Genomic DNA, 72,089 nt, shown 5'->3' with positions numbered 1-72,089 from the left:
ACTAAGATTTGTGGCTGATAGTTGAAAAGTTGAAAGCACTGAAGTCATTAAAAACAAGGATTTTCATTTTAAAAATATAGATTCCAGATTTAGTTTCTGGATAAAAGTGAACACATTTTACCCAAAGACATTTAGAGATGTTATATTTGAACATTTTAAAGACTTATAAAATACCAGTAAATTCAATTCTTTTGACTCTCTCTAGTGTATTAACTTTATTTACTATTTTTTTCTTTTATACTTCATTACTGGTCCAAATGCTATATTCCTAATATAAATATAAACTACTAGATGGCAAGTAATGCTTCCTTTTTATCTTTCTATAATGCCTTATACAGTCCCTATAACATAATAAATACTTATTAGATGTTTGCCTCATAGAATTTTTTTTCATCAATATTTATCTTACCTCTACATGTCATATAATCACTAGACATTCTTCTGAAGTTGTTCTCATAGAAATGAAATTATATTCTGATTTCTTGTTTTTTGGTTATGTGATTCTATAAACACAGCAAGTCTATTTCTCAATCAACAGACAGTGTCCATCCTGAGGATTATAATAAAAGTCTTTATAAGTAGGAATTCCTAGGGGCTGTACCATATTGGCACATTATTGGAGGCCCAGAATCTCTACTATTTGGAAATCTTGGTGTAGGACATATATATATATATATATATATATATATATATATATATATATATATATATATATATATATATATAATTCCAGAATATTCATAGATCAAATTTTTCTACAGCTGTTTCCCAAATGATAATCAATTTTCCTCCCATTTTTCCCAATATGAAAGATATAAACTTTTTCTTAAATAGAACTTTTCCCTTTGTGTTTGATATTTATAGTCAAATTAAATTTCTAGTAGAGGTATTACTGGGTCACAGGTTCCATATAGTTTCTGGCATTTTATCTCAGAGCCAGACCTGGTACACACTTGGTTGTGGGATGGTGGTAGAATGAAACTCTAAATGACTGGGAGGGGCTTTTTTACTCTATCATTTTTTGTCTCCTTTGGCTTACCCTCCTGACATTGTAAAGAAATAATTACTGTTACTACAGTTCCATTTAATCACAGCAAGTAATTGTTACAAAGGGATATTTACTTCAAGGATATCACAAAGGGCAAACATATCCACACATGCCCCTGATAACCTCTTCAACATATTCTCTCCAAATACTCTCTAAGTATCTTGGAAAGTAGTCTCAAAATTTAGTTCACTTTCTACATAGCATTGATACTATGTAGCATTGATGTCAAAATGTAGCCTGACTATTAAGTGAATCTTTGGACTGTGCTAGATTTGAGTCTAAATGGCCACTCCCAAATCAGTGCTCCACAATTCTTTGGGCATCAATGCTATACTGACTGTGGGACCCACATTCTAGAACATGATGATTTTGAAGAATTCACCTTATAATCCTTTGAACTCCCTAAGTCAGGAGGCTCTATTTTTTTTTCAGATAGGATGGAAATAGAACAAACATAAAAGCCAGAGTGAGATTCTTTTCTCCAGGCAACATGACCTAAGAAAGTAGAAGGCACTTAAACTGAACCCCATGTAGTATGATTTTTTTTCACCAGACCATGTGAGTAAAGGAATCACTGAATTGTAGCCAAATGAGTAAATGAGATAAAAAATGGCCAAAGCTGAATCAGCTTATTAGAAGACATTGACAGTTCCAGGTACACAGCCAATTAGAAAATTTGCCTCCCAACAGTGTGGTTAGCCAACAGAAAAGTTACCAAATGTCTAGGTATAATCCACACTCTTCATAGCCAAAGTAAAAAATCCCCTGGAAGTAAGATCCCTACTATCTATTCTCCATAAGAAGAATTTCATCAACTATGCAAACTCAGAGACTCTGAATGAGTCAGACACCCATTATACAAATATAATTCTGAATTGCTTTTGGAATAGAACAAATTTACAGATGCCCTCAAAAGGAAGGGAAAAGAATAAGCATTTATATATTACCTGCTATGTCACAGTTACTGTGCTAATCATTTAATAAATAGTATCTCTTTTGGTTACTAATAGGGCATTAGTTTTCTTGTCCTTCCACATCTCTTCTAAACCTTACCATTTTCTAATCATAATCTTTGCCAATCTGATTGATATGAAGTAGAATTTAAGGGATTTGGAGGCTATTTTTGTTTGTTTCTTCCTTTAATTAGAGATGTGAAGCATTCTTTCATATGCCTATTAAAAACTTTCATGTTTTCTTTCAAAAACTGCTTGTTTATATCCTTTAAACCATCAAATCCAATCAATTCAACTTATAGCTCAGAAAACTAAGGTCCAAAGAGGTTAAATGGCCTGCTGAAGAAAATAGAAGCAATTCCATTCCACTTCACTTAGCAAATTGTAAGATGGTTACTATTTAAGATACTGTTCTAAACTCTGAGGATACAAGAGTAAGGAGGTATGTATTAAGTACCCACTGGGTGTCAGGCTTTATATCACATGCTTTATATTGTTTAATTTAATCAAAAATTAAAAAATATAGTTATTTACTCTCATGGAATTTATATTCTATTGGATGACATAACATGTAAGACAAATAATTTGAGAAGAGATAGGTCACTAAAAACAATGGTGATCAGGAATAGCTTTTTTATAGAAGTGACAATTGAAGAAAGGAAGTTAAGAGTTATAAGAGTCAAAGATGAGGAGAGAGTGAATTCCAGGAATGAAAAAGTATATGAAATTGCATGAAGGTGAAACTCAGTGTGAAGAGTGAATCAAACTTTCTTTGTCTATTAATTGGCAATTTTTAAATTAATCAACCAAAAACTAAAACACCCCTAGTTAACACTAAATAAGGGAGTTCCCAAGTCACTTACTAAAGTGAGTGACAACTCTAGAGTACACAGACCACCCCCTGGGCAGTGATAAGCAAATTGAAAGGCTATAATTGGCTCTCATAAAGTGGAGGAAGGGACAGAAAGTGATGAGGAAAAAGGGATATAAAAAGTCCTGAACTTCCTGTCTAGGGAGCTTCTCCTTGTGAGTTGCCTTTTGGAAGTGACTTTGAACTTGACCTTTGGCTTGAACCTTGACTTTGGCTCTTAGCAGGCTCCTGGATATTGTCCTTTGGACTTCATCCTGGGTGAATGAGTAGCTAGCCTTCCTTTCCTGGCTTCTGGAGAGATTAGTTCTGGAGGGCCTTCCTTTCCTGGAGGAGGCTGCATAACCCTTGCATAAGACACCACTGGGTCCTTTGGCTGAGAGGTAAGGAGCCCTGCCAGGGCTGAGACAAACACCGGAGCAATATTTAGTGTGATAAGTTAAACATTTTCTCTACCATCTCCTTATATTTCTCTACTTTCACTCTTTCCACCTCTTTATAAATAAATAATACTAAAAGTCATTTTGACTTGAACTATAATATTTTAAATGAGTGACCACAATATTAGCTTCTCATATTAGCATAAAAACACAATTTTAAATTCTTACACAGGTATGTGTGATGATATGTGATGTTTAGCTCAAGAATTCAAAACCTTTCTTCTGAGAGTAGCAGGGCTTAACTAACATTGAGTCTACTTTCTCTTTCTCAGGAACAGCAAGCCCTTCTCCAAAATCAATGCAAATTCCTTCAGAACACAGTGAAGAATTTGGCATTATTATAGACTCTTGGGTGTGGAGTTGCTGACCAGGTCATCCTGGCCTTAATGTTCCCTCTTTAGGGCCTAACCTTTAACAGTATACTGAAACTCTTTGCCTCTCTCTTCTTGCCACTTCAACATTCTGAAAGTTAAACATGATAATATCATTACTTTCTCTAACTGGTGATAGTAATTAAAATATTAATTAGATGTATGTATATTGTTAGAGATGTAGCATTGCATTCTAGGTAAAGAATGAATTTCAAAGTCAAGTAAGCCTGGGTTCAAATCATGTCTTGAAAGTATAATAATTGTTTTACCCTGGGCAAGTGATATCCTCTCAGTGACCTGTATAACTCTCTAAGCCTCTATAATTTCCTTACACAGAAGTTACCCTCATAAAATTTAAAAAAAAATGTTACTCAATTAGCACTTGATCTGCCTTGCCTCAGCTGATTTTCACAGCTATCCAACATAGGTAGTATAACTATTATTAATATTGTTTTTCAGAAAAGGAAACTAAATTTCCATTTTATATCTCCATCTCTACATTTAAAAAAAGGTAAGCTTAATGAGAATCCCCCCTCTAGCAAAAATCAAATAAAAAAATAAATAAGAAAGAGGTAAAGGACGTGAATGAAATCTTAGAAAAATTAGAGATAGTAGATATATGGAGAAAAATAAATAGGGTCAAAAAGGAATACACCTTCTTTTCAGCAGCACATGGCACATTCATAAAGATTGACCATACACTAGGTCATAAAAACATGGCATACAACTGCAGAAAAGCAAAAATAATAAATGCAATCTTTTCAGATCATAAGGCAATAAAGATAGTGATCAGTAAGGGTACATGGAGAGCTAAGTCAAAATCTAATTGAAATTAAATAATATGATTATCCAAAATCGACTAGTCAGAGAACAATCATAGAAACAATTAATAATTTCATTGAAGAAAATGACAATGATGAGACATCCTTTCAAACTCTATGCGATGCAGCAAAAGCAGTACTTAGGGGAAAATTTATATTCTTGAGTTCATATATTAACAAATTAGGGAGGGCAGAGATCAATGAATTGAACATGTAAATCAAAAAACTTGTAATTGAACAAATTAAAAATTCCAAGAAGAAAACCAAATTAGAGATCCTAAAACTTAAGGGAGAAATTAATAAAATCAAAAGTTATAGAAATATTAATCTAATAAATAAGACTAGAAGCTGGTATTTTGAAAAGAAAATCAAAATAGACACAATACTTGTACATCTAATAAATGAGGTAAGAAGAAAATCAAATTAACAGTATTAGGGATGGAAAGGGAGAAATCACCTCCAGTGAAGAGGAAATTAAGGCAATCATTAAAAAAGATTTTGCCCAATTATATGGCAATAAATATGCCAATCTAGGTGATATGGATGAATATTTACAAAAATATAAATTGCCTAGATTAACAGAAGAAGAAATTGAATTCTTAAGCAATACCATATAAGAAAAAGAAATTGAACGGACCATAAAGAACTCCCCAAGAAAAAATTCACAGGGTCTGATGGATTCACAAATTAATTCTATCAAATATTCAAAGAATAGCTAATCCCAATACTATACAAACTATTTGACATAATAAGCAAAGAAGGAGTTCTACCAAATTCATTTTATGACACATATGGTACTGATCCCAAAGCCAGGCAGGCCAAAAATGGCAAAAGAAATCTATAGACCAATCACATTAATGAACATAAATGCAAAAATCTTAAATGGGATACTAGGAAAAAGACTACAGCAAATCTTCACGAGGGTTATTAACTTTGATCAGGTGGGATTTTATACCAGCAATGCAAGGATGGTTCAATATCAGGAAAACCATCCACATAATTGATCATATCAAAAAGCAAACCAACAAAAATCACATGATTTTGTCAATAAATGCAGAAAAATCCTTTGACAAAATACAACACTATTGAAAATACTAGAAAGTATAGGAATAAAAGGGTCTTTCCTAAAAATAATAAACAGTATTTATCTAAAACCATTGGCTAAGATCATCTGCAATGGAGATAAACTAGACCCATTCCCAATGAGATCAGGAGTGAAACAAGGATGCTCATTCTCACTTCTACTTTTTAACATTGTCCTAGAAACACTAGCAGTAGCAATTAGAGAAGAAAAATAAATTGAAGGTATTAAAATTGGCAATGAGGATACCAAGCTATCACTCTTTGTGGATGATATGATGGTTCATTTAAAGAATCCTAGAGAATCAATTAAAAACCTGGTGGAAATAATCAACAACTTTAGCAAAGTTGAAGGATACAAAATAAACCCACATAAGTCATTAGCATTTCTATATATCTCTAACACATCTCAGCAGCAGGAATTAGAAAGAGAAATTCGATTCAAAATCACCTTAGACAAAATAAAATGCTTAGGAATCTATCTGCTGAGACAAACACAGGAACTATATGAACACAACTACAAACCACTTTCAACACAACTAAAACTAGATTTGAGCAATTTGGAAAAACATTAACTGCTCATGGGTAGTACGAGCCAATATAATAAAAATGGCCATCCTACCCAAATTATCTACCTATTTAGTGCCATACCCATTGAACTTCCAAAAATCTTTTTACTGAACTAGAAAAAAACATAACAAAGTTTATTTGTAAGAACAAAAGATTAAGGATATCCAGGGAAATCATGGTAAAAAAATACAAAGGAAGGTGGCATTGCAGTCCCAGATGTCAAACTATATTATAGAGCAGTGGTCATCAAAACAATTTGGTACTGGCTAAGAGACAGAAAGGAGGATCAATGGAATAGACTTGAGGTAAGTGACCTAAGCAAGACAGTCTATGATAAGTCCAAAGACTCCAGCTTTTGGGACAAAAATTCACTATTTAGTAAAAACTGCTGTGAAAACTGGAAGACAGTGTGGGAGAGATTAGCTATGGATCAGCACCTCACAACCTACAACAAGATAAACTCAGAATGGGTGAATGACTTGAACGTAAAGAAGGAAACAATAAGTAAATTAGGTGAACACAGAATAGTATACAAGAGACCTTTGGGAAGGAAAGTTTTTAAAACCAACCAAGACAGATAAAGAGCCACAAAATGTAAAATAAATAATTGTGACTACATCAAATTAAAAAGTTTTTATACAAACAAAACCAATGTAATGAAAATTAGAAGGGAAGCAACAAATTGGGAAACAATCTTCATAACAAAAACCTCTGACAAAATCTAATTACTCAAATTTACAAAGAGCTAAATCACTTGTACAAAAAAATCAGGCCATTCTCCAATTGAAAAATGGGCAAGGGACATGAATAGGCAATTTTCAGTTAAAGAAATCAAAACTATTAATAAGAACAGGAAAAAGTGTTCTAAATCCCTTATAATCAGAGAGATGCAAATCAGATCAACTCTGAGGTACCACCTCACACCTAACATATTGGATAACTTGACAATTATGGAAAGTAATGAATTTAGGAGGGCATATGGCAAAGTCGGGACATTAATTCATTGCTTCTGGAGTTGTGAACTGATCCAACCATTCTGGAGGGTAATTTGGAACTATGCTCAAAGGGAGCTAAAAGACTGCCTACCTTTTGACTCAGCCATAGCACTCCTGGGTTTGTTCTCCAAAAAGATAACATCGAGAAAGACTTGTACAATAATATTCATAGCTGCACTCTTTGTGGTGGCAAAAAATTGGAAAATGAGGGGATGTCCTTCAATTGGGGAATGGCTGAACAAACTGTGGTATAGGTTGGTGATGGGATACTATTGTGCTCAAATGAATAATAAAGTGGAGGAATTCCATGTGGACTGGAACAACCTCCAGGAAGTGATGCAGAGTGAAAGGAACAGAACTAGGAGAACATCGTACACAGAGACTGATACACGGTGGTATAATTGAAAGTAATGGATTTCTCCATTAGTGTCAATGCAATGCCCCAGAACAAGTTGCAGAGATCTACAAGAAAAGACACTACCCACAAGCAGAGGACAGTCTATGGGAAGAAAATAACAGAAGAAAGTCAACTGCTAGACTCCAGGGGCCAAGGGGATATGATTGGGGATGGAGACTACAAATGAACATCCTAGCACAAATACCAACAATATGGAAATGGGTTCGGAACAAGGACACATGTGATACCCAGTGGTATTGCACGTCGGCTATTATCAGCTATGGGAGGTGTGGTGGGAGGGGAGGGAGAAAAAGAAAATGATTTTTGTATTCAATGAATAATGTTTGAATTTGACAAATAAAATAATGTTTAAATTTGAAAAATAAAAAAAAAAGAATATGGAAGTCTTCTGGCAAGAAAAGTGGGAAATAGTTCAATGAGAAAATAACAGTTTAAAGGACAAGAACTCCCAATTGGAGAAACAACTGGAAGCCATATAAAGCAGGATAGACCAAACTGAAAAGGAAAACAAGTCTTTAAAATCCAGAATTAGGCAATTTGAATACAATGATCTAGCAAGAATTAATAAAGCAAAGTCAAAAGAGTGACAAAATAGTAGAAAACATAAAATATCTCACTGAGAAGATGACAGATCAGGAAAACAAAGCATCATTACTCTACCTGAAAAACAAAAATAAACAGAAATACTGACATCATACCACAAGAAATCATCCAAAAAAACTGCCCTGATGTTCTTTTTTCCCATTTGAATTAGTTTATTTAATAAATTTAAAACATTATTCCTTGGTTTCAAAAATCACATTATTCCCCTGCCTCCCCTCCACCCACTCTACCCATATCCAATGTGCAATTTCATTGGGTATTCCTTGTGTCCCTGATGAGAACCAATTTCCATGTTGTTTGCACTAGGATGTTCATTAGAGTCTACATCCTCAACCACATCCCTTCGACCCATGTATTATTAAAGCAGTTGTTTTTCTTTGGTGTTTTTACTACCACAGTGTTTCCTCTGGATGTGGATAGTGGTTTTTCTCCTATATTTCTCCAAGTTGCTCAGGGTCATTGAATTGCCACTAATGGAGAAGTCCATTACATTCTATTGTACCACACTGTATCAGTCTCTGCTTACATCATTTTCCTGGTTCTGCTCCTCTCACTCTGCATCACTTCCTGGAGGTTGTTCCAGTCCTCATGGAATTCCTCCATTTTATTATTCCTTTGAGCACAATAACATTCCACCACCAACATATACCACAATTTGTTCAGTCATTCCCCAATTGAAGGGCATCCCCTCATTTTCCAATTTTTTCCCACCACAAAGAGTGGAGCCATGAATATTCTTGTACATGTCCTTTTCCTTATTATCTCTTTGGGGTACAAACCCAGCAGTGCTATGGCCAGATCAAAGGGCAGGCAGTCTTCTATCGTCCTTTAGGCATAGTTCCAAAATGCCCTCCAGAATGGTTGGATTAATTCACAACTCCACCAGCAATGAATTAGTGTCCCTACTTTGCCACATCCCCTCCAGCATTCATTACTTTCCATAGCTGTTATGTTAGCCAATCTGCTAGATGTGTGGTGATACCTCAGAGTTGTTTTGATTTGCATCTCTCTGATTATAAGAGATGTAGAATACTTTTTCATGTGCTTATTAATAGTTTTGATTTCTTTAAATGAAAATTGCCTATTCATGTCCCTTGCCCATTTTTCAATTGGAGAATGGCTTGATTTTTTGTACAACTGGTTTAGCTCTTTATAGATTTGAGTAATTAGACCTTTGTCAGAGGTTTTTGTTATGAAGATTGTTTCTCAATTTGTTGCTTTCCTTCTAATTTTAGTTACATTGGTTTTGTTTGTACAAAACCTTTTTAATTTGATGTTGTCAGAATTATTTATTTTGCATTTTGTGACTCTTTCTAAGTCTTGCTTGGTTTTAAAATCTTTCCCTTCCCAAAGTTCTGACATATATACTATTCTGTGTTCACCTAATTTACTTATAGATTCCTCCTTTATATTCAGGCCATTCGCCCATTCTGAGTTCATCTTGGTGTAGGGTGTGAGGTGTTGATCCAGACCTAATCTCTCCCATAATGTCTTCCAATTTTCCCAGCAGTTTTTATCAAATAGTGGGTTTTGGTCCCACAAATTGGGATCTTTGGGCTTATCACAAACCTTCTTGCTGAGGTCGTTTACGCTAAGTCTATTCCACTGATCCTCTTTTCTGTCTCTTAGTCAATACCAAATTGTTTTGATAACCAATGCTTTATAGTATAGTTTGAGATCTGGGAAGGCAAGTTCTCCTTCCTTTGCATTTTTTTCATACTTTCCCTGTATAACCTTGATCGTTTCTTCTTCCAAATGAATTTTGTTATGATTTTTTCTAATTCAGTAAAAAATAAAAATTGGTAGTTCAATAGGTATGGCACTGAATAAGTAAATTAATTTGGATAGAATTGTAATTTGCATTATATTAGCTCGTCCCACCCATGAGCAATCAATGTTTTTCCAATTGTTTTGATCTAGTTTTAATTGTGTGGAGAGTCTTTTGTAGTTGTGTTCATATAGTTCCTGTGTTTGTCTTGGCAGATAGATTCCTAAGTATTTTTGTCTAGGATGATTTTAAGTGGAATTTTTATTTCTAAATCTTGTTGCTGAAATGTGTTGGAGATATATAGAAATGCTGATGACTTCTGCAAGTTTATTTTGCAACCTGCAACTTTGCTAAAATTGTTGATTATTTCAACTAGGTTTTTGGTTGATTTTCTAGCATTCTTTAAGTAAACCATCCTATCATCTGCAAAGAATGATAGCTTAGTCTCCTCATCGCCAATTTTAATACCTTCAATTTATTTTTTCTTCTCTAATTGCTACTGCTAGTGTTTCTAGTACAATGTTAAATATTAGAGGTGATAATGGGCATCCTTGTTTTACTTTGGATCTTATTGGGAAGGCTTTGAGTTTTTCCCCTTTGCAGATGATATTGGCTGATGGTTTTAGATATACACTGTTTATTATTTTTAGGAAAGGACCTTCTATTCCTATAGTTTCTAGTGTTTTCAATAGGAATAGGTGTTGTATTTTATCAAAGTCTTTTTCTGCATTTATTTAGATTTTTTTTTCAATTTTCTTATTAATATGGTCAATTATGCAGATGGTTTTCCTAATACTGAACCATCCTTGCATTCCTGGTATGAATCCTACCTGGTCACAGTGAATAACCTTCATGATGACTTCCTGGAGTCTTTTTGCTAGTATCCTATTTAAGATTTTTTCATCTATTTTCATAAGGAGATTGGTCTATAGTTTTCTTTCTCTATTTTTGACCTGCCTGGATTTGGGATCAGTACCATATTTGTTTCACAAAATGAATTTGGTAGAACTCCTTCTTTGCTTATTCTGTCAAATAATTTGTATAATATTGGAATTAGTTGTTCTTTGAATGTTTGTAAGAATTCATTTGTGAATCCATCTGGACCTTGGGATTTTTTCTTAGGGAGTTCTTTGTTGGCTTGTTAAATTTATTTTTCTGATATGGGGTTGTTTAGGTAATTTATTTCTTCTTCTGTAAGTCTAGGCAGTTTATATTTTTGTAAGTATTCATCCATATCACCTATATTGCTAAATTTGTTGCCATATGATTGGGAACCATAATTTTTAATGATTGCCTTAATTTACTCTTCATTAGAGGTGATTTCTCCCTTTTCATCTTTGATACTGTCATTTTGATTTTCTTCTTTCCTTTTTTTATTAGACTGACTAGTACTTTGTCTATTTTATTTGTTTTTTCAAAGTACCAGCTTCAATTCTTATTTATTAAATCAATAGTTCTTTGACTTTAAATTTTATTAATTTCTCCTTTGATTTTGAGGATCTCTAATTTATTCTTAATCTGAGGATTTTAATTTGTTCATTTTCTAGTTTTTTTTTAATTTGCACACCCAATTCTTTGACATCTGCCCTTCTAAATTTATTAATATATGAACTGAAGGGTATAAATTTCCCCCTGAGTACTGCTTTGGATGCTTCCCATAGGTTTTGAAAGGATGTCTCATCATTCTCATTTTCTTCAATGAAATTATTAATTGTTTCTATGATTTTTTCTTTAAAAGGTTTTAGAGAATTGTATTTTTGAATTTCTAATTAATTTTTTATTTACCTCTCCATGTACCCTTACTAATTATTTCCATTGCATTATATTCTGAGAAGGTTGCATTTATTATTTCTGCTTTTATTCACTTGTTTGCAATGTTTTTATGCCCTATTACATGGTCAATCTTTGTGAATGTACCATCTTTTGCTGAAAAGATGGGATATTCCTTTTTGTACATATTTATTTTTCTCCACCTATCTACTAACTCTAATTTTTATAAGATTTCATTCACTTCTATTACCTCTTTCTTATTTATTTTTTTGATTTGATTTATCTACTTCTGATAGAGGAAGGTTCAATTCTCCCACTAGCATAGTTTTTCTATCTATTGCATCCTTGAGCTCCACTGGTTTCTCCTTTAGAAATTTGGATGCCATGTCATTTGATGCATACATGTTGAGTACTAATATTTCCTCATTGTATACACTGCATTTTATCAGGATATAATTACCTTCCCTATCCCTTTTAATCAGATCTATTTTTACCTTGGCTTTGTCAGATATCATGATTGTGACTCCTGCCTTCTTTTTATCAGTTTATGTCTAATAGATTTAGCATGCACACTCATACACACAAGAATATGAAAGAAGAATAGTCTGTTCATTGTCTTTAGAATTGACTCTATCATGATTTCCTTGATACATTTACCCTATGAAATATAATTATCTCAAAATGAAAAAATGATGCACAATAAATTCTGCTCCATTCCCCTTATCTTAAGACTGAGTGTGTTACCCTACACTCAAATGCATTTCTTGTAAACAAATTGCAGTAGAATTCTGGATTTTAATCCAATCTTCTATCCATTTCTGCTTTGTGGGTATGTTTACTCCATTCACATTCTGAGTTATGATAAAAAACTGTGTATTCCTCTCTATCTTATTTCCTCTTTTTTATTCTGCTCTTTGTTCTTTCACTGTGTTCCTACTCATCAGGGTTTTTTATCTTCCTCCTTCCTCCTCCTTTCTTCCTATTATCACTTGCCTTCCCTTGTCTTATCCCCTTGTTGTTAATTCCCTCTATGAGCCAATTATGATAAGAATATAGCTTAAGCATTATCTGTCATTACCCTCATCCTACACTTCACTTTTATATTTTTCAAACCTCTAGGTTAATCTGTCCCATTCCATCTCTCTCTTCCCTTTTCTCTCAGCACAATCCTCTTTATCCTCCCTGATTATTTTTGCATATCATGCCAACATAATAAGCTTACATCCTTACCCTCTGACTAAGTATACTCCTTCTAACAGGTCTATTACTAATAAGAATGTTTAAGAATTAGAAATACCCTCACTCCTTCATGTATGAATACATACAGTTTGACATTATTGAGTCTCTTAATTTTGTTTTTCTTTTTTATTTACCTTTTTAGCCTTATGGGTTTTGTGTTTGGACTTCAGATTTTTCTTTTTAGGTTGGTCTTTTCCTCAGGAATGCTTGGAAATATTTTATTTCATCAAAAGACCATTATTTCTGAAATAATACACTAATTTTTATTGGATAGGTGACACTGGGTTGTAAATATAGATTGTTTGCCATCTGGAATACTATATTTCATGCCTTCCTTTCCTTTAATGTGGAGATTGGTACATCTTGTGTGATTCTGATTGTAGCTCCATGGTTTTTCAATTGTTTCTTTATGGCTACTTGCAGTATTTTCTCTTTGGCTTGGGGACTCTTAAATTTAGCTATTATATGCCTAAGAATCACCATTTAAGGATTTCTTTATAGAGGTGATATGTGAATTCTTTCAATTTCTATTTTATTTCCTTGATCAAGAATATCTGGGCAGTTTTCTTTGATAATTTCTTGTTTAATCTGCCCAATCTATTTTATCACAATTTTTAGGTAGTTCAATAATTCTTAAATTGTCTCTCCTAGATATATTTTCCAAGTGTGTTATTTCTTAATGAGATATTTCACATTTTCTTCTGTTTTTTTTTTGTTGTTTTTGAGGCTCCTTTTCCATTTGGCCCATTGCTTCTTGCATTGCTATTATTTCTCCTCCCCTTTTTTCCTCTATCCTTTTTTTGATTTTTGAAATCCTTTTTGAGCTCTTCCAGAATCTGAGTCCAAACCATATGTTTTTTTTTTTTAATTTTGCATGTGCTTGCTTCAATTTCACTATTCCCTTTGTAACAGACAGTTAAAATTTGGGGAAATTGAGGCAGGTAGAAATTAGTTTCTCTCTGCAAGAAGTATTATATTTTTAGAGTTTTATTTAAGATAAGCAATCTTCAGATGCTGATGTGACCCAGACTCCAGGTGCCTTGCAGATGGTGACACGGAGCTGGGATTGCCACTGCCACCATTGCTGCTGCCATAAACCTTTTTTGTGTTCCAACAGGGGCATGTTGGAATGAATGGATGCATGTTTGCCCTTTTCAGTTCCCTTTTCCTTTCTTTTCCTGCTCTATTCTTGCCTTCCTCAAATTTTGTTTGGTTGTTTTTTTGTTGTTTTTTTAAGTTGTGTGAATTACTTTTTAAAAGAGTTTTATCCCATTTGTGTGCAGGCAGCACAATGCAGTAGGCAAACCCTTTTTTTTGGGGGGGGGAAGTAGGGAAAAGGGAAAGAGATATGGAGAAAAGCCTTTAAACAGATGGCAAAATACTGAACATGTGTAAAATCCTGTATCATTTATGAAATATGTATAAAAGAGCAATGTACCTTCTGGAACAATAAATATCTATTCAGTTTTTGAAAACAAAACTCACCTTCTTTTGTCCAAATATGACCTCAGAAACTTATTAACTGTGTGATCCTGAGCTAGTCACTTAACTTTTTGCTTCATTTTCCTCATCTTTAAAATGATTTGGATAAAGAAATGGAAAACCACTCTAGTATCTTTGCCAAGCAAATCCCAAATGGGAACATGAAGAGTCACATACAGCTGAATAATAGTAATTCATTTCTAATATGTTTCTCGTGATGTTGCATAAGTACAAATTGGAAAATCACACCATCCCAGAATCACACCAGAATGTTGGCATCATGAAGGATGACAGAATCTTGCATGGTGAACATAGTCAGGTACTAACACATTAGAAGCCAAACCTTGTATGTTAAAAATGACTTGAATGAAAAAAAAACCCATGTATAATCTAAAAAGGCACATTGGTCATGGCATAATAATGAAAAATAGTAAATGCACAGCCCGAGGAAATGCTTCATATCACTGAGCTATTTAAAGAAATAGGAAAAAGTCTCCATCATGCTAGATGGGTAATTTATGGAAGGTTTGCACAATTAAAGAAAACCATAAATACAAATCACAAAGATTTTAAAGGAATCATGATGCTCTGATATTCATTTTTAAAAACTCCAGCACTTAGCACCTTACCTGACACACTTGAAATATTTAATCTGTGCTTGTTGATTGGTTAATAAGAACTTGTTGGCAGCTATGGGATATAGTGTATATAGTTTTGGACTTGCAGATAGGAAAATCTTGAATTATAATTCATCTTGGGATGGTTACTTGCTCTATGTTCCTGGGTAAGTAATTATAACCTCCCTGTAACTCAGTTTCTTTCTCTGTAAAATGAGGATAATAATAGCATTTACCCACCTACATGAGGGCAAAATAAAATAATATTTGTAAAACACTTTCAAAACCATATAGAGTATATATATATATATATATTTGTATGTATGTATATATCTATTATTATTTTTCAGTTATAGGGAATAACCATAGCAATGAAATCATTAATTCACCAAATTTTCTCCAAAAGAAAAATAAACCACTGAAAAATGTGAGGATCTTATTATTCCCATAACACTTGAACTGTACATTTCAAGCAGCTCTTGCTCTTTGATTGACTTCCTGGTATTAAAATTTCAGTCAAGATTCTGTCCACTCTGGGGTTGGTAATTTGTATATTGTTTTCCTGGAGAAGCTTTTATAGAGCTTTTCCATAGAAGTCATCAACAATATTGTTTACTTTAATATGGCCATGAACTCTTCCACCTCAAAGGAAGATAAAATAATCTAGCACATGGTAGGAACTTCATAAAAGATTGATTCAAGAATGGCACAAATGAATTTTAGGTGTCAAATATTCTTGGACAACTATCTTAAATTGATTCTGGATCATAAGATCATTCTTGGAGTGAAGATTCCAGTCAGGGTTAAATGAAAGGATGTCCTGTTGCTTTTCTCATACTAGAGCAATGGACCTTTGATCCGCCTTGACTATAATTATAAGTGAATACCTCAGGCCATGTGGTTCACTATCTAACAATATTGATTCTTTCTAGTTCCAAAGATGCCAACTGTTTCACATTTCCTGAGAAACATAATTTTTACTAGACTTTAATTATCTCTATCACACAGGAGTTGTAATAGTAGGAAATAGTTGTATTTGCTACCCTCCTTCACATATGTGTGTGTGTGTCTGTGTTTATATATATATACATATATATACATACATATATGTGTACATATATGTATATATACATATTTGTGCATAATATATACATATATATATATACATTATGCCCTTGTTTCCTATACTTCTTCCTAGCTACTAAAGGGTTTTTATAGGAGTGGATGATTAATTATGGATGCATGCAAAATTATCATGAAATCTCCATCCCTTTATGTTTACCCACTAGGACATTAACCGTCAAATAGATTTAAGATTCTAAAAGCCTAGAATTTTAGACCTAGAAGGATCTTTAGGTTTCATTTAATTTCAAGTTCTTCATTGTTGTTTTGAGAAAGTATAGGCTACAGTCACTGACTTGATTTCAATTGTGTTTAAAATGGGTGTTTCTGTAGCCAAGAAAAGGCAGCTGACCATAAAAAATTATGATTTACAAGTTGTTTTAGCTGCTGCTTGCACTTATTGGTCATATATTCTGGATAAAAGTGTGAAATTCACTTCCATATAAGCTATATTTTTCTATTCATTATTTAACATTTTCTTTTATGCTCAACTGATTTCTCCATTGGACACTAAATCTAATTACTGAGGGAGTAACAGATGGAAAAGAGTCATTCCCAAGCTAATTATTGAGGCTGGACAGGTTTAGCAGGCAGCACAAAAGAAAAAGAGCAGATTACAGCAACAGAAAAACAACAACAACAACAACAACATATCTACAATTTTGACTTATGTGGTCAGAACATTGGTAAGAAGGTGCTTTCACAAAATTGCTTGAAAAGACCAAACCACTGATAACAGACAGTAAATCATCTCTACATTCAGAGTGATACAGAGGCAAGGCCACCAGGAGGGACACTTTTCATACTCTCAACTACCCATAACATGTCCCTATCTCTAGCATAGCTACCATGAAAAGAACCAGTTAGGGAGACAAATCTCCACTAACAAGAATGAATCAAATACCCTACTCTATGAACTTCTGGTTTAGTCCAGTTGTTTCATTTTAGACATGAGGAAATTGAGGTAATTTGCCCAGGTCCCTACAAGTAATAAAAGGCAGACCCATAATTTACTTGGTTTTTTGATACTTAATCAAATGGGAATTATATCATTAAGATTAGTTGAAAGTATATAAATAATTCAAAATTAACCAAAAACTCTTTGGTGATGAAAGTGATCTCAATCTGGACATGTGGTCAAAAATGACTCATCTCTCTGAGTTCAAATATGGCCTTTGATATTTAGCTATGTTACTCTGGGCAAATCACTTAACACTATTTGTCTCAGTTCCTCAGCTATAAAATACACTGGAGAATGAAATAGCAAACCACTCCAATGTTTTTTTTTTGCCAAGAAAACCTCATATGGGGTTATGAAGAATCAGACACAACTGAAAATGACAATAACAAAAATGTTTAATTATCTATATACTATACCCCTATGAAAAAGTAAACTGAAAAAAACTGAACAACAACATTATTGTTGCTACTGAACTTTTCTTCTTTCATGAGTATGGTGAATATTTTAAAATATTTATAAGTTGATTTATGATCTTGATGTGTCTCAGGATTCTCATTTATGCACCAGTTTTCTTGTATTTTAGAAGTAAACAAAGATATTGGATTCTGTTTATATATTGATGCTAGGAGCTAGCCTGAGAATTATTTTGTTGTTGTTGTTGTTTATCTTAACTAAATCACCAATGTGAGTTTATTATATTGTCATTTGATTATTTTTTCTCAAAACCTATGTGCTGAGAGGGAAAAGAATCATATTTAATTGAGGACCCTGTTTATTTGGATCTAGTTATTCAAGATTTTTCTCGATATCCTGAAGCACTGACTAATATATGAAAATTTTAAGAAATCTGCTCAGAACAGACAGAATTGTTGTTGTAGATTTTCCTCCAACCCAAAATAGCATTAAATATGTCAAATGCTGCATTATAAATTGATTTACATTCAGTGGGAAGACACTTGAATCATAATGATGCTATTTCATCTAATCATCCACAAGTCGGATTTTCCTTGCTCTGTGCTGAAAGGACCATAATACCAACTTCTCAAAGTATAGTTGAGAAAAAGAGACTTTTTTCAGGACCTCAAGTAGTATAGTGGCTTAGGCAGTCTTGCACAAATAATATGTTATTCAACTATTTTTTTTTACTGTCTACAGATGCAATTATATAAAAATTCTCATGCATCCAAGAACTGTGTTTTGCTTGCCCACTCCAAATGTACTGGTAATTTTGAAAGTGGATAGAATCTTCAATAAAGTATGTGTACATTAAAAAATTACAATAAATTTATTTAATAAAGGCCTTATTTCTCATATATATATATATATATATATATATATATATATATATATATATATATATATATATATACATACATAAAACTAAATCAAAGTCATAAGAACACAAGTAATTCCCTAATTGGCTAATTGTCAAAGGTTATGAACAAGCAGTTTTCAGATGAAGAAATCAAAATAATCAATAATGTAAAAATGGAGACTTGAATCAGGACTTCAATCCCCAGAAGTCCTTGCTCCATTTCTCCAGAATGCTTTGTAATATCACTGAATTCTCACCTGGGCCGAGATCGAGATGGGGTATCTAACCTGATTGGAAAGGCTTTTGGCTCTTTTTTCTTTCCTGTTTCTGCTTGCAAGCAGACACCACTCTTTTCATAATGTAGGTGAGGTTGTCTAGGTAAGAGGCCTGGACATGTGTTTTCTTATTCTGTATTTTCTTTAATCCTTAACCTTTAATAAACCTCTAAAAATATAATACTCCTTGCAGAGAGAAACTAATTTCTACCCTGCCTTCAGTTTCCCCTAAATTTTACCTCTTACAATAATCATATTCAAAATATTCTAAATCACTCTTGATTAGAGAAATGCAAAGTTTAAAAAACTCTGAAGCACCACCTAACACCTATCAGATTAGCCACTGTGACAGAGAGTACACTAAAATAATTCATGTTGGAAGGGATGTGGTAAAATTGGGACACTAATGCATTGTTGATGGAGTTGCAAACTGATCTAACAATTCTGGAGAACAATTTGGAACTATACCCAAAAGGTTTTAAATCATGCATACCCTGTGAACCAGTAATACCACTACTAGGTCTGCATCCCAAAGAAATTTTAAAATAAAGAGAAGGACATTAAAACAATTTTCAACATGTTTTCCAAAATTATGAGACCAAAATTGACTCTCTCCTTTCCTTCTCTTTCCCCTTATAAAAATAAAATTGATAAGTTAAAAAAATAAAATTATTGGATGGAAAAACTGTTCCAATATATGTTCAAAGCTTTTCAAAACTGTTTAACTTGCCAATCAGGTTCAAACTGTTTGGATACTTTTGATAGAGGTAATCAAAAGTATCCTCAGTGATGAAGTGAAGCTCAAATGTGAAATTCCCTTCAGGGCCAGGCACAAGGATTCTAACAAGACTCTTATTATAAAATAAAATGTGTATTGAAATATATAAGGATAAATAATGGATTTCTAATTCTAAGGGCTTCTAAATCTACCCAAAAAACTCCCAGGTTCCTCAAGGAACCACTTCTCCTGTGTTTCACAGGCTACACTAATCCCCCTGATCTGACTAACCCAAATTTATACTATCTAAATAAAAACTACTGTTATTTTCTTTATAAATCTCAAGTTTGCCTTCAAATTATAAAATAGCAAAGGCTAACTGCTTGAGTCTCAACAAGAATCAAGTTAGGTCTCTGAGTCTGTAAAGTCTCATAGTCCAAAGGAAAGACCAGGTTTTTCTTTGGTCTTCTCAGACAAGCTATAAAACCACAATATATTCAATAGTGTTTCCCAAGTTGGGAAAGGAAAATGCTGAGCTCCTTCAGATCTTTCCCTCAGACAAAGAGAAAGGCAAAGTTGTTACCACCTCCAACCTTGAGACAGAGTCTCTGAGAGTGTGTCTCTGCCAACTGCCAGAGACCAACTCCCCAACTGCCAGAGAGATAAATTGACATAGAAAAATTGTTATTACTGTCAGCAGTCAAAATTAACAGGCTCTCTCAGCTCTGCTTCAAACTCCAGCTCTTTTCTCAAGCCACCCACTTTACTTCTTATCTCTAAATTAACAAAACAATACTTATTTTCTAATATCATCCTTACACCCTCATGACTTGACCTGGCATATAGGTGTATTATCATACAAAAATACTTCCATATTGATCCTTGTTTTAAGAGAATATTCATATAAAATGCAAACCCTAAAATAAAAACAAATGAACTAAAATGAAAAATCAAATTGTTTACCATCTCTGGAAGTGGAAAGAGAAGGGAAGGAAATAGCCAAGTATCTTCTATTGTATTTGCCTCTTATGGAGAAGTAGTCTATGCCCTTATATTTTTCCTTTTCTTTTCTCCTCATATGTTCCTCTTTGCTATTATTAATTTTTTTGTTTTTGGTATATCAGTCCATCTTATGTTAACTTTCTTCCTTCTTTCTATATAGATTCTTTTTCAATGCTCTAATAGTGATAAAGTTCTTAAATATCTTAAGATACTTTAAGTGCCTTAAGCATATCAAGGATTTTAGATACCAAGCTACCAAGTTTTCTAAATTATATTCTTAGAAATTAGTATAGGTAGTTGGAGCCAAGATGTTAGTGTAAAGGGAGAACTACAGTTAAGCACCACTGACATTCACCTAAAAACAACTCTAAAATAATACCTCAAATTGAATCCTAGTATGGAAAGGTCAGGGTGAGACAATTCTCCAACTCAAGATAGTTTAGATGTTGGAAAGATAAGTCTATGATGCTAGTGGGGCAGCTTCCCTAGAATATATACTCTGGGATGACTTGGAGAAGGCTGTGATATTAGCATCAGCAAAAGCTTTAGGGGCTACCAATTCAGAGGTAGTAAAGTGATTGCATAATGTGTCAGAAAGAAATTATAGGGGACCTCTGTGCTGGTATTATAAAAAACAGGTTCTATATGGCAACTGTATTGCCAATATCCAGTTCCAGGTTCCACTTCCAAGGTGTAGAAGAACATATGCTAATGGTCACTAAAAAGCAGGAGCCCTGGTAACAATTCAAGAGTAGAGTGGAGTGTTAGCATTTGAAGCTGAAAAGGGTCAGAGGTCCTTCATGGGTAAGGACAAGAGAAAAGGCCAAGAGAGAAGTGACAACACTTTTCTTGGGATCATTCCATGTTAGAAGCCCTAAAAAAATATAAATACCTAGAAATATATCTGAAAACAGCAAGGTGAAGAGTCTAATAAGAGAAATTGGAAAGTCAAGGAATAGGCTGGAAAAATGAACAAATAAATGGAACCATTTATTATGGTTCCAATAAATGACCATAAAAAGCTACTACTGTGAAAGGGAAGATCAGGACACAAAGTCTAAAGACAATGATGTAAAAATATTTCCAATCACTCAAAGAAGATAATCAGTTTGGAAACTTGCCCAATGAGAATTCCCTGAAGAACAAAAGGAAGAGCAAAAAGAATTAATTAAATAAGTATGGTAGAGGAAAAATTGGGGAAATATATGGAAACAATATAAGAAAAAAGTTATGAAAGCAATAATTTTAAAAGGCACAAAATCTCTAAAAAAGCAATTTTTTTTTAAAAAAAGAACTGGCTAAATGGTAGAAGAGGTTCAAAATCTCACTGAAGAAAATAATTGATTAAAAACATAATAGTGAAAATTTAAAAAAAATACAAAACTCATTCAAGAAAATGAATCTTAAATGTTAGAATTGGGCAACTAGAATTTAATGACCTCATGAGACATCAAGGGAAAAAAAAAACTAAGTGAAAAGAAGGAAAAAATAGGAGAAAAAGTGAACTATTTCCTAAGAAAAATCAATTAACCTAGAAAATAGATTGAGGATAGATAGTTTAAGAATTAGTGGAACAATTAAATATGTAATTTTTAAAAAGACTGGATGAATTGATAGAAATATTTTTTTAAAAAACTGCCCCTATATTTTAGAGTCAGAGGATAAAATAAAAATTGAAGCAACATATTAATCACCTCCTGAAAAAGATGTTAAAATAAAAACTTGTAGAAATAATAAAACAAAGTTTTAGTGATCCTAGGTTAATGAGAAAATATAAGCAGAAGCTCAGAGATCCAGACTTTTTGGACAAGAAATCACTATTGATGACAGAAGAAAGCAATTTGAAAAAAAAATTAGGGATAGACCAATAATTTACACTATACCATATAGCAAAATAAGGTCAAATTTGGTACATAATTTAGACAATAATAAAGTGCAATGCTATAAGTAATTTTGGAAACTATAAAAATAATTATAAATCTTAAGTAGAGGAAGAAATTTTGACTAAACAGATAAACAAGATCATTAAAAGTAAGTTGGATAATTTAATTTTCATGAAATTTAAGAAATTTTTGCTCAAAAAAACAATATAAACAAAATTAGAAGAAATGAAGGAAAATGGGGAATAAAAATGATAGCAAGTTTCTCTTTAAATAATCATTGATCCAGCAGCACCACTAAGTATATATATCAAGGAAATCAAAGAAAAAAGGTGAAAAAGTATATATTTGTAGTATTTTTGAGCTGACAAAGAATTGGACTTTATTCCCATAATTTATAATAATAATAATAATACACATCAATTAGGAACATATAAACAGTTTTGATATATGGTTGTGATAGAATACCATTCTACTAAAAGAAATGATTAGGAGAATGGTATCAGAAATACCTGGGAAGATTGATATGAACTGATTCAAAGTAAGATGAACAGATCCAAGAGAAAATTTTACACAGTAACAGCAATATTGTATCAATTGTGAAAGACTTAGCCACTGTAATCAATATAATGATCAGCAGACAATTCCAAAGGACTTGTGATAATGCTAATATCCATCTCCAGATGATAAACTGATTAGCTGAAGAACTCTGAAAGCATATTAAAGCATATGTTTATTATTTAAGTTTTCTTATCCTTTTTGCAACATGACTAATATGCCTTACATGACTTCACATATATAATTGACTTTTTTTTTTAAATTCCTTATGGGTGGGGCAAGAAGTGGAGGAAGGGACAGAGAAATTGGATCTCAATTAAAAAACATGATGTAACAAAAGAAAGAGTTTATTTTTCAAAAAAAAATAAGAGGGGGGAACCCCATAAAACAAGAAAATATCACAGCACATTTAGGAGGCATATGAATTGCCTTGTATATCCATAGATAATATGTGTCATTATTTTCTCTGAGGCCTGCTTTCTATCCATTATGACACAATTCGTTTCTAATAAAATAATTTTTGAACTATATCTTACTTAATATTTCATTCTGCTGTGTATATCTTAAGATAACATGGGATATAGGGAAAGTGTTTTCTTATACTTTTTTTAGTCTGTTTATTACAATAGAAGTTCCATACTACAAATGACTTTTCTTTAATTCAAAAATTTCAAAAATAAGACAGATGTACATAAAAAGGCCATATTACATAATGGGTAGAGAACTGGCTGTGAAGTCAGGAAAAATTACGTCCAGATCCCAACTCTGACACATATCTGTTGTGTTTTTGTGATTCTGGGCAAATTAACCTCTTGGACTTTTATGTAACTCTTAAATTTTAAGTTTCAGAAAGCGAGCTGACTTTAAATGGTTGAAGGTATTTCTTCAACTGAGGGTCACACATGTCAAAAAAGTTAACAGCTACAACTAGTCCCGACCCATAATGGCAATAAGTAAATATAATGAATATTTTATAAATCCTAATCCTGCCAGGTGCATTGCTATGTTCTTGTAATCCCAGCTAAGGATGAGACTATAACAATCATGGTTTTGGTCAAGTTCAGCGTGAATATGGTGAACATCTGAATGGGATAAGGGGCTGGGGAATACAAATTTGTGTGGATCAAATTAGCCCTATTCAAAAGAAAATAAGGCTGCATATTCTCATTGATTAATTTATATTAACCTATTGTTATAATTTCCCTTTAATGAAACCCAGTAATATGTTGAAATGTCAAAAGTATTGAACTATGAAACATGACATCTGAGTTAAAGTGCTTAACTTATGAGATTTTAGACATTTTCACTTACCCTCGATTTCTTCATTGGTAAAATTGGTGAATCAAAGTATATCATGACATGTTAATTAAAATGTTTTGCCATAAATATATTTAATATAATTAAATTCTTTTTAATACTACATATTTCAGTCTATACCTTTAAAATATTATTCTGATAAGGGGTTAATAGTATTCAGTAGATTGCTTAAGGGGGAGACTTCCAGGGAAACATTGTAGCAGTGTAGGCACAGGACTCTACCTCTCCTCATTGCCTACCAATATAGACTACCTCAAAAGGCAAAAAAAAAAAATCATATTCAAGAAGGGACTCCACAGTAGGGCATAGCATTGAGGGTACATGGGATTTGGGCATTTCCACACTATAAGGGGGTGAAATAGCTACCACCAAAATGTGAGCTGATCAATCCTCCCCCACATACCCCAAACCCCAACCTTCACCTCCCTACACACACACACAGACATTGGGCTAGAGTCAGAGCCAATGTGCTAGAATCAGTGAGTGAGTCAGGGGTACCTCTAGAGTGAGTAAGGAGCACTTATAGGTCCTTGGCAACTGACTAAGACCACCAAAGACCTACTCCTGAGAGCAGCTAGACCTGAGATCCCAGCAGGCTGAAAAGTGCAGACCTAGGACATGTGTGAAGATAGCTCAAAGAAGGGCAGCAAACAGTAGGAGCTGCAGAGACTTGAAAGGTGGCCTCAGGCAAAAACTGCTCTCCTTAGCTCCATACACAGAGAGCCTGCCTTCCTCACTGAGACTTCTGACTGGAAAGGGAAGGAAAAATCTCCATAGTTATGGCAAACAATGCCCAGGAAAAACAACTTCCCAACACCAAGAAGAAGACATTGACACTGGATAATTTTTATGGAGGAAAAATCAAGACTTCAAGGAAATAGCAGAAGAGGACATAAAAATAAATCCATCCAAATCTTCCAAGAAAAATGGAAATTGGCCGCAAGCTCTTGAAGAATTTAAATTGGAGCTCATGAAAAATATGGAAGAATTTTGGCAAGAAAAGTGGAAAATAGTTCAAAAAGAAAATCACAGTTTAAAGGACAGGAACTCCCAATTAGAGACCAACATTAAAGAGCTGGAACCCATGAAAAGCAGGATAGACCAAACCAAAATAAAAAAAAAAATTATAGTGGAAAGCTAGTCTTTAAAGACCAGAATCAGGTATTTGGAAGTCAATGATCTCACAAAACAGCAAGAACTAATAAATCAATGTCAAGACTGGCAAAATAGAATAAAACATAAAATATCTCACTGACAAGATGACAGACCATGAAAAGTGGTCTCAAAGAGACAATTTGAGAATCATTGGTCTACCTTAAAACCTAAAAAGGAACAGCAATATTGACATCATACTACAAGAAATTATCTGAGAAAACTGCCCTGGTGTTCTGAAACTAGAGAGCAAAAAAGACATTTAAAGAGTTCATAGAACACCCTCTACACTAAATCCTCAAAAGACAACCCCCTAGGAATGTAATTGCCAAATTCAAGAGCTTCCAAGCTAAGGAGAAATTATTACAAGAAGCCAAAAAGAGACAATTCAGATATCAAGGAGCACCAATCAGGATTACAAAAGATATGGCAGCTTTCACACTAAAGGACCACAAGGTGTGGAATATGATATTCAGAAGGACAAGAGAATTGGGTCTTCAAACAAGGATCATATACTCATCAAAACGAACTATATACTTCTAGCGGAAAGTATAGGCATTCAGCAAAATAGATTTCCAAGTATTTCTAAAGAAAAGACTAGATTGCTTAAGGGGTTTGTCTATGACCAAAACAAACAAACATACATACATTAAGAACTCTGGACTATAAGGTCTCTCTAGTTACTAACTACAGATTTTGAGCAGGAAGGGTGCTTAAAGATCATTTAGGTCTGCCATCTCAATTTATAGATGGGCTATGTGAGGTCCAAAGAAGTTCTATGATTCATCCACATTAAACACAAATAGAAAGTGGAAGATCCTTTATTTGAACTAGCTCCAGAGTTGTTTTTCTTCCCATTGTACAACAGTCTCAAAAATATTAGCTTATATTTCCAGTTGGAATTAAGCTCTAAGATTTATTGGCTAGTAGGAAAAGAAGGGTTCTAGTATTCCCATTAAAGTTTTGTATCTCATATTTCTAAATAATATGCATCTTTTTTACTAAAAAGAAATTACATTTGAAGTCTTTTGGCTAAAGATTAATCTTTGAAAGATAAAGCACGTTATTTACCCCCTAAGTCCTGGTAGTCATCAGTAAAAATCAGTTATTGGCAGGAATCTTAATAAACTTATTTAATCAATAATACATTTTAGTGTCAAAATTATTCTTGAAAGAGATTTTTGGTTGTTATTTTAGGGGGGTTGTGTGTGTGTCCATGTTTCTTTTTTGTTTTTTTTTATGTTGTGTTTTTAGCTAATGTTTAAGCTCTGAAATACTAGCAACTTCCCCTGGATTCACAAGACAATTCATTGGGGAACAGAATGTAAAGTGCTAAAACATGTATTTCTCTTCTACTAGCTATCCATTAGAGGGCAATGTCATTATATATATTTGAGGATTTCATTCTATTTGATCAAGGCAGAATCAAGAAAAAAGTTTTTACCATTTTATTTATATTACATGAAAAACATTAAAGAATTATTCCTTGTATGTCAAGTTGTATGTTTGAAAGCCACATTATTTCTGGACTATACATGACCCCCTGAAAATGATTCTCTATTTCAATAAAATGTTCTATTTTTAAATTCAACTTTGGAAATAAAATAAGTGATTCTACTGGCCCACAAAATTTAAAACTCATTACATACATCAGTGGTTCATTTTGTTCTTGTGCCACACATAATTGGTTAAATGGTACCCTATTATATTCTATGAAGATCATACATATAGCATAAATGCTTATTTTAATGTAACTGTTATAAGAAAAAAATCATCTACCTTAGGAGCAATGTAGTAATTAAAAAAGGGAAATGAGTGTGCATTAAGAAATCCTCTTTCCCATTTTACTAATTAAATTCATGAACTCCTTATTCCCTCTGGTACTCAGTTTCTTCCTTCAGAAAATGCACAGGATTTTACTAGAACAGTGCCACTTATCTTTTTTTGTGTGTATGGGTCATAGACTTCTTTGGCAATCTGATGAAGCTGAGACATTCTTTAGAAGAATATTTTAAAAAGCAAAAACAAAAAATACAAAAGATTATAAAGCAAAAGGAAGGTTAGTGAAAATAAATAGTAAAAATAAATCAGTATTTTATACTCAAGTCCTTGGACCCCTTGAAATCTATGAATCATAACTTTGTAGGATTTTAATTAATGTCCAATACTCAAAGTATTATATTTTATAAAGTTTATTAATAATCACTTGAAGTAAAAGAATAAAAGCTAATTATCTAAGAAAATATAAGGCCACATGAATAGATTTTTCTGTCACTCATCCCACATCACCTCCAGATCAAGAGAGAGCCAGAGGCAGGGCTTAACAAAATTTATATCCTCCCTACATCAGCATGTAATGTGAGAAGGAGAGTGGGGTGCTAAGAATAGTATAGGGTACAGAAATTTTAATTACACTGTTTAAAAATCCTTGTACTCTATAATACATACATACGTTTGCACTTTCAAGACTCTGATAATTATTTCTTGGATAAATTAAAATTTATATAGCCTTTGCTATATAAATGACTAATATTACCCAAATCTCTCCCCTTAATTATAATAGGGTCAGCCATTTTAAGAGACTATAAATACAAGTTTACTAGGGAAACTAATGTGAGTCATTTCTTTGTGTATGTATACATGCATCACTCAATGAGAATCTGAATCATAAATATCCAAAGTGATATAAAAGAGAAGTTTAAAATTGATAAAGATCAGTAAGTGAATCAGGATTCAGGAGAAAGTAGCTTAGACTTAATCTCAGGTTTGCTGCTTTTTGGAAAAGTAATGAAAAAATTTAAAGGATATTGAGTTGAATGCTTATTAAATAGAAGATTAACAATGGAAGGAAGTTGTATATATAAGTAGAGGAAGAAAGAATTAAGTACTATAAAGCCAAATGGAAACATTAAGAATTTCTCCCCCAGGAAAACATTAGGAGCACTGTTGCAGTCAAGCACAATATTTGTTTCTTTCCTTTTATTGCATTTGAAATCAACTGTATGTGATTTTAACTTGCAATTCTGAAGACAATATTCTATTAATTTTGATAGATATCTTTGGGTAGGTGGGAGAAATTAATATAAATTTCAATATAAAATGAAATTGGAACCTCTCAGTCTATAAAATACATATATTTTTAAATATAAAAATTTTAAACAGTATGTCTTCAGAATCTCTTTTTAGGTAGATATAAGAACAAGAATTATGTCTTAAGTGTAGGGAAGAATAATGACTATTTAGAAAGCTTCCCATTCACATAAAGCATTCATCACTACTACATTTTATGAAACCTTACCTATTGTCTTAGAATCAATATTGTGTATTGATTTCAAGGCAGAAGAGTGATAAAGACTAGGCACTGGGGATTAAGTGATTTATCCAAGATCACACAGCTAAGAAGTGTCTGAGGTCACATTTGAAACTAGGATCTCCTGTCTCTGAGCCTGCCTCTCAATCCACTAAGCCACCCAACTGCCCCCCATCACTACTACTTTTTAAAAATAAAATTCAACATTCCTCATATGGATGAAGTTGGCTGGGTGATTATGAATGAAGTGAGAGTCATATCATTTCTATTTAAACAGAAGTACCACGGGTAAATAATGGCCAATTGATTTCTGGAGGGGATTGAAGAAAAAAAAATAATAATAGTTGTATTGAAATCCAGACCACATCCAACACTCATCATAATATCATGATTGTCTAAAGTGCTTCAAGGGACATGGATAGGCAATTTTCAGATAAAGAAATAAAAATTATTAATAAGCACATGAAAAAGTATTGTAAATCTCTTATAATCAGAGATATGCAAATCAAAACAAATCTGAAGTACCACCTCATACCTAGTAGATTGGCTAACATGACAGCTATGGAAAGTAATAAATGTTGGAGGGGATGTGGCTAAATTTGGACATTAATACATTGCTGGTGGAGTTGTGAATTGATCCAACCATTCTGGATGGCAATTTGGAACTATGCCCAAAGGGTGCTAAAAGACTGCTTGCTCTTTGATCTAGTCATACCACTGCTGGGTTTATTCCCCAAAGAGATAAAAAGGAAAAAGACATGCACGAAATTATTTATATAGCTATACTCTATGTGGTGGCAAAAAAATTGGAAAATTAGGGGATGCCCTTCAATTGGGGAATGGCCTAACGAATTTTGGTATATGATAGTGATGGAATATTATTGTACTCAAAAGGAATAATGAATTTGAGGAATTCCATATCAAATGCAATGACCTCTAGGAATTGATGCAGAGTGAAAGAAGCAGAACAAGGAGTACATTATACACAGAGACTGATACACTGTGGTATAATCTAATGCAATGGAGTTCTCTATTAGCAGCAATGCAATGATCTAGGACAATTCTGAGGGACTTATGAGAAAGAACACTATCCACATTCAGAGGAAGAACTGTGAGAGTAGAAACACAGAAGAAAAACAACTGCTTGATCACATGATTTGATGGGGACATGATTGAGGATATAGACTCTAATGATCACCCTAATGCAAATATCAATAATATGGAAATAGGTCTTGATCAATGACACATGTAAAACCCAGCTGAATTGCATATTGGCGATGGGAGGGGGCTGGGAGAAGGGTAGGGAAAGAACATGAAACCTGTAACCATGTAAAAAATATTATAAATTAATTAACTAAGCAAAAATTTCCAAATTAAAAAAATAAAAATAAAGTAGTAGTCAATGGCAACACAAATGTAGGTGTTATAATTAATTCTAAATTCTGAGCCAATATCTTAACGTTAGTGATAAGATTCTGAGGCTTCAGATTACCTCTGACAAATGAAAAATAAAAGAGAGATAAGCAATGGAAATATCCAAGTTGCAAAACATGTTGTGATAAAGGAAAACAGTTAATCAAAATCAGGCAAGAAATCAACTACTTTTGGAAATACACATCAAATTCACCTGGCAAAAAAGCAGAGAGAAGAAAGTTAAAGGATCAAATTCAGGCCCAAGCTTGGTCATAATCATAAAGTATTATAATTCAATGTACTGGTGATACTGTTTCATTTCTATGATTATAGGCAGTTGTATATACAACTTTGCAGATCTGTTTATTTTATTTTATTATCAGTTCATTTAAATCCTCCCATTTTTCTCTTACTTATTCATAATTCGGCTTACCTTAATAGAGCATTATTATACTTCATTCCATCACTTCTCTATAGAAATTAGGTAGCAGGCTTTATCACAAGTCCTTTAGAGACATGGTTTGATATTTTATTAATTAGAGTTTTTAGCTTTTCAAATTTGTTTTTCTTTTCATTGTTAGTGTTCTTACATCCATTGTTCTCCTGGTTTTGCTCACTTCTCTCTTTGTAAGTTCATACTATTCAGAAATCTAAGAAATCATCTCTTTTTACAGTGTGATTATGTTCCATTGCATTAACATGCAATGATTTGTTTAGCCATTGTCTAAATGTCTAAGACATCTTATTTTATTGTAATTCTTTACTTTTTTCCTTCTTTTTAATATCTAATTACAGATTAAGAAGTTTTGTGTGCCTGAGACTATTCTGTCCCTAATATTTTTCTCTATCTTAAATTTTAGTCTTCCTATTTCCATTAATTTATTATTGTTGAGCCTGATGTATTTCTACACAAAACTATCTGTGTATGGCCATATGTGTATATGCAGGGGTGAACACGTGATCATTTCAGTTTTCATCTAAACATTTCACATGAGTGAGATTCAACTGATGCCCTCTTTTCCTAGCCTTTTCTCTATGTTTGTTTACTGTTCTCATGAAATCTTAGAGAAATGTAATATCTTGCTTCATCCCTATTACTTGATTGTTTACAATTCTCCCGTCTTTTTATTCTTTCCTAATTATTAGAACAGAATCAATCTATCACCAGGTCTTTTGCATTCCTCTTGAGACATTGTTTCTTAAGATACGTGTTTTTTTCTTTACCCTTTATGTAATCATATAATTTCTCCTAATTCTCCTAATTGCTCAAACATATTTCTCTTTGAGGGTTCTTTTGAATCTAATTTGTATTACAAAGTTCATTCTTAGGTACAGAAATGCTTGCTAGTTCACTGTGTCCATTTCCTCTCCTAGTGAGATTATATTTAGCTGTGAAGGATAAATTAATAACAATGGTAGATCATTATCCTTTTCCTTAAAAAATATTGTATTCTGTGTATTTTCTGTTTTTTAGAGAAATCTACAAATTCTTACGTGCTCTTGACTATTTCCTTTTGACTTAATTTAAAAAATACAATATACAATATAATACAATGGATATTCCTTTCACCAAGCTTTCAAATACTATGCCTGCTTTGTTGAAAATGAAATTGTTTGGTCACTCTACTCTTATATCAATCAATAGTTACATAATATATTTATTTTATTGGTTGATTTGTCCTTAACAGCTCCCATTTCCTTCTATGAAATCTCCTGCTAAGGATCCTATGTCTTCCTATTCTGGGAATTTCTCTCCATATCCACCATATTTGCATTATACTTGTCATTGAACCTATAATATTGTGAACTTTTTACAGTGCTACTATTTTCATTGCCTGTGTGAAACCAAATGCCACATTTATTTCTTACCTTACACTGCTGATGTCATTGTGTTCTACTATTCATCTCAAAGACCCAACACCTTCTGAAACCTATTCATACTTCTACCACAGCTATAATTTCTTGTCTTCTAATTGCACTCTCAGGAAACCATCTTTGACTTGGGGAATGCTTCCTCCATTTGTCAGTCATCCACTCTGTGTTTATGAAACCGTATGGGATCTACTCTCCCAGGCCTTTAGATCCAGTATGAAAGTTCAGATCTGGAACTGACTACTCTTAGGGCCTATTATTTGGAATTGTAAAAGTGAAGCATAATACTGATCTCTTTGTAAGAGATGTGATAGAGGAGCATTGTATTCAAGAAATTCCATGTTAAAACAATGAATGCATTTTTCATAGAAAAGTATTTTAGATATGCTGATTAGTTTCTATAATCTTGTATATTTTAGTTATATTATGAATTAAATTTTAGGGATGGTTTAGAACATAACTACCATTTATTTTTGAAGTGCAAATATGAAAATTACAGTACCAACTCAGGGAAGTTGACAAGAATTACCCTTTCCTATGTTGGGCATCACCCATTTATAATTTTCATACTATTTTGAGATGTTATTTTATGTATTTATCATATACCAAATAAGATCACACTACTTTGAAAGGAATCTACTTCAAAATGTACTTTTGAATTTCCCATTGAGACCAATTAGTTTTAATATACAAAGATAGTCCCCTAAATTTTTATGAAAACATTCAAACACTGGGGTTATCAGATAGAAATACAATTCATTTGTTTTTCCCTCAAGATTTAATTATGGGATAAAACTTTATATCTAAGGCTATGTGTGTGGGAAGCAAGGGAACAAAATTGGATTTGCCAAAATGGTAGTCACAAAATAGTTCTTCCCTTTACATTTTACTTTAAATCAAATCAATTCAATTAAGGGTGAAGAAAGAAGACTGTTTCATGGCACTGCAAATTTGGATAGATAATTCACTGATGAATGCAATTAATTATCTCATATGCTAAAACTGTGATGGAAAAGACAGGAAAAGAATAATACCAAATTCAGATCAATAGTCTATCTTTTATAGACCATTACACATGCCTATATCAATTTTTGATAACTGGAGTTTTGGATATTTTTACATTCTCTTCATCACATTTCTAGGATGCCCAAAGATGATAATTTATATATCTTTATATTTCAGTATCATCTCTGCATTAATTATACTAATTTTTCAAATCATCACTGAATGATTTAAATAATGCAGCATTACCAGATTTACATTGAAGTTTTCTCATTTTGTTTGAATTGAAATGAAGCTTCTTTGATAACACGTTTTATTTTATAAGATATCTGTCAACTACACTGTCAAGAGGAGAAGAACATTAATAACTGGATAAAAAAATTGCCCTCTTTAAAAGGATAAAAGAGTTGAGAACAAAAAATATTGAAATAGATTTCTTTTTGTTTTGTTTTCTTTTGTTTTGGTCGATCTAGATCTGTGTTTTCACAGATATAAGGAGTTCCCAGGGATGAAAGTCCCTCTACAAACATATATTATCAACTATACTTCATGTTATAGTCACGGGCAAAGAGATTAAACTCTTTTACAAGATAAATCAATCGTTGTAATTACATGTGTTAGAAATCATTTGAATCTGACCCTCTAATTATGTCACACTTCCCTGAGATAAACAAACAAAATGAAAAACACTATAGTACTTATTCATTTTTTAGGAGAGAAGGGGAGATTTGTGATTACATCAGATTAAAGAGCTCTATGTGTGATCCCCCTATCTGCTGAAGTAGATAAATTAATCTGTATTAACCATTTGTCTGGGGACACCCTGAGGTCAAAGGAATTTCCCAGGTTTACATAATAAGTTAATATATGTCAGAATCAGTGTTTAAATGCAGTTGTCTCTGATTCCAAGGACTATATTTTCTTCACCTATCTAGAAGTCAATACACTAAAAAAAAACCAGTAACATTAAATTTTCTAATACTTATATGTGGCTAGTTGTGGCTAGCAAAATTAGACATAATTATATAAATCCTCTAAAAATATATCTTTGCTTAAATTTTCTTAATTAACACTAGTAAATTTGTGCCAACCATCCATTACAAAATTAAATTCACTCCTAAATTTTAACTACAAATCTTTTTTTCTTGTTTATTTAATTTAATTTAATTTATTTATTTATTTTAATTTTTATTTGGTCATTTCTAAACATTATTCATTGGAAACAAAGATCATTTTCTCTTCTTTCCTCCCCTCCCTCCCACCACCTCTCCCATAGCCCATGCGCAATTCCACTGGGTATCACATGTGTTGTTGATTCAAAACCATTTCCATGTTGTTGGTATTTGCATTAGAGTGTTCATTTAGAGTCTCTCCTCAGTCATATCCCCTCTACCCCTGTAGTCAAGCAGTTGCTTTTCATCTGTATTTTTACTCCCACAGTTTATCTTCTGCTTGTGGATAGTGTTTTTTAGATCCCTGCAGATTGTTCAGGGACACTGCATTGCCACTAATGGAGAAGTCCATTACCTTCAATTGTACCACAATGTATCAGTCTCTGTGTACAATGTTTTCCTGGTTCTGCTCCTTTCGCTCTGCATCACTTCCTGGAGGTTGTTCCAGTCTCCATGGAATTCCTCCACTTTATTATTCCTTTTAGCACAATAGTATTCCATCACTAACATATACCACAATTTCTTCAGCCATTCCCCAATTGAAGGGCATCCCCTCATTTTCCAATTTTTGGCCACCACAAAGAGTGCAGCTATGAATATTCTTGTACAAGTCTTTTTCCTTATTAACTCTGGGGTACAAGCCCAGCAGTGCTATGGCTGGATCAAAGGGCAGACAGTCTTTTATCGCCCTTTGGGCATAGTTCCAAATTGCCCTCCAGAATCGTTGGATTAATTCACAACTCCACCAGCAATGAATTAGTGTCCCCACTTTGCCACATCCCCTCCAGCATTCATTACTTTCCATAGCTGTCATGTTAGCCAATCTGCTAGATGTGTGGTGATACCTCAGAGTTGCTTTGATTTGCATCTCTCTGATTATAAGAGATCTAGAATACTTTTTCATGTGCTTATTAATAGTTTTGATTTCTTTGGCTGAGAACTGCCTGTTCATGTCCCTTGCCCATTTATCAATTGGAGAATAGCTTGATTTTTTGTACAATACATTTAGCTCTTTGTAAATTTGAGTAATTAAAACTTTGTCAGAGGTTTTTATGAAGATTGTTTCCCAATTTGTTGCTACCCTTCTGATTTTAGTTATATTGGTTTTGTTTGTACAAAAACTTTTTAATTTGATGTAGTCAAAATTATTTATTTTACATTTTGTGACTCTTTCTAAGTCTTGCTTGGTTTTAAAAATTTCCCTTTCCAAAGGGAAATTTACTTATAGTTTCCTTCTTTATGTTCAAGCCATTCACACATTCTGAATTTATCTTGGTGTAGGGAGTGAGGTGTTGATTCAAACCTAATCTCTCTCACACTGTCTTCTAATTTTCCAAGTAGTTTTTATCCAATAATCAATTTTTGTCCCAAAAGCTGGGGTCTTTGGGTTTCTCATAAACTGTCTTGCTGAGACCATTTACGCCAAGTCTATTCCACTGATCCTCCTTTCTGTATCTTAGCCAGTACCAAATTGTTTTGATAACCACTGCTTTATATTATAGTTTAAGATCTGAGACTGCAAGTCCTCCATCCTTTGCATTTTTTTTCATGATTACCCTGGATATCCTTGATCTTTTGTTCTTCCAAATGAACTTAGTTATGGTTTTTTCTAATTCAGTAAAGAAGTTTTTTGGTAGTTCAATGGGTATGGCCTAAATAAGTAAATTAATTTGGGTAGTTTTGTCATTTTTATTATGTTAGTTCTTCACACCCATGACCAATCAATGTTTTTCCAATTGTTTAGATCTAGTTTTAGCTGTGTGGAAAGTGTTTTGTAGTTGTGTTCATATAGTTCCTGTGTTTGTCTCAGCAGATAGATTCCTAAGTATTTTATGTTGTCCAGGGTAATTTTGAATAGTATTTAGCTTTCTAATTCTTGCTGCTGAAATGGGTTAGAGATATTTAGAAATGCTGATGACTTATGTGGGTTTATTTTGTATCCTGCAACTTTGCTAAAGTTGTTGATTATTTCGATTAGCTTTTTGGTTGATTCTCTAGGATTCCTTAAGTAAACCATTATATCATCTGCAAAGAGTGATAGCTTGGTCTCCCTCATTGCCAATTTTAATAACTTCAATTTCTTTTTCTTCTCTAATTGCTACTGCTAGTGTTTCTAGTACAATGTTAAATAATAGAGATGATAATGGGCATCCTTGTTTTACTCTTGATCTTATTGGAAAGGCTTCTAGTTTATCCCCATTGCAGATGGTGTTTGCTGATGGTTTTAGATATATACTGTTTATTATTTTTAGGAAAGGCCCTTCTATTCCTATATTTTCTAGTGTTTTCAATAGGAATGGGTGTCGTATTTTATCAAAGTTTTTTTCTGCATCTATTGAGATAATCATGTGATTTTTGTCAGTTTGCTTGTTAATATAGTCAATTATGTGAATGGTTTTCCTAATATTGAACCATCCTTGCATTCCTGGTATGAATCCTGTCTGGTCATAGTGGATGACCCTTGTGATGACTTGCTGGAGTCTTTTTGCTAGTATTCTATTCAGGATTTTTGCGTCTATATTCATTAGTGAGATTGGTCTATATTTTTCTTTCTCTGTTTTTGACCTACCTGGCTTTGGAATCAGTACCATGTTTGTGTCTTAGAATGAATTTGGTAAAACTCCTTCTTGGCCTATTCTGTCAAATAGTTTGTTTAATATTGGGATTAGTTGTTCTTTGAATGTTTGATAGAATTCATTTGTGAATCCATCTGGACCTGGGATTTTTTCTTAGGGAGTTCTTTGATGGCTTGTTCTATTTCTTTTTCTGAAATGGGGTTGTTAAGGTAATTTATTTCTTCTTCTTTTAGTCTTGGCAATTTATATTTTTGTAAGTATTCATCCATATCACCTAGATTGCCATATTTGTTGCCATATAATTGAGCATAGTAGTTTTTAATGATTGCCTTAATTTACTCTTCATTAGAGGTGAGGTCTCCTTTTTCATCTTGGATACTGTCAATTTGGTTTATTTCTTTCCTTTTTTTAATTAGACTGAGTAGTACTTTGTCTATTTTATTTGTTTTTTTTCAAAGTACCAGCTTCAATTCTCATTTATTAAATCAATAGTTCTTTGACTTTCAATTTTATTAATTTCTCCTTTGAGTTTTAGATTCTCTAATTTAGTCTTCATCTGAGGATTTTTAATTTGTTAACTTTCTAATTTTTTAATTTGCATGCCCAATTCATTGACCTCTGCCCTTCTTAATTTGTTAATATATGAACTCAAGGATATAAATTTCCCCCTGAGTACTGCTTTGGCTGCATCCCATAGGTTTTGAAAGGATGTCTCATCATTGTAATTTTTTTCAATGAAGTTATTAATTGTTTCTATGATTTATTCTTTAACTAACTGGTTTTGGAGAATCTTATTGTTTAATTTCCAATTAATTTTTGTGTTTACCTCTCCATGTTCCGTTACTAATTATTATTTTCATTGTATTGTGAACTGAGAAAGTTGCTTTTATTATTTCTGCTCTTTTGCACTTGTTTGCAATGTTTTTATGCCCTAATACATGGTCAATTTTTGTAAATGTACCATGTGCCGCAGAAAAGAAGGTATATTCCTTTTTCTCCCTATTTATTTTTCTCCACATGTCTACTAATTCTAATTTTTCTAAGATTTTATTCACTTCTCTTACCTCTTTCTTATTTATTTTTTGGTTTGATTTATCTAGTTCGCATAGAGGAAGGTTCAGATCTCCCACTAGTATAGTTTTTCTATCTATTTCGTCCTTGAGTTCCTCTAGTATCTCCTTTAGAAATTTGGATGCTATGCCATTTGGTGCATACATGTTGAGTACAGATATTTCCTCACTGTCTATACTGCCTTTTATCAGGATGTAATTATCTTCCCTATCTCTTTTAACTAGATTTATTTTTACTTTGGCTTTGTCAGATATCATGATTGCGACTCCTGCCTTCTTTTTGTCAGTTGATGCCCAATAGATTTGGCTCCACCCCCTTACTTTCACCCTATGTGTATCTACCTTTCTCATATGTGTTTCTTGTAGACCATATATGGTAGGGTTTTGGATTCTAATCCACTCTGCTATTCGCTTGCTTTTTATGGGTGAGTTCATTCCATTCACATTCAGAGTTATGATTACTAGCTGTGTATTTCCCAGCATTTTGATTTCTGCTCCTTTACCTGTCTTTTCTTCTTTCACTATTTCCTTCTACACCAATGTTTGCTTTTGAACAGTCCCCCTTGTTTCCACCTTTATTTTACTTCCCTTTCTACCCCCTCCCTATTTATCCCCCCTTATTTTCCCTGTAGTCTTTCTAAAATTAACCCCCTGCTCCCTCCCTCTCTTGTACTGCTTCCCTCCCCACCAGACTGTTTGTTACCCTTCTACTCCCCTATAGGGTGCAAATCTATTTTCTGCCCCCAATGGATTGGATTGTTTTTCCCTCTTTGAGTCACTTTCAAAGCATGTAAAAGTTGAGTATTTCCTGTCTCTTACCTCTTTACATTTCTAGTGTATTGATGTTCTCCCCCCTCCCACCATGAGCTTCTTTATGACATATAAATTTACCCCCATTTGTTTCTTTTCCCATTTCTTTTAATATTAACCTATTTTTAAGCTCTAGTTATATATATATATATATATATGCATACTCATGCATATGTATTTTTACATGCATATATCTATATACCTATTTATGTCTTGTCCTTTCATCCTGTACAGTTTGTTGCTGTTCCCTCTAAATATACTTCTTTTTGCTGCCCAGCTAATAACAACAGTTTTTAAGAGTTACCAATGACCTCTTTTCTTATAGGGATACATATCATTTTAAATTATTGAGTCTCTTAAAATTTTTTTTGTTTTTCTTTTTCCCCCTCTTTTTTAATTACCTTTTGATGATTCTCTTGAGTTCTGTGCTTGGACATCAAATATTCTGTTCCAGTCTGGTCTTTTCTTTATGAATTCTTGAAATTCTTCTATTTTGTTGAATGGCCATTCTTTTTCCTGTAAAAATATAGTCAGTTTCGCTGGGTAGTTGATTTTTGGTTGGAGACCTAGTTCCCTTGCTTTCCAGAATATCATATTCCAAGCCTTTCTTTTTTTCAGTGTGGATTCAGCCAGATTCTGAGTTATCCTCACTGTGGTTCCTTGGTATCTGAATGACTTCTTCTTGGCAGCTTGTAATATCTTTGATTTGGTCTGATATTTCTTGAATTTGGCTATAACAATCTTGGGTGTTGTCAGTCGGGGATTAAGTACAGGAAGTGATCGGTGGATTCTATCAATCTCCACTTTCCCCTCTTGTTCAAGGATTTTGGGGCAGTTTTCTTTAATAATTTCCTGTCATATAATGTCCAGGCTTTTTCTTTGTCATGGTCTACTGGTAGGCCAATAATTCTTAAATTGTCTCTCCTTGAATGATTTTCTAAATCCTCTGTTTTGTGAATGAGCTGCTTCATATTTTCATCAATTTTTTCATTCTTTTGTTTTTGTTTTATAGTATCTTGTGCCTTGTGAGATCGCTCGATTCTAATTGTTGTATTCTGGTTCTTAAAGACTGGTTTTCATCCTTAGTTTTTTGGTCGTCCTTTTCCTCTTGGTTGGATTTTCTTTGGAGGTCATCTTTCATCTTCTTCACGTCATCTTTCATCTGCTTTGCCTCATCTTTCATCTGCTTTGCCTCATTTTCAGTTGGTTGATTTTGCCTTTGAAGACACTATTTTCTGTTTCCAGATGACTTATCTTAGTTTTTAAGTTCTTTTCCCAATTGTCTTCAGCCTCTCTTAATTGTGTTTTGAATTGCATTTTGAGTTCTTCCAAAGCCTGTATCCAATTCACTGGGATTTCTGATTTTTCCTTTGCTGGGTCCTCCCCCTCTTTTTCATTTCCTCTTTGCTCATTACCTGTGCAGAAGCTGTCTATTGTAATTTCTTTCTTCTTTTTCTGTTGTTTGCTCGAGTTTATCCCTTCTTTGCTCCCCATATTTGGCTGTGCTCTTGCTCCCCTCATTTTGTTTTGGTTTTGGGGCTGTCAGTATCCCCTCTTGGAGCTTTGTCAGATCTCTTGGTACAGTCTCTAAGGGAGGAATGTTAGCTTCCCTGTCCTCTGGGGGCTTTTGATTGGATTGAGTTCAATTGGGTTGGGCTGTATGTGGTATGAAGCACTGAGGCTCTGAAGACCCCTGGAAGGCTGAGCCTCTCAGGCTCTCTCCAGTTCTCTCCAGCTGCTTCTCTGCTGTCCGCAAGTGCCTTTGCCCACCTCCCTAAACTCTGAGGAGTTCTGATGAGATTAGTTTAACTGGATTGGTCTGGATGTGCCGGAGGCAAGGGTGAGACTGGAGCCCAATGGAGGGACCCAGCCACAGCCCGTTTCTCCCTGGCTTTCTCGCCACTGTCCAAGTTGGATGCTCCGAGCCCGGCACCCCTCTGTTCACAAGGTAGACCCTGCAAACCAGCACCTTTGCCTTCTCAGAGGTTCCTGCTGCTGCTGGGGGCTCAGCCCTCTGGGTTGTGGGGGAGAGGTCCTGGGACCTTCGCTCTGCCTTCCCCTTAGCTCTGAGTATTCTTGGATTCCGGCTTTTGGGGGGTGTACCTTTTGATTTGAGTCCAGAAGGAGGGTTCTGTCCTATTCTGTCCTATTGTTCATATTGAATTTCGGTGCCCTAGGAGCATTCAGTCTGTATCAGTAAGGAAGGGTCTTCCACAAGGTCTGAACTTTTGCTGCTTGCTAAACTGCCATCTTGACTCCCCCTTAACTACAAATCTTAAATTCCCTTTCTTTTCCTGAACAAGCATTAACCATTATATAACATGCTTATTCCTCTTCGATTTATCACTGAATTGTCAATACTCCATATCCTGATTTTCTATAATTTCTTCTGTTCTCATCTATGTATTTTATATACTCCAATGACTGCTTTTTTGTGGAGTAGGGAGCGTTATTTCTAAATCTAATCCCTCCTAATCTTCCAAATAAACAAAATCTAAAAGGAAAAAGGAAAGAGACATTTAAGGAGTAAACATAGTAAATCAAAACAAATCCATGCAGTATTCAGGGCCATTTTGAAAATGTGTCCATCATTTCTCAGGAGAAACATTTGCATTCATGCAAAATTTTCAGAAATGCTCTTCTTTCCTTTTGTTAAAATTTTATTCATTATTTAGAATATTTTTCATGGTTACATGATTTATGATTTTTCCCACCCCTCTTCCTTCCCACTTCCCAGAGCTATAAAGCAATATCACTAGGTTACATATGTATCATTGTTCAAAACCTATTTCCATATTATTAATATTTGCAGTAGAATGATAGTTTAACCATACTCCAATCCTATACCTATCATACCATGCAATTAATCATATGTTTTTCTTCTGAATTTCTCCTCCCATAGGTCTATCTCTGGATTTGGATAGTGTTCTTTCTCATAAATTCCTTGGTGTTGTCCTGAATGATTGTATTGTTACTAGTAGAAAAGTCTATTAATTACTTTCTATTGTGTCTCAGTGTACAGTATTCTCCTGGTTCTGATCCTTTTTCTCTGCATCAGTTCTTGGAGTTCTTTCTAGTTCATATAGAAATCCTCCAGTTCATTAGTATTCCATCACCATCAGATACCACAATTTATGTAGCCATTCCTCAATTGATGGATACTCCCTTATTTTTAAATTTTTTTGCCACCACAAAGAGCATGGCTACAAATATTTTTCTACAAGTCTTTTCTGTAAAGATTAAAATTTAGGAATATGGGGAGACTGAGGCAGGTAGAAATTAGTTTCTCTCTGCAAGGAGTATTATATTTTTAGAGGTTTATTAAAAGTTAAGGATTAAAGAAAATACAGGATAAGAAAACACGTGTCCAGGCCACAGAGAGGCCTAGACACAACCTCACCTACATTATGGAAAGAGCCACATCTGCCCCAAAAGGAAGTCCAAGAGAGCCCGCCACAAAACATTTGCCACCAACTTAAATCCTTCCTCGATCTCAGCCCACCTCAGAATTCCTGTGAGATTACAAAGCATTTTGGGGAAGTGGAGCAAAGGCTTGTGGGGATTGTAGTCCTGTATTCGAGTCTATTTTTTTACACTCCCCTGTTTGATCATTTGCAAAAATATAAATTTTTTTTCCCAAAGGATCATGAAAACATAATCAATTTAAAGATTACAATAATTTGATGATAAGAGAAAAAAACAAACAAACCCAATAATTGCTGAACGCATTGACAAAAAGCCTGTTAGGGGGTAGTCCCCTTTGGCATGAAAATACAGATACAAATAAATGTTCAATCAACCACACCCAAAGTTCAGTTTTGTGCAACTTGTGGTCTGGAGGCTTCTTCATGGTGGCTTCTCCAACAGTTCAGTTCTGAATTCAGAGAGGTAGAATCTTCTTTACCTAAAATTCTTCTCAAAAGGAATTTAAACTTTTCAATTTAAATAATGATATTTTTTTACATTCCCCCCTTTAAGAGGGTGATTAATTAAAAAAAAAGGATCACTTAGGGATGCATGGCTGAGGTATGAGGTATATGAATCAATTGGCAAGAGATATTAAAAAGACATCAGAAAAATCAAAAAGAAAAGAAAAAAATTTCTGGATGAAAATATAGACTATCAAAGTCTTATGTGTAAAAATTCCAAGTAAAAGAAAAATAAATCTATAACATGTCCTTGAATCAGGGCCCAATTAAAATGATCTAAGCAATGATGCATTTATCCAGTCAGTAGCCAGGACTACAGAAAGTTACCACACTGTGAGAGGCAGAAAAGGGGACCAGAGTATATAAGCCAAGGTTCCGGGAGCCAAGTTTGAGGTACTTGGTAGAATGTGGAACAAGGAAGACCTGCTTTTAACACATGTTAAACAGCCACAACCTCGAACCACAAACACGTTTAAGTCCTCTTTGTCAAGGCTTGTGGTCGCCAAACTGTAAAGATTAAAATTTAGGAATATGGGGAGACTGAGGCAGGTAGAAATTAGTTTCTCTCTGCAAGGAGTATTATATTTTTTAGAGGTTTATTAAAAGTTAAGGATTAAAGAAAATACAGGATAAGAAAACACGTGTCCAGGCCACAGAGAGGCCTAGACACAACCTCACCTACTTTATGAAAAGAGCCACATTTGCCCCAAACAGAAGTCCAAGAGAGCCCGCCACAAAACATTTGCCACCAACTTAAATCCTTCCTCGATCTCGGCCCACCTCAGAATTCCCGTGAGATTACAAAGCACTTTGGGGAAGTGGAGCAAAGGCTTGTGGGGATTGTAGTCCTGTATTCGAGTCTATTTTTTACATTTCCCTTATTATCTCTTTTGAGTACAAACCCAACAGTGGTATAGCTAGATCAAAGGGCAGGGATTCTTTTAAAGGCATTTGGGGATAATTCCGAATTCCACTCCAGAATGGTTATATTAATTCACAACTCCACCAGCAGTATATTGAGTGTCCCAATTTTCCCACATCCCTTCCAAAATTTATCACTTTCATTTTTTGCCATATTGGCCAATGTGCTAGGTGAAAGGTGATACCTCAACTGTTTTTATTTATATTTCAGAGTTGCTTTTTTTTAACAATTTTTTCTTTATATAATTTTTCCTGGTTCTGTCTATTTCATCCTACCTCAGTTCTTTCTATCTAGCTTTCTGGAAAGAGTCTCTTTCATAATTTCCTTTCTATGTTTCTCTCAAAAGTTATATTTAGGCAGTAGGGCTAAGCTGGCAGCATAGTAGCTGGAGCCTTCTGAATCTCCTTCCAATAGATCATTACAAAGCATCTCAAAAGCATAGAAATGAAAACCAGATATGTAAAGGGGCTTTCCCACTGGACACAGTATGAATGGTAGGCAGTGAGTGGGGATTCCCTTACTATATAAAAACTCAAGGTAGCCACCCTCCCCCACACCACCTACCATGCAAGTATGAGTGAGAGCCAGGTGAGTCTCCAAATTCTTAGAGGCTGGCTGAAAGCACCACAGACTTACCCCTAAGGACTATGCCAGGCCTTGATAGCAAGACTCAAGGTAGAAGACAGTGGAGCTTGGGTAGGAGGGGCTTGGAAGAGAGTCTTAGGGCAAAATACACTATGTTTATAAAAATCCAAGATGGAGCAGCTGAGGAAGATAGCCTCATGGAAAAACTCTTTAAAGCATGTTACACAAAGAACATCACAGATCTACCTGCCCTCACTCAGGCTTCTAAGAGAGAAGGCAAGATATCACCAAAGCGAAGCCCTTTTAGACAGAAGCTAAGAAAGCAATGACCACCAACATGCAGGAATCCAAATCCTCTAGTGGCAAAAGGAATAAATCATAGCAAAAAAAAAAAAAAAGCTCTTGACCTTGGAAAATTACTATGAAGAAAAAGAACAATATACAGAAGCAATAGGAGAAAAGGAGAAACAAGCAAACACAACAAAACTTTTGACAAAGAATGGAAATTGGTCACAAGCTCTGTAAGAATTCAAAAAATAGTTCAAGACAAAGTAAGAAAGAAGAAAAATGGGAAGAAAAGTGGGGAAATATATGAAAGTAATACAAAAAGAAAAAGCAGCTTAACATATAAAATTGCCTATATGGAAAAAAAGGCACAGAAATCAAATGAAGTAATAAGCAAATTGGAGCCTAGAATTGACCAGCTGGAAGCCACGAAAAGCAGACCAAACAAAAAAGGATACTTGTGTTTATATTACAAAGTTCCTCCTTGTTTCTTTGTATATTCACCAAAAATTCTTTAAAGACTGCTGGGGGCAATCAAGCCACACTGTTTGACACAGTCACTTGTGGAAACCAAAGGGATGCAAAATGACCCCCAAGAAGAATGGAGAAACCAACTCAGCCCACTTCTGTGTTGTAATTATGAGTTGCAAGGGTTTGATTTATAGGAGCATATGACTGGAATATTATGAGCCTGGGAGTGTTGGAATCTTTGGGATTTAGTTGAGAGAGAAACTGTCTTTCTGGAGATAAAGTGAAAAGGAGAGAAAAGTGTGGCAGAATCTGTCAGAAGACAAATTCTCAAGACACTAGCCTCTGAAGATCCTTTGGCTATGGTGAGGATTTATTCTTCAATCAACTGATAGTCAAGGATTGAGGAGCTATCTTCAACTTAGAGGAGTTATCATTTGTGGACATTTCACCTTGGATTCCTGTTTTGGTTCCCAGAGACTCTATTGTAAGATCCAGCTTCCCTGTTTGATTTGCCTTTAGGATATTAGTGTCTAAAGATAGAATTATTAATTTAGGAGTTAAAATTATGGGTCTAAAGATAAGATCACCCTCTCCTTCACTTTCCTTCCCCAAAACCCTCTCCCCAATCTCAAATGAATACAAACTATTTGAATGTTTACTCTTATGAGGTTTTCCCTATTTACCTTCTGTAAAAATTAAATTAGTATCTAGTAATAAAATATTATTTTTATGAGATTTATTAAGGATTATTATAAATCAAGGATACAAAGTAATAATCACGTTTGTGCCCATGACTGATTAGCCCATTCATAATCCCCGCAGTTAGCTTACTTACTACATCATTGCAATGGAGAGAAGAGAGAAAGGGAGGCCTTACTGCCAGTTAAACACCAGTTGTGATCTTGCCAAACTGGGGACTCAGGTGACATTATAGGGGATTCTGGGAAACACCAAGAACTTCTGGGGATTGAAGTCTGGGGTACAAAATCTTCATTTTTATACTTTCTAAAATCCTGGTATTACAGTGTGATACTCACTAATGTGAACTTTAAATTACTCCACCCTAATTAGTCTAACAAAATCAGGAATGTCTACACCCATACATAATGATTAAGTATCTAGGAGGATGGCCTATGATAGACATGTGCTAGCAAATGACAAATCAGAAACAGCTGACAGACCCCTGGGCTGTCCTAAGTCAAGCTTAAGCTACCATTGGTACAGGTGCAACACAGGAAAGTGGTGTAGAACAGTCTATATATTTTGCATCACTTCCTCTCTCCAGCTTCTTTTGAGGTAGAGAGGTGGCTGGCTGAAGCTTGCTAGGCATCTTGGCATCTTGGCGTGGTGACAGCTATTGTCCAGTTTAGTGGTGAGTTTCCCTTGACAACATACTGGAGGAAGCCTAGTGACCTAGTTCAGGTGAAGCGTCATCTCTGAGCTCTCTCAGAGTTTAGGCTGATTTTTCTTCCTTTACCTTCCAAACACTATCCACTTAGATGCTTCTAATCATCTTCAGAAACTTTATAGTGTAGGACTTTGCACTCTCCCTGGCACAGGCCAGATGGGTGAAATCCTACACCCTTTCCTTCACTCTTCTCCTTGATCTCTTCCCTTTATATTGATTAAACAACCATATATTTCCAAACTGACTTGGGTATTTTATTTGGGATATCCCCTGGGGACCAAAAATCAAATTTACATTAGTTCACTACCCTAAATTATTCTTACAGTAACATTCCTTATTATTGGAATTGCTTTGATTCTTGTTCTCTCCCTAGATCCAGAAAAAATAATATGAGAGCAAAACACTTGTAGGATTAATACCGATGTCTCATGTTATTCCCTTAGAGTGTCACCAAAATATCATACTTACAAAATCAAACCTAAAGACTATCATGCATGTGGAAAGGAAAACTAAAACAAGTTCTGGACTTTCTGCCACTGAGTTGGAACAGCAGCAGGTGGAGTGTTAGAGAGAAGAAATTGACAAGACTGACAGTTGGTGGGGGAAGGGGTAACTGGGAGTGGCAGTGGGTCTTGTGACTAGCACTTCCTTCCTTGCCTTGGAAGTGGAAGGAGCTCCCTCCCTGCCTTTGGATAGAAGTGGCTCTATTCCTGATTTTCCCAACTGTGTGCTCTCCCTGGATTCCTGTGATCCTGTCATCGACAAAAGGACTTAAGGGAAGCAGTTTGGACTGTAAGGCCCATCTTTAGGGGTATTGGCCCAAAGAGCTCAACCAGCTCTGAAAGTCAGAACTTTTGTTTTGTGCTGAGACATTTTGCAATTCACTATTGCTTGGATCTAATCTTTTATGTTCTTTGCTTTTTAAGTTATAATATCCCCAAAATTTTAAGGTTTGTGTATTACAGATTGTTACCAGTTCTCTTCCTTCCTCTTTTTTTGTAGCTTGTTTCACTGTTCCAAAAATTGTCTCTTTAATCTCTGTTACATCATTATCTAATTGGATTTCTTTTCTATCTTTTTTTTAGTTTTATTTTGTGCTTTTTGGACCCCAAAGTTCTATTTGCATGCAGTCTCCTTCCTTCTCATTTTTCCCCATTTCCTTTCCCATTTTTCCTTTTTGATGTTACCCGATGCACCTGGCTTCATAACTGACTTTGTTTGGCAACATCTAATTGCTCTTTTAAATTCTTTCAAACATTTCACAGGTTCTGAAAATCAGGAAGGCATCCATTTTTTCAGACTTTCAAGGTCTGCTGCTGTAATTGGTTTATGTGTTTTAATATGAATTATGCTGCTGTCTGGTTGTAGGCTTGTTTGACCTCAGTGGCAATATTGGTATTCCACCTTCAGTTCCATCTGTCTTTCCTTGCTTAGTTATATTGTTATTTTTAGGTATGTCTTATTCTGTGTTCATATAATTGCCACCTTTCTCCTCAGTCAGTTGTTTAATCTTTTGCTTTAGTTGTGTCATCTCCTTCCTCATGGCTAAAATCATCACAGTCATTTCATTGTCTTTTACTTTTTTTCCATAAATTAGATGCACACCTTTTTTTAGGGCATAGTTTAATTGGATTAAGAAGAATAATGCTCCAGAATATGTGGGAATGAATGAAATCAAGTGATTTACACTTATATTCAGCCATTGAACACTTTCATAGATAGTAAGCAGAAAATAAATATAATCTGGAATCTTGACAAAAAATAAGTTGTAAAACATCTAAAAGAAATGTCCAATCAAGGATACCCATGATAAGTAATAGTTTCTTTGCTGTCTTGTAACTTGAAAAGCCTTTAGAAACAGAAAAAAATGGTTTTAAATCTGGCCCTTTAATCGTTGCCTTCTCCCTTCAGAAGGAGTGGTTTCTTTTGGCTATGGTATACCTAGGCAGAATAGTTGCACTCAACACTGCTCTTAAAATGGCTGCTTTCCACAGTCACACAGCCTTTTGAAATGTATGTAGGCCCAATCTATTTGAAACTTTTCTGACACCTCCAATTGCCTTCTTTTTTCCAAATTCTTGGTGAAACAAGTTGGAAAACTTATCTGGCTCTGCCAAAACTGTAATATTTATAAGGAAAATGGTGGGATTGATGAACAGGAGATACTGAAGGTTTTATAATGTGGAATGGTGATGTTGAAGGGAGAGAGGGAATATGGCTGCCAGTAAATTAAGGAGAGAAATGCCCCCTGCCCAGAGAATATTTTTGAAAAATAGGGTTCCTGAGAAATGAGCCACTTAAGATAGCCTGAGGGGATATCATCTCTATAGATCAATGTTGCAGATACCCCAGAGCAGGTAAGAATGGACCCTACTGAGGGACAAGTGTAATAGTTAAAATAGTTGAGGCCATAAATTGTAGTGATTAAAATAGTGGAAGACTTAAATTGTAGTAGATATGAGTGGATGAGTAAGTTGTGACCACAGGAAATATGTTTTCACTACAGTGTTTTGTTTTTAAATCAAATATAAGGTGGTCACCAGAGAAATATTCCCAATTATTCAAATATACCCAAGTCAGCTGGGTTTATAGAGATTTTAATTCATACAAATGAGGAATTAAAGAAAGAGAGAGAGAATAAGAAAGGAATAAGTATGAAGGGCCTTAAGCCAACATGGCCTAGACCTGAGTCTTAAGAGAGAGATCAGTCAGTTCTTAATCACTCACCACAAGATGTGTCCAAGCAAGGATTCTAGTGATCAGAGAGGCACCAGCTGCAATTCAGACTTCCCAGCTGACTGTCCCAAGAGAGACCTGGGAGAGACAGAGTCTCCTTAGAGGGAATTCCAGCCAGAGTCCTCCTCAAAAGGAGTTCCCGCCAGAGACTGTCCCAAGAGCCGGTTTCCAGAGCTCTCTCCCAATTTTCCTCTAAGTACTGCCTTGCCTGCATCCCATAAGGTTTGAAAGGATGTCTCGCCGTTGTCATTTTCTTCTCCATATGTCTATTAACTCTAATTTTTCTAAGATTTCATTCACCTCTTTTACCTCTTTCCTGTTTATTTTTTGGTTTGATTTATCTAAATATGATAGTGGTTGGTTCAAGTCTCCCACTAATATGGTTTTACTGTCTATTTCCTCCTTCAATTCTCCTAGTTTCTCTATTAAAAATTTAGATACTATACCATTTGGTGCATAGATGTTGATTAGTGATATTTCCTCATTGTCTATACTCGCTTTTAACAGAATATATTTACCTTCCCTGTCCCTTTTGATCAGGTCTATTTTTGCTTTGGCTTTGTCATATATCATGATTGCAACTCCTGCCTTCTTTCTATCAGTTGAGGTCCAAAAGGTCTTACTCCAACCTTTAATTCTAACCTTGTGAGTGTCAACCCACCTCATATGTGTTTCTTGAAGACAACAAATGGTAGGGTTTTGGGTTCTAATCCAATCTGCTATTTGTCTACGTTTTATGGGTGAGATCATCCCATTCACATTCAAAGTTATGATTATCATTTGTGGATTTGCTGGTATTTTGATATCTTCCCCTAGTTCTGACCTTTCTTCTTTAGCTATCTCCTTTTGAACCAGTGATTTACTATTGGGTCAGTCCCCCTAGTCCCCTCCCTTGAGATGCTTCCCTTTCTAGCCCCTCCCTTTTTATGCTCCCTTTCCCACCCCCCTATCCTTCCCTCTGTTTTTATACTCCCTCCTTCCTCCCCGTCCTTAATTTTCCTTTCTTTCTTGTCCTATTGGATAGGATAGAATTCAGGATCTCACTGGATCTAGATGTTCTTCCCTCTCAGATTTGATTTCACTGAGAGTAAGGTTTAAGTAATTCCACTTCACACTCTCTTCCTCTCCTTCTCATATGAGAGTTCTTCCCCTCCCCTTCCCATGTGTATCTTTATATGGGAAAGATTATTCTATTAAGTCCCCCCCCTATTTCTTGTAGTAAATCTTAGTGTTATCGACGGTTCCCCCCTTCTTTTTTCCTTTCTTTGCCCCCACTTTCCCCAAATCTTCTTAATGCCCCAATCTTTCCCTATGCATGTTCCTTCTAACTACTCTTATGATGCATACAATTTCTGAGAGTTACACAAAACATTTTCCCCACATATTAATATATATAATTTGATGTAAATGTAGTCCTTATAGAAGAGAGTTTGACTTAAAGAAAAAGATAAGATTTATCTCCTTTTCCCTTTCGTTCATATTTACCTTTTCATGTTTCTCTTGCTTTCTGTGCTTGGATATCCAACTTTCCACAGAGCTCTGGTCTTTTCTTAGCAAATGCTTGGAAATCTTCTATTTTGTTGAATGCCCATACTTTCCCCTGGAAGTATAAAGTCAATTTTGCTGGGTAGTTGATACTTGGTTGGAGACCCAGCTCTCTTGCCTTTCTAAATATCGTGTTCCATGCTTTGCGGTCTCTTAGTGTGTTAGCCGCTAGGTTGTGTGTGATCCTTATGGGAGCCCCCTTATATCTGAAGCTCCTCTTCTTGGCTTCTTGTAGGATTTTCTCCTTTTCTTCGAAGCTCTTGAATTTGGCAATTACATTCCTAGGGGTTGTCTTTTGGGGATTTAGTATAGAGGGTGTTCTATGAACCCTTTCTATTTCTATTTTGCCCCCTTGCTCCAGAATGTGTGGGCAATTTTCTTTTATAATCTCCTGTAGAATAATATCAAGTTTATTGTTTATCTCTGGTTTTTCTGGGAGACCAATAATTTGGAGGTTGTCTCTTCTCCCTCTGTTTTCCAAATCTGTGACCTTCTCAGTGAGATATTTTATGTTTTCTTCTAATTCATTAATTTTTTGGGTTTGCTTTATTGATTCTTGCTGTTTTATGATCTCACTTTCTTCGAGTTGCTTAATTCTGGTCGTTAGGTACTGGTTTTGCTTTTCAGCTTTGTCTGTCCTTCTATTGGATTCTTTGAGCTCTGTTTCCAATTGAGCAGTCTTATCTGTCAGACTGATGATCTCTTTCTCCCATTTTTTCTTTCCAGGTTTCCATCTTTTGGGTAAGCTCCAGTTTTAGATCTTACAGAGCTTGTTGATAGTTTCCATTTTGGGAGGCATGTTCTGATTTTTTTTTTTTTTTGGATTTCCTCCTCATTCTCTTCTTTTGCTTGGGTATTTCCACCATAAAAGTTTTCAAGAGTCACCTTTTCCCTTTTCTCCCTGGAGACTTGATTTTGGGCCATGTGAGCCATCCCTTTGGTGGTTTTATTCCCCTTTCCTTTTTAGTCTGGGGTCTGGGTGATATGGGCGGGTTTTCTGTGAATTTAGGTTGCCTCAGACTAGTTCTTCCCAGCCTCCAAGGTTTCTTAGAGAACTGGGCCCCTGATCACATCCAAACTGCCCAGGTGTTCATCTCTGCCCAGATAATCAGTGCGTAGTCTGCCCCTGGTCTGCCCCAGCCCATGCTCAGTGCAGAATTCTCCCTTGAAACCCCCCTGAGATGTTGTTTCCTGGCAGTCCCCAGATCCCAAGGACCCTGGATTGCCCCTCTCCCCCCAACAGAGACGTTCCCCACTCACTCGCTGTCCCAGTGAGTGCTCTGGTAGCTCACTCTGGTTTGGTGGTGGAGGTTGGGGGAGGGGGTAAGGGTGGCTCAATAAAATCAAAGTCTTGGATTTTTATAAAAATACAATCTCAAACAAAAAAAATCAAAAATTCTTAGATCTTAAATTAAAATACACAAGGCTCCCCCGAGTCTTAGTTGCCTAGTAGGGTTCAAATAAAGACAGTTTATTTATTTTTTTTTAATTTTTATTTGGTCAATTTCAAACATTATTCCTTGGTTACAAAAATCATATTCTATTTCTCCCTACCCTTCCCCTACCCTTCCCATAGCTGACACACAATTTGAATGGGTATTACATGTGTCCTTTATCACAAGAACGTATACCATGTTGTTGATGGATGCATTAGGATGTTCATTTAGGGTCTATATCCCAAATCATATCCCTCTTGAACCATTTGATAAAGCAGTTGTTTTTCTTCAGTGTTTTTACTCCCATAGTTTTCCCCTTGAATGTATATATTGTTCTTTCTCAGATATCCCTTTGGTTGTTCATTATTACTGCATTGCCACTAATGGAGAAGTCCATTATATTCAATTGTACCATAGTGTATCAGTCTCTGTGTACGATGTTTTCCTGCTTCTGCTCCTTTCACTCTGCTTCACTTCCCGGAGGTTGTTCCAGTCTCCATGGAATTCCTCCACTATATTCTTCCTTTGAGAACAATAGTATTCCATCACCAACATATACCACAATTTGTTAAGCCATTTCCCAATTGAAGGGCATCCCCTCATTTTCTAATTTTTTGCCTCCCGAATTTGTTAATATATGAACTCAAGAATATAAATTCCCCCCTGAGTACTGCTTTGGCTGCATCCCATAAAGTTTGAAAGGATGTCTCATCAATGTCATTTTCTTCAATAAAATTCTTAATTTGATTTGTTCTCTAACTAAATGATTTTGGAGAATCATATTATTTAATTTCCCATTAGTTTCTTATTTGGCTCTCCATGTACCCTTACTGATCATTATTTTTATTGTGCTATGATTTGAAAAGGTTGCAGTTATTATTTTTTGCCTTTATGCATTTGTTTTGCCATGTTTTTATGACACTGTACATGGTCTATCTTTGTGAATGTACCATGTGCTCTGAAAAGAAGGTATAGTCCTTTTTGTCCCTATTTATTTTTCTCCATATATCTATTAACTCTAATTTTTTCCAAGATTTCATTCATATCTTTTAACTATTTCTCATGTATTCTTTGAATTGATTCATTTAAATTTGATAGTGGTAGGTTCAGGTCTCCCACTAATATAGTTTTATTAACTTTTTTCTCCTTTAATTCCACTAGTTTCTCCTTTAGAAATTTGTATGCTACACCATTTAATGTATACATGTTGATTACTGATATTTCCTCATTTTCTATACTCACTTTTATCAGGATGTATTTAACTTCCCTATACCTTTTAATCACATCTGTTCTAGAGTTCAAAGTTTTAGCAGTAGACAGAAAGATAGAAAAAAGTTCTGTCATTCAGAGCTAGTTGGGCCTTTCTCTTCGAGCTGACACCCCTAAAGACTGGTCTTACAGTCCAAACTGCTTCCCTTAAGTCCTTTTGTCGATGACACAATCACAGGAATCCAGGGAGAACACACAATTGGGACAATCAGAAATAGAGCCACTTATATCCAGAGGCAGGGAGAGAGTTCCTTCCATTTCCAAGACCAGGAAGGAAATGCTAGTCACAAGATCCAATGCCACTCCCAGTTTTCCCTTCTCTCCTGCAACATACATATTCACAGGTCATAAAGAAATCCTAGAGGAAAAGGATGATAAAATGAAGGAGCTTAAAACCAAGATTAAGGATGAGAACAGAAAAATTAAACAGAAAGAAATTGAACAAATAAAAATTGTAGCCACTCTGCAATCATACAAACCCACAAAAAATTACACACAAAGCAATCAAAGGAGAAATGTAGCCAAATGTTTCCTATGTGGAAAATGGGTCACATGGTTAGAGACTGTTATTTAAAGGAACAATTTGTCCAAGCTAATAACAAACAGAGGTTCTGGAAAAGCAACATAAAGTATAGCAGTAACAATACACAAACAAATACAAAATGTTGTAATTGTAATTGCAAGAATTCAGCACAGGAACCAAATTTAGAAACCATGGAGAGATACATCCAACAAGGAGTGAGACAACATTATTCAAAAGTAGTCTCAAGTGCTGCCAAACAAGGTCAGTTATGACCAGGTTCATGGAGTAACATGGAAAAATGGGAAAGGAAATGGGGAAAATGAGAAGGAAGGAGACTGCATGCCTGCAAATAGAACTTTGGGGTCCAAAAGCACAAAATAAAACTAAAGAAATGATAGAAAGAAATCCAATTAGATAAGGATGTAACATAGATTACAGAGAAAAAATTTTGGAACAGTGGAACAAGCTACAAAGAAAGGGAAGGGAACAGATCTGGCAACAATCTGTAATATGCAAACCTTAAACTTATTAGGACATTATAACTTTAAAAGCAAAGAATATGTAAGATTAGTTCCAAGTAACAGTGAATTGCAACATGTATCAGCACAAGACTAAAGTAACTTAACAGAAAGAAAAGAATGTAATATAGAAACAGAAAGTATAGAACAAATAGCAAATACAAAAACAGAACCATATGAGACACAAATAGAGGGTTCTAAAGATTCTAAACAAACTGCAAATTAATTAACTGAAACACATGAACAAACAACAGAATGGTCCAATGGCAAGGAAAATGCAATAACAGAGAAAATTCAAATTAGCAGACTTCCTGGAGACAATGACACTGAAGGCAGGGATGATATTACAAAAGAACATACCAATGATATAATCGAAAAATCAAACTTAAATCCTAACACCAAAGAATTCCAACCAATAGTTACTGCACAAGGAAAAACAAACACAAACATTATTACACCATTCTTAAGTCTCCATGATAATTCAATTCCATTGCAAACTGATGATGGATTGCAAAATTAATATTCAAAGCAACAAGAAAAGTCTATATCTGAAAAACAAATCTATGATTTGAACAAAATAGAAATACATGCACCTATGGTCCACATATGCCAACCAAATGAGAACACAGAACCAAGGATCATGATACAAGTGGGTAATGAAATCTCCCCAGCTCTTATTGATACAGGGGCAACTAAATCTCTTTTAAAAACATCTTCTAAAGATAGCCAAATCACAAGTTACATACAAATAATGGGGGCTACAGGGAAAAAAAAAACAGAGTACCAAAACTAAAATCAGAAATGGTAACTCTAGGACCCCTAAGAACAGAACACATATTCTTGTTAATCCCAGAATGCTGAATCAACCTTCTTGGGAGAGATTTTTTGTGTAAAATTGGAGCAACCATTCAATATGATAAATTGGGGAAAAGCTTTCTACATTTATCCAAAGACTCTTTAAAACATTATTGATTACTGTTTATGTAGCAAGTGGATAATTACCAAGTTCAGAATGAAGGTACAATATTTGAAATACCAAGTGATATACCAGAAGGACTTTGGGCTACACATTCTACAGATATAGGAATTCTAAAGTCAGCAACACCAGTAAAAGTAGAAGTTAAAGAAGGGACACCACCAAAGATACCACAATGCAAATTACGTAAAGAAGCCATAGATGGAATCAACCCAATTATCCAAAACTTGTTGGATCAGAAAATTTTAATCCCAACAATTTCAGAATATAATACACCAATAATACCCATAAAGAAAACAAAATGTGATTCTGAAGGAAAAGTTGAATAGAGACTGGTCCAAGATTGCAGAGCAGTAAATAACTTTGTAAAAAGTCCCATGCAATCATTCCAAGCCCATCTAAAATAATTTCAGAAATTCCAAGTAAATCTAGATATTATACTGTTGTTGATCTATGTAGTGCTTAGTTTAGCATTCCAATTTCAAATGAAAGCCAAAAATCTTTGCTTTTACTTGGAATGGGACTCAGCTGACAAATGGAAGATTACCATTGGGATTCTGCAATAGCCCAAAAGCATTTTGCCACATCTTGCAACAAGATTTAAAGAACATCGAATTCAAAGAAAGCAAAACACCATTTTCCCTATAAATATTCCATGGATTAACTTCTTACAAAGCTATGCTCGGAATTCCCCACCCCCATGTACAGAATAATTTCTCCTAAGTTAGTATATCAGTCACCCTTCAGGAAGAGTCTGGTATGCCTCACCTTGCCTCAGTGACTTGTTTTACCAACTAAAACATGAGTAATCTGTCTTGGAAACCCCCAGTGAAAAAATGATTAGCTTGATGTTAAAAAACGTGGCATTAATGCTTTGTTGATTGTCTTCTAAGACATCCTGATTGATTATCTATTTTATTAAAAGTAACAAATGGTTGTCCTCAGTTTATCCACAAGTCTGAACACCTCACAGGTTAATGAAAGAAATTACCTCTAGCTACATGTCCTGTGATGAAATCATTTATCTTTTGCAAAAGCTTTGTGTATGTTGTCAGAATCAATAGTAGCATAGTATGTAGAATGATCACAAAATGATAATCAAACGATTGGTTAAAGGTTAATGTGTCACTTATCCAATTATTTGTAAGGAACATGTATGTTGAATAATATAGGTGTGTGCCAAGAAAATATGTAACCATTGAGGAGCATAAAAGAAAACCCAACTCTGGGCCAGAAGGAGCAGTTTCTTGTGACACCTGGCTGTATTCTGACAGTCTTTACTGTCTTCCCATCATTCATTCATACCTTTGCTACCACACCTAGTCAAGGACGCCTGAAGCTATGGATAGAGCAGGCCCCAACCCATGGCAAAAGTCCTTTATTTAATTAAAGATCATATTTCTCCCCTTAATATTGTATTTGGCTTTACCATTGTTGTCCTCAGTTTTGAGTATATATCTTTTGCCTTAGAAAATTCTTTATTCCAATATCCCCTCTTATTTATAACTGAAGATATCAGGTCTTATGAAATACAAAATAATGTCACTTGGTACTTTGACTCCTTTCTGGATGAATGGAGTATTTTTTTTCCTTTGACATGGGAATTCTGAATTTTGGCTATGACATTCATGGGAATTTATCTTTTAAAAATATTTTCTCAGGCAGTGACTGGTATATTTTTTTGATTCTATATTGCTTCATTTTGTTCTAATATATCTGTTTTTTTTTTAATTTTGGAAAGAAATAAAATGTCCAAGATTTAAAAATATTGCAAGAAGTAAAATGATTCCAAAATTATATTTCCTTGGCAGCTTTTTCAGGTATATAGATATAGAAATATAAATATAAAAGTATGTATCAAGTTCTTTCAATCAGTGCTATGTCTGGATCAAAGGGCAGGCAGTCTTTTAGTGACCTTTGGGCATAGTTCCAAATTGCCTTTCAGAATGGTTGGATCATTTCACAAATCCACCAGTAATGCATTAATGTCCCAATTTTACCAAATCCCTCCCAACATTTATTACTTCCCTTTGCTATTGTGTTAGTCAATCTGCTAGGTATAAGATGGTACCTCAGAGTTGTTTAATTTGCATTTCTCTAATTATAAGAGATTTATAACACTTTTCATAAGTGTGGAAGAGTCTCTAGTCACTGCCAGAGTATCTATTTACTACAACCAGACATAGTTCCACACAGATTATCTTTTATTACAATTAGCACCCTATACTCTGGCTGGTCCTATTTCAAGTGTATGTGATCTTTATGGCTGTCCTTCAAACTCTAAACCAAGTCAAGAAGATCTTTAGATTTGTGGTTCCCCTTAAGGCAGAAAAAATTATGGCTATTGATAACAACCTGGAAAGCATGATTAAGGTTGTGTTTGAGCAATTTATTAAGGAAAAAGGGCTAGATCTGGTTATGGGTAAGAACAATGAGCAAACAGAATGTACCTAAGGAAAATGGAGATGATACTGAGAACAAACTGGACTGTGACCCTGAGAAAATCTGTCCAATAAAGAGGTCATTAAGATATCCAGTAATGCTGGTGTGCTACACTCCAAAGCCCATAGACAATTCTCCCCACAGGAACTTGAATCCATAAAGTCCCAAAATTTGTAGAAAATCCCTTCAAATCTCAGAAGGAGTTGAAATGAGCATTCAGGATCTTTGATCCTGATTTTGAAGATGTAGAGTTCCTATTGTCAGAACTGTTCAGTTCCCATGAACAGAGACAATTCTTGGAGAAGACAAGATCTGATAGCAATTTAACTAGCTGGCCAACTATAGAGCAAAGGGTTGATATGGACTTTGCTAATCCTACTTACATGTCCTACCTGAGAAAATGTAGGGAGGATTTGCTTCAGGACATAAAGCAATGCTATTCAAAACCTAATGCATGGGATAAGTTTGACAAGATCTTGTAGGATAAAGGGGAACATCCTGCCACATACATAGATTATCTGTCAGAGATAGCAGATTCCATTTTAGGCCTAGAAGCCAATAGTGAAGGGTCAGCTAGCCATGCCCATAAGCAATTTCTAAGGGGATGCACACCTAATTTGAAAACTATTTTCAAACACTATTTCCCCAAATATGATTCAGTCTCTCTGATTGAATTGCATGAGTAAGCATCTTACTTGTATGAGAATGAGTCAGAACAAAGTAAACAAGTTCAGGACCTAAAGAAAAAGTTGGAAATGACAGAGAATAATCTTAAACAAAAGAAGATTGATGAAATCAAAAGACTGAGCACAGTGAAGACTTACACAACATCTAGTTATAAGAAACCTAGTTATAAGGAAATAACAGTGCAGAGAGAGACTAGGGGATGTTTCTTTTGCCACAGGAAAGGTCACTTGATTAGAAATTGCTTTTTTAAAGAAAAAACTTGAAATTAGTAACAAGAACACACAAAATACACAAAATAGGTACAAGAACTCCACTTGTTGTTTACACTGCAAGTTAAAGTCCTCAAAGAAAGCTAGTGATTTGCAAGAAATGCAAAATTCAATTAACTCTGGAGCTAAACCTAAGTACTATGATATGGTTAGGAAAGAGTTATGAAGTCAGGCCCATAAGTTATTTAGTGTGACAAATGGAGATAGAAGTAATGGTGACAATGAGGCTGCAGTTAAAAATAATAGAAAAAAAGTTTGGGAATGGTGAAAATTCTGTGCAAAGAAGTGAATCTGTGAGTGATAGCCATTGCACTAAAGTAAGAAAAAAGCAGAGATTAAAGAAATTGAGGCAGAAATTAAGAAAATGACATATCAAATAGTGAATGAGATGAAAGACTTTGAAATAAGTTGTACAGTAACTAAACAGGAAAAGTCTGTAAAGGACATAAAATCATTCCTAGAGAACTTTTTCCAGTGTAGAGTAAATAATGGGATTGAATTATGCAAAAGAAAAAGGATGAAAAACTCATAAGAATGCAAGCAAAATTTGTGACTCATACAGAGACACATAATTTCAATTCCTTACAGGTTTCTGCTGCTAAAGATGACAATGCTTTGAAAACACTCACAGATGAACTCCCACCAAACTTAGTTAATTCTGTAAATAGCTTATCCCCAAATTATTATAATTTCCCTTTAAAACTGTAATATTTGTATATACCTACAGTCCAAGTTATAAGTTAGTTATGTTTTCATGATCCATTGGGGAGACTGGTTTCCCAAAAGATTACAGAGGGATGCATTGATTTAGAATCTTGAATGCCAGAGAATACATTTCCCACAGTCTCCTTTTCCTTTTCTTGTTTGTGCATCTCCTTATGTGGGGGGAGTTTTGAGGTTTTTTTCCACCCACACAGCTCTCTCTGGCTCAGTACTAGGGGGAAGGAGGGAGCCATTAGGGTGCTTGCTAGAGATTTTTTTTTAATTTTAATAAATAGTATTAAAATAATACTTGGAATATTAGATATTAATTTTAATCTTTACAGTTGCATTTGTTTTGTTTGTACAAAAAGTTTTTAATTTATTATAATCCATATGATTTATTTTACATTTTGTAATTTTTTCTAACTCTTGCTTGGTCTTAAAATCTTTCCTTTCTCAAAGATCTTACAAGTATACTATTCTGTGTTTATCTAAATTACTTAAAGTTTCCTTCTTCATATTCAAGTTATTCACCAATTCTGAGTTTATCTTGGTGTAGGGTATGAAATGTTGATCTAAACCTAATCTCTCATATGCTGTTTTCCAATTTTCCCAGAAGTTTTTGTCAAATAATGGATTTTGGTCCCAAAATCTGGGATCTTTGGGTTCACCATAGACTATCTTTCTGAAATCACTTATGTTAAGTCTATTCTACTGCTCCTTCTTTTTGTCTCTCAAGACAATAACATATTTTATTTATGACCACTGCTTTAAACTATATATATATATATATATATGTGTGTGTGTGTTATATTATGCCTATTTATATTGGTATAGGATTTGGGGGTTTCTTTTTTTCCATTTAAAACATTATTTTATTTGGTCATTTTCAAACATTATTCATTAGAAACAAAGATCATTTTCTTTTCCTTCCCCCACCTCCCACCACCCCTCCCATTGGCGATGCGTGATTCCTCTGGGTATCACATGTGTCCTTGATCCGAACTCATTTCCGTGTCATTGTTTTTTGCATTAGAGTGTTAATTCAGAGTCTTTCCTCAATCATATTCCCTCCATCCCTGTAGTCAAGCTGTTGCATTTCTTCATTGTTTTTACTCCCACCATTTGTCCTCTGCTTAAAGGTACTGTTTTTTTCTTCTTTGTCCCTGCAGGTGGTTCATGGACATTGCATTGACACTAATGGAGAAGTCCATTACGTTCAATTGTACCCCAGTGTATCAGTCTCTGTTTACAATGTTCTCCTGGTTCGGCCCCTCTCATTCTGCATCACTTCCTGGAGGTCCCCAATTGAAGGGCATCTCTTCATTTTCCATTTTTTTGCCACCACAAAGAGCACAGGTATGAATATTCTTGTACATGTCCTTTTCCTTATTATCCCTTTGGGGTACAAACCCAGTAGTGCTATGGCTGGATCAAAGGGCAGGAAGTATTTTATCGCCCTTTGGGCATAGTTCCAAATTGCCCTCCAGAAAGATTGGATCAATTCACAACTCCACAAGCAATGAATTAATGTCCCTACTTTGCCACATCCCCTCCACCATTCCTTTGCTCTCATGTTGACCAATCTGCTAGGTGTGAGGTGATACCTCAGAGTAGTTTTGATTTGCATCTCTATGATTATCAGAGATTCAGAACACTTTTTCATGTGCTTATTAATAGTTTTGATTTCTTTGGCTGAAAACTGCCTATTCATGTCCCTTGCCCATTTTTCAATTGGAGAATGGCTTGATTTTTGGTACAATTGCTTTAACTCTATAAATATCAGTAATTAGACTTTTGTCAGAGGTTTTTGTTATGAAGATTGTTTTCCAATTTGTTGCTTACCTTCTAATTTTGGTTACATTGGTTTTGTTTGTACAAAAGCTTTTTAATTTGATATAATCAAAATTATTAATTTTACATTTTGTGACTCTTTCTATGTCTTGCTTGGTTTTAAAGTCTTTCCCTTCACAAAGGTCTGACATGTATGCTATTCCATATTCACCTAATTTACTTATAGTTGCCTTCTTTATATTCAGCTCATTCACCCATTCTGAGTTTATCTTGGTGTAGGGTGTGGGGTGTTTATCCAAATCTATTCTCTCCCACACTGTCTTCCACTTTTCCCAGCAGTATTTGTCAAATAGTGGATTTTTGTCCCAAAAGCTGGGGTCTTTGGATTTGTCATAGACTGTCTTGCTGAGATCACTTACCATAAGTCTATTCCACTGATCCTCCTTTCTGTCTCTTAGCCAGTACCAAGTTATTTTGATGACCACTGCTTTATAGTATAGTTTGAGATATGGTACAGCTTAGGCCACCTTCCTTCTCATTTTTTTCATCATTTCCCTTGATATACTTGATCTTTTATTATTCCAAATGAACTTTTTTATGTTTTTTTCTCATTCAGTAAAAAAGTTTCTGCATAGTTCAATGGGTATGGCACTAAATAAGTAAATTAATTTGGGTAGGATTGCCATTTTTATTATGTTAGCTTGTCCTACCCATGAGCAATTGATGTTTTTCCAATTATTTAGATCTTGTTTTAATTGTGTAGAAAGTGTGTTGTAGTTGTGTTCATATACTTCCTGTATTTGGCATGGCAGGTAGATTCCTAAGTATTTTATATTGTCTAGAGTGGTTTTAAATGTAATTTCTCTTTCTAAATCTTGTTGCTTAGATGTGTTGGAAATATACGGAAATGCTGATCATTTTTGTGGATTTATTTTGTATTCTGAAATTTTGCTAAAGTTGTTGATTATTTCCACTAACTTTTTAGGTGATTCCCTAGGATTCTTTAAGTAGACCATTATATCATTAGCAAAGAGTGATGGCTTGGTTTCCTCATTGTCTATTTCAATACCTTCAATTTCTTTTCTTCTCTAATTTCTACTGCTAGTGTTTTTAGTAGAAAGTTAAATAATAGAGGTGATAATGGGCATTGTTGTTTTACTCGTGATCTCATTGGGAAGGTTTTTAATTTATCCTCATTGCAGATGATACTTGCTGATGGTTTTAGATATATACTGTTTATTATTTTTAAGAAAGGTCCTTCTATTCCTATACTTTCTAGTGTTTTCAATAGGAATGACTGTGGTATTTTGTCAAAGCCTTTTTCTGAATCTATTGAGAAAATAATGTGGTTTTTGCTTGTTTGCTTATTGATATGGTTAATTATGTGGATGGTTTCCCTAATATTGAACCATCCTTGCAATCCTGGTATAAATCCAAGCTGATCATAATGAATAACCCTTGTGATGACTTGCTGGAGTCTTTTTTGCTAGTATTCTAGATTTTTGCATCTATGTTCATTAAGGAAATTGGTCAATAGTTTTCTTTTTTGTTTTTCACCTGCCTGACTTTGGAATCAGTACCATATTTGTGTCATAAAAGGAATTTTGTAGAACTCCTTCTTTGCTTATTATGTCAAATAGTTTGTATAATACTGGGATTAGTTGTTCTTTGAATGTTTGATAGAATTCACTGGTGAATCCATCAGGCCCAGGGGATTTTTTTCTTAGGGAGTTCTTTGATGGTTTGTTCAATTACTTTTTCTGTTACAGGATTATTAAATATTATATTTTGTCTTCTGTTAATCTAGGCAATTTATAGTTTTGTAAATAGTTATCCATATTACCTATATTTACATATTTATTACCATATAATTGGGAAAATAGTTTTTAATTATTTCCTTAATTTGCTCTTCATAAGAAATGTGGTCTCCCATTTCATCTTGGATACTTTTGATTTGATTTTCTTCTTTCTTTTTTTTATTAGATTGACCAGTATTTTGTCTATTTTATTTGTTTTTACAAACTACCAGCTTCTAGTTTTATTTATTAATTAAATGATTCTTTTACATTTGGTTTTATTAATTTCTCCTTTAATTTTTAGGATCTCTAATTTATTTTCATCTGGGAATTTTTAATTCTTTCCCTTTTAGGTTTTTTATTTGCATGCCCAATTTATTTACTTCTGCCCTTCCTAATTTGTTAATATAGGAACTCAAGGATATAATTTGTCCCTGAGTATTCCTTTGGCTATATCCCATAGATTTTGAATGGATGTCTCATCATTTTCACTTTTTTCAATGAAATTAGTCATTGTCTCTATGATTTGTTCTTTAACTAACTGGTTTTGGAGAATCATATTATTTAATTTCTAATTAATTTTTTATTTGGCTCTCAATGTACCCTTAATAATTGTTATTTTATTGCATTATGATCTGAAATGGTTACATTTATTATTTCTGCTCTATTGCATTTGTTTGCCATGTTTTTATGCCTTAGTACCATGTCAATCTTTGTGAATATATCATACATTTCTGAAAAGAAAGTGTATTCCATTTTGTACCTACTTATTTTTCTCCAATTATTATTGGAGAATTAGCTCCATTTAACTCTAATTTTCCCAAGATTTCATTCACTTCTCTTGCCACTTATTTATTTTTTGTTTTGATTTATCTAGATCTGATAGAGGTAGCTTCAGGTCTCCCCCTACTATAGTTTTACTATCTATTTCCTCCTTGAACTCCACTAGTTTCTCCCTTAGAAATTTGGATGGTATAACTTTTGGTGCATATCTGTTGGGTACTGATATTTCCTCATTGTTTATACTGCCTTTTATCAGGTTATAATTACCTTCCATGTCTCTTTTAATCATACATATTTTCACTTTGATTTTGTCAGATATCATGGTTGCAACTCCTGCCTTCTTTTTCTCATTTGAAGCCCCAAAATTTTGCTCCAGCCTTTGACCTTCATCTTGTGTGTGTCTACCTCCCTCATGTGTATTTCTTATAGACAACATATGGTAGATATTTGTTTTCTAATCCATGCTGCTATTTGCTTTTGTTTTATAGATGTGTTCATCCCATTCACATTCAGTTATGATTACCACCTCTGTATTCTCCAACATTTTAATATCCTCTCCTAGTACTGCCCTTTCTTCTTTTACTAATTCAATTCAAACCAATGGTTTGCTTTAATCAGTCCCTCTAAATCCCACCCTTATTTTACTTCCCTTTCACTCCCTCCATTTTTGTTCCCTTATTATTTTTAGGGTCTATTAAATTCCCTCACCCCTCTCTTTTTCTCCCTTTTTGTATTCCTCATCCCTCTACCCCCTTAGTTTTATCCTTCTCATTTTCCCTGTAGGGTAAGATAGAATCTGATACCCCAAGAGATCTAGAAGCTCTTCCCTCTCAGAATTGCTTCCACTGAGAGTAACGATTAAGTATTACCTATTAGCACTATCTTGCTCTCCTTCTTATAATATAATTCTTCCCCTCCCCTTCCCATGAGCCTATTTGTGTGATATAAATTGTCCTATTTATCGTATTCCTTCAGGTTTCTCTTGGTGCCATCTTCTATTCACCTTCCCCCAATTCATTTTTTTTTACATATCATCTTAGACCACTTATTACTCCAATCTAAACCTATTAATGATTTTTCTAATTACTATAATAGTGAATATTATTTTGAAAGTTACAAATGACATTTTTCCATATATTAATATAAGTAATTTGATCTTATTGAAGCCCTTAAAGAAGGAACTTTAAATAAAAATAATTTTTTCTCCTCTCTTTGTTATTTACCTTTTCATGTTTCTCTTGATTTTTGTGTTTGGATATCAAACTTTCTGCTTAGTTTTGGTCCTTTCTTTACAAATACCTGGAAATCCTGATTTTCAAATGAGGAAAATGAGGCCCAGGGATGTTAGGTAATTTCCTTAATGTTACACATATACTAAGTTGTACAAAGTTCTAAAGAATACTACTTAGTTAAAGAATACTACTGTAAGCAATATTACATGCTATATCTATTGGAGATTTACTAATATACATCATTTGTCACCTCTCATTTTTCCCAAGCTTAGACACAAATAAATAATTTCTCCCCATTTATTTACTTATTTCCAAAACCTTGATTTATTTTTAACTTCTGCTTTTTTTCTTTAACCTCTTTGATTAGTTGATAATTTTACTGTGGTGGTAAAATCCTTCTCTGGTAGAAAGTCAACTTGATTTGCTTTTGTTAATCAAAAATGTGTGTGCTCTGAAACAAATAAAAATTAAAATGAATACTGCAGAATTTTAATGACCAATTCTGGATTCAAAAAGATCTGACAAGGATTTTCCCCCACACTTCCATGGTTAAAGAAACCATGAGTGTAGAAATAAGAATAATATTATTTAGATTCATATTTGTTTAACTTTGTTGATTTGTTTCCCTCTTTTTCAAAATTCTTTGTTAAAATAGATGACCATTTGAGAGGCAAAGGAGGAGGATATTGTAAGAAATATAAAGTATATCAATTATAATTATTTTATTAAAATTAAGTTAATATTCTGTTATAGTGAGTCAGCCTTCTAGATTTTGACACATTTTCTTTTTCAAGAAATTTGATATTTTGCAGATTTTAAGCAATGCGGGAACTATCCAAAGTTGCAAATTTTAATTGGTTACAGTTTTATAAGCTTGCTACTACATTATCTTGCTTTTCCTTTTTATTCCTTTCAATCAGTAAGAAAACTGGTATTTTCATTTTAAGAATCACTTTTATGTAAGAAAATGTGTGGTTTCATGAAAATCTGCTTTGAACCATGACAGCTTTGAAGATACTTGTGTGCTCCCACCAATATTTATTTTAGAAATGCCTAGCCTTAAATAAAACTTGAATTGTGACTTTGAGAATTCTTTTTAATGTATTTTTTTTAAGATTCCCACAATATTTTTTTCAAATAATAACTGATGGCTGTCATTGGCAAAGATCCAACTTATTAATACAGAATATGTCTATGCAAGGACAAGTGTACTATATTATTGTAATATATTATTAGGTTTTTATTGTATCTATGACATATAATACAGTTGAATGAAAAAGTCAGCATGTGTTTATTTGAATATAATTCTTTTTTTTTTTTGGTCACATCATTTCCCAGATGCATACTTGCGGCCAGGGGCTAAAGGAAATTAGAGTACAATGGAATATTTGCACAGTGGTTCATGGTATAATTAACACTGTGCATTTTGGGAGGTGAAAAAGGAGATTGGCTATATACAGGAAAGGCTTGTGTCTAGAAATATTGTTTTATGGCTTAGAATGATGGAATCTTTCTTTTGGGGATGTTAATAATAAACTGTGTCATTCACTCTACTAGCTGAGTTTTCAAGGTCAGTATCCATATATTGTTAATAAATTTGATATCCTTGGGATATAAAATACTATATATATGCATATATATATGTAGCTGATTGTGAAGGAAGTATTCATATTATAAGATGTTACTATAGTATGAATTTAAGGAAATTTTAATGCAGAGACTTCTAAATAGTTGATAAGTTTCTGATATTACTTTTGAACCCTGCCCCCCCCCCCATTTTAAAATCCCTATACTAAGTGGTTGTTTTTAGTCTCAAGAATTTTAAGTAAAATTCCTTGATACTTTAATGGAGCTATAGTTTCATTTAATTAGGAACTTACATCAGAGGTACAGATAACAACTACTTACACCTTTTCAATCTCTGTGATTAGTGGCCATATCCTCATATGTCTTACAGAATGCATCGGCCCTCTGTGTTGGAGAAAGATCTCTAGTTCTTTCAGGTGGCCAACTGTTTTTCTTGGCTTTACTTATTTGACCATATCATATATTTTCCAAATTAAATATTATCTTGATGATGTATTTTTGTACCTCTTCTTACATATTTCCCCAATTAGATGACCCATTTGGATTTCTCCATCATGCCTGGAAACCTCATTGTTAGGAAATTTCATTATGTTGCAACAATATTTGAAGAATATTAAAACCTATATCTATGGAGGAACCTAAGACAAATCAGGCTTGCTGAGGAAAAACAGCTATAAAGACATGCTTATCAGTCTGTCTGAGATTTTTTTTTGATAGCTGCCTGAAATTTCTTTGGCACGGCCAAAATCTCAAAATAGCAGCTCAAAAAGCTTTGTCTTTGTAGCTGCTTTTCCTCAGTGGGCCTAATTTGTCTTAGGTTCCTCCATCAATATCATCTGCCCTCTGATTGATGGGCAGAATCATAAATTCATAACTCTCCATTTAAACAGGTACCAGACAAAACATCTTTTAATTTCCCATCCAGGTGTATTTTTCTGGACTTTTCTTATTACCCCATTATGCCTATACTAGGTACCTACATCATCCCTTTACTTTTCAGTTTCCTTCTTTTGTATTGTATTTCCACATTAGAAAACAAGTTTTTAAGGTCAGGAAATGTCTTTCTTCATCTTTTTTTTGTATCCATAGGATTTTGAACAATTTCTGGCATATAGAAAGTACTTAATAAATGTTTGTTGACTGATTGTACATAGGTTATTACTAGTTATAGCCTTCAGCCATGTTAGTGAACCTCTGGCATGCATGATGGAGCATGGTGGAGGGGGCTACTCCCATTCCTCTCTCCAAGTATGTCTCATGACATTTCTCACATGACCTATCCCTCTGCCTAGCAGCTAAATGGGAGTGCTTCCTCTCTCCTTTGTCTGGAGTAAGGTGGAGGTTCACCTGTGGCATGAGGGTTGCAGTTTTGGCACTAGCTCTCTAAAAGGTTTACCATCACTGGCCTAGAGGATATAATTTATAGTGTACTTATGTCTATCATATGTCACATATAATTTTAATTTCAGTGTATTAAGGCATTTCATAATTAACAGACATATAACATCACTAAGCTATAACATCACTTTAGTTTATATCTGCTATTTTCCTTGTTTCAACTCCATGTAACAAGATGTCCCTTACTGAATAACATCATTTCTATACTCTCTGCCATAAGGTTAATTCAAGCTTTGTTTGACTCTACTTACCTCTTCTTCCTTTCCTCTCTGATTAGAGCACTGGAGGGCAGAGTACCTAACTTCTCTCAAAATTCTGTCTTCTTTTGTAGAGTGCAGGAAAAAATCTCACTTGTTTCAATTTGCATCAACTCCTCTGCCTGCTGTCAACTCCATGGAAAAAGATGCCCTTAATATGGATATCCTCTGGTTTCCCTTCCTCCTCCCTACTCCTTCTTGTATCTTTTTTTTATTTTCTCCACTTTCATATTGTAAACATCTTAAGGCCAGAAATTGTTTTGCTCTTTATTAATTGTATCCCTATCTTTCTACATAATTCCTAACATATTAGGATGTCACTTAACAGATGCATATTGGATTCAATTGAAAGGAAAATGTGTTAAAAAAGGGATTTTTATGTAACAGAGACCTAATGATCTTTTAAAGTATTGTGCAACATTACTCAAGAGAAATCTATCCCAATAATTTCCTCCTCTATTTCTCAGACCATTATATTACTATTATATTTGTCAAAATTATTAGGATTAATAGACTAACTCCATAATTTGTCAATCTAGCTGAATGTGATGAGTATAGATATTTTCTTTTATTTTCCTATTGGTTGTAAGAATAATCACTTTTGACCAATCTTGTGGGGGCTTTATGTATTTTTCTAAGCAATAATGTTAGCAACAAGTAGAAATAAGATCCAAAGAATCTCATCATTCTTAAGTAATTCCACTTCCATTTTAATATATAATATCTTCAATGACAATAGTTAAACCCATTTGTGAGTATGCCTCTCAAATTTATTACAAGTAAATCAATCAACAAATATTTATTAAGCACTTGTTATATTCCAGGGACTGTGTTAAGACTTAGGAATGTAGACTCGTAGTTGTGGGGACATAGAAAGGTTTCCTAGAAGTGATAGTGTTTGATAAAAGTTATGAGAAAAGCCAGAGAATCTAAGAGATAGATAAAACACATGGTGACATTCTTGGTATGGGAGACAACTAACACAAGGGTATGAACATTGGAGATAGAATGTTTAATTATTATAGGAGTTTAAGTAGCAAAGTGAGCATAGATTCATTATTTTCTATATATTTTCAATAGCAGGAAGGAAGAAGCAAAAAAGGATCTACCTAAAACGACCACCAGGGATTTTCTGTAATGGGGATAAGCTAGATGTCTTCCCCATAAGATCATGAGTGAAGCAAGTACATCCATTGTCACTACTACTATTTAAGATGATGGTTAGTGATGAAAGAAGACACTGAATGTTTTATAATATTTGATGAATAAATAAAGCTCCATCTCTAAAAGGTTTGCCATCATTGGTCTAGAGACTACAATACCTATAATTTCAATGTTTAGCCATCATGATTTTTAAAATAATATGACTACTTTTCCCAAAATTTCAGCTGCTTTCACATCACCAATTAATTTCTTCTTGTCCATCAAAATTAATTTCTGTGTATTTGTTCCCTTTCTTGCTCCTTATCTGTGTATGAGATACAAAACTTAATTTGTAAATTGCCTTTTCTTCACTGGCTTTTGATTTCAAATAGAAGGAGTATCTTGTGTCTTTCATCTAGTGCTAGTGATCCATTTATTATGCAGAAATAATAGAAAGGTAGAACAGGAAGGAATGTGAGGAATAATATAATTGTCTATTGAAAGGGAATTAAATTTTTTGAGAATAAATTTTTTCTGACTTAAAAAGGAAAATGTTTTATCCACCTTCCCAAATTTTAATTGAAGGGATCCAATATAGGAACAGTAGTTATGAGATATGGTGAATTCATATGATCTTGAATAAGAATTCATGTTATAATCTTTAGAATAAGATAAGCTATATTAGACCTGAAATTCATAAAACAAAATCAAGTAGAATAGTACATGCATACTCTTGAGAGATATTTCATCCCAAGAGATGGTAACAAAAATAATTTAACTAAATGTGAATGATTTTTGTCATTATCAGAATAGTGAAAGGAAAAGGAAGGGAAGAATGAAAAATCTTCTGGTACTTCTGGGCTTCCCCCATGTTTGAATTGCTTATATAAGCAATATCCTTGGTAATTGAATGTGATATGCTGGGAGAGGATTTTAGTTTTGTTAATTCTGGGAGACTCTCCAAAAGCCACAAACAGTAAGTTTTGAGGATATGCCTCCTGAAAAGCTTTAGTTTTCCCTTATTGTAATCTCAAATATATGTAAAGAAAATTTACTGATTCTGGCATAAAGTATTTTGTTGGCTAAAGGACAGATAGCTCCTTCTTTGTTATGTAAGAAGCAGCCAAATCTGTCTTAGTAATTTCTCACCAAATGCTTGAGACATAATGAGTATTAAGAGTATAAGAAAAAAATGGTTGCTGGTGTGGAAATGATTGGAACTTAAAGGGGGAAGGGACTATTCCATTTTAAAAAATTTTATTAGGATATTCAAATAAAGCCAGTTGCATAGTCTCATATAACCATGAGATTTGGTGTAAAACACATTTCAAAAGGTTCAGTGAAAGGATCAGTAAGATTCTATAGACTAAAATTTTAAAGAGCATGTCAGCCCAGAAGAGATGGAAGCTCTCTAGAATGTAATTCTAAAGTGATAAAAAGAAAACATAATTCTATAGAGAAAAAGAAAATCGTATAAAGAAATCAATGTGGATACTTGGGAATCTGATTGAATAATGCATATTTTAAGAAGGTATCTACAGGTGATGAAAGAAAGGGGAGGTAGAAAGTAATGAATACATATGCTTAATGTGTTCCTGTATAAATAATGGCAGCCATAACAAAAGAGAAGTCTTTTATTGTATTTTTTTCTGTCAGTATTATTATTAACATTAAATATTATTTTCCTGATTCTACTTAGTTTGCTGCATGGCTGCTATGCTAGTCTAGAAACCAAACCCTGGAAGTCTTTGGCCTTTCATTATAGAATGTCACTCTCACCATTCCTTGGGGACTTATGGTTGCCTCATTCTCAGACTCCTTTGGTGGATCTTCACTCAGGGCAAGCTTACTAACCATGGGTATCTCTTGGTTCTATATCTCTTCTCCTTATGAGCTCTTATAATTGATGATTTCATGAGATCACATAGGCTAAATCATCTTCTTTTTGATTCTCAGATCTACTTATCTAGTTCTAATATATTTCTTGACTTCCAGTTTTACATTGCAAACAGTCTAATGCACATACAAACCTAGATGTCATATAGACATATGAAACTTATCATGACTAATACATAACCCATAATCTTCCCTTTCCTCTAACCCTCTCTTTTTCCAAATTTTTGTATTGCTTCTAGATATCCCCCATACTCCTAGTTATCTGAGCTCATTAACTCAATGGTACCTTCAACTTTTCATTTATAATCCACACACATATTCAATTCATTGACAAATCTATTCCTTTTTAAGGTCATAATATATCTTTTATATGCCCCCCTTCCTATTTACATAGTCATTACTTTCACTACTGAAAAAACTTCTGTTTGATCTTGCAACTTCAGTTTTCTCTAGTCTATCCTCCACTCCACTGCCTATGTAATCTTAATAAATTGCAGACATGACCCATGTTACCCTATGCTTCTACTCAATAAACTTCAATAACTCTCTATTATCTCTAGGATCAAAAATAAAAGCATTGGAGATGCTTTATGGGAAAATGGTGGGGTAAGATGTGAAGCTAGCTCACCATCCTAATACCTCAACAAACAATAAAAATAACTCTTCAGAATCAGTCCTAAAAAGTGACAGAAATAGACAGGTGTCAGGAGTGAAGCTGAACAGGTAGGAACAACAATGGATGAATATTTCTGATTTGTCTGGTCTCAGTCCTGCTTTTGCTAACTCTGGAGGCAGGACCAGGGCAAAGAGTGTGGAATAAAAAGACAGCTCTGGGGGACAGGAATGGAGACTTCAACTTGCCATGGCAGAACTGCCTGCAGGCACTGTTTAGAGCATATGAGGTCAATCACTGACTGGGGCTTGAGGAGGGC

This window comes from Monodelphis domestica, chromosome 4 (assembly GCF_027887165.1).
Source record: "Monodelphis domestica isolate mMonDom1 chromosome 4, mMonDom1.pri, whole genome shotgun sequence".
Lineage (NCBI taxonomy): Eukaryota > Metazoa > Chordata > Mammalia > Didelphimorphia > Didelphidae > Monodelphis > Monodelphis domestica.
This window is presented reverse-complemented; position numbering follows the sequence as displayed.